This window comes from Hydra vulgaris, chromosome 10 (genome assembly GCF_038396675.1).
Source record: "Hydra vulgaris chromosome 10, alternate assembly HydraT2T_AEP".
In the NCBI taxonomy this organism is placed as follows: domain Eukaryota; kingdom Metazoa; phylum Cnidaria; class Hydrozoa; order Anthoathecata; family Hydridae; genus Hydra; species Hydra vulgaris.
Genome location: NC_088929.1, coordinates 9133802 through 9201811, shown reverse-complemented (window position 1 = coordinate 9201811; position 68010 = coordinate 9133802). Strand labels below are relative to the sequence as shown.

At 27.3% G+C, this 68010-nt stretch overlaps 2 protein-coding genes across 3 annotated transcripts; both read left to right on the top strand.

Annotated features, from left to right (window-relative positions):
• Positions 1 to 7513: 7513 nt before the first annotated feature.
• On the top strand, positions 7514 to 43271 carry LOC100197228 (eukaryotic translation initiation factor 3 subunit C). Of its 2 annotated transcripts, XM_065807208.1 has the most exons (21): positions 7560 to 7734; positions 10232 to 10297; positions 11592 to 11668; positions 22977 to 23089; positions 25517 to 25567; positions 28596 to 28670; positions 30199 to 30265; positions 31291 to 31337; positions 31413 to 31909; positions 32025 to 32112; positions 33000 to 33118; positions 33259 to 33721; positions 33874 to 34065; positions 34513 to 34600; positions 34692 to 34775; positions 34882 to 35029; positions 35279 to 35344; positions 35477 to 35564; positions 39784 to 39876; positions 41853 to 41958; positions 43182 to 43271. In XM_065807208.1, exons 1-21 carry the CDS (start codon positions 7640 to 7642, stop codon positions 43217 to 43219), a joined length of 2661 nt encoding a protein of 886 aa, XP_065663280.1. In that variant the 5' UTR covers positions 7560 to 7639; the 3' UTR covers positions 43220 to 43271. The 2 variants fall into 2 exon arrangements, with proteins under 2 accessions (XP_065663279.1, XP_065663280.1); XM_065807207.1 differs by lacking the exon at positions 43182 to 43271 and having other exon boundaries at positions 7514 to 7734; positions 41853 to 42303.
• A 9091-nt stretch (positions 43272 to 52362) lies between these two features.
• Positions 52363 to 53208, top strand: LOC136086109 (uncharacterized). Its single transcript, XM_065808380.1, has one exon. The coding sequence runs from the start codon at positions 52363 to 52365 to the stop codon at positions 53206 to 53208; it is 846 nt and encodes a 281-aa protein (XP_065664452.1).
• The last annotated feature ends 14802 nt before the right edge of the window (positions 53209 to 68010 follow it).

The window sequence follows — 68010 nt, the reverse complement described above, 5'->3', positions numbered from 1 at the left end:
CGCTAATTATTTTGCTTAATAAAGTCGATTCAAAAATACAAAGCAATTTGAACTTCACTACTCACATCTTAAAAATCTTTTGGTATGCTCGTATAATTTAAATACCGAATCAAACCTTAAGGAAATTAGCCGGAGGAGGATAAACCATAGTACCAGCTAAATGTTCTTCATGTTAGTTGTTTTATGTATAAAATGTACAATAATCAACTGATTCTTTTCAAAGTTTGTACTTTCAAAAAGATAAACATGAATATATTTTAAGAAATATTAACCTATTTTGCCAACCATTTTCTCAAACTATTTAAAAAATATATATATATTTTTTTTTTGCAGACCATTTTACAAAACAATTTAGTTTTAACTACTATTGATCTTTTACAAGAAGCTTCGATTCTTTTCAACTAAATCTGAAATTATACTTATACTTTTAAACACTGGCCAGAAAATATCTATTTATTTTGTGTTTTTTTTTCATGCTTTGTTTATACAAGGTGTGTTACCAAGGGTAATTAAATGGGTATGGGGTGTAACACCCCCTAAAGAAGGCGATTTTCAAGTTATATTTAATTTTTTCAGGGACATAATTGGTTTGTCAGGAATATAGTTGGCGTTTGACACATTTCAGTTGGTAGATTTTAAGTTTTAAGGAATTTTTTTTTTAGAAAGCAGTTAGCAGTTTATGATGATTTGCCCCCCCCCCCTTGTTTTATTTCTAGCCCCTGACTGCCATTATTTATTTTAATCAACCAGCATGTTTACAGATGGAATCAAACAGTTCTCTAGCGTCTTTATCGAAATTTCATAAATTTTAAATTTCACAGTATAATCTCTCATGAGAGATTTTATATATAAAAGATAATGACCATTAAAATTTGAATCACTCTCAATTTGAGTGGATTACTTTTTTTGCGTAAAGCTTTCGTCGAGATAAGATGCTCTTTTTCTTTAAAAAAAAATGGCTAAAAGTTTAACAATCACGTAAGTGAAAGAGCTATTTGAACCCCATGAAAATACTTTATTAAAAATCTTTGGAGAGAAAATTGACAAACTTGAAGGAAAAATAGAGCAATTAAAAAACGAAAATATATCACTAAAAAATGAAATTGCTTTAATAAACAACGAGATGAATTTTCAAAACGAATAATACGAAAAAACCAAAAGGAAAAGAACGAACTTAATGAAAAACTAAAAAATCATATCAAAGAAAATGAAAAAAAAAATTCTTATTTTGTCGAACTTTTTATCGACAAAATTGCTGAATTAGAAGATCGCAGCAGGAGAAACAACTTGAGGAGGAAACAACAAAGGTTTTGAAGAAAAAGAAAACGAATCATGGGAAGAAAGCGAATCGAAAGTAAAATGTTTTATTAAAGAAAAAGTAAATATAAAACATGACATTCAAATAGAAAGAGTCCACAGAACTGGAAAACAAAAAGAATCTGGACAAAAAAAGCGACGAACAGTAGTTGTAAAGTTCCTTAACTATAAAGATAAAGAAAAATTATTAGATCATTATAAACGACTAAAGCTTTGGGATGAACGAATATATCTCAACGACGACTACAGCGAAAGAACGATTGAAAAAAGAAAAATACTCTTTGCAAAAGCCAAAGAATTAAGATCCTCAGGTAAGTATGCAAAAGTAGTCTATAACAAACTGATAGCATGCCATTAATAATAACAACAACAAAAAGAAATTCTTTAAACCTGTGCACATGAAAAAATAATTATAAAAATGAATGACTCAATCACTAACCTATAATTTTTACGAAAAATACATTATATCAGATGAAAACGCAGACCCAGATGTAAACTTTTTTAGTGATATGTACACGGACAGTTTATATCATTACCCCATCACCATTAAATAATTTCTTTTTAAAAATATAAATGATATAAACAGTGAAAAAATCAGAATCCTCCACATTAATATAAGGAGTTTAAGCAAAAATAATGAAAACTTTCGGCATTTTCTAGAAGAAACTGAAAACATTTTTAATATTTCATGTGTTACGGAAACTTGGTGCTCTACTTTCGACTTGTAAATAATTCTAATTTTTATCTTAAGAATTTTGAAATAGTCTCATTAAAAAGACAAACAAATAAATGCGGTGGAGGAGTTTTGATATACGTTAAAGGAAACATTGCGTATAAAGTTAGAAGCGATTTGAGCGTTTCTGAAGAGATCGCAACAATTAAATTAATTATTAACAAAGAAAAAAACATACTTATAAGCAGCTGCTATAGGCCACCTGACGGCGCGTGCGAAAATTTTAGCTCTTATTTGCAACGTGATATAGTTCACTCTGGTAACAACGAAAGAAAAAAAACTTTATAATTGGGGATATATGGACTGTTTTATTTATAACGACGACAAAAAAGTGAGAAATTTCTTTGATGAAATTTTTTTAGCAGGCGCATTTCCCCTAATCAATCATCCAACTAGAGTAACTAAGAATTCTGCTACCCTCATTGAGAATATTTTTACTACAGACATCTTTAATAACTCCATCCAAAAAGGCATCATAAAAACTGATTTATCGGACCACTTCCCTATTTTCCTAACCTTTAACACAACATTATCTAATAAAATTAAACAAAATAGAAATGTAAAAAAACGTATTTACAACGACAAAAAAATAAATGATTTTAAACATCAACTATCATTACTTCATTGGGGGTATATCAACTTTAGTGAAGACGCTAGTACTATTTATAATAAATTCTATGAAACATTCTACTTAGTATATGACGCGAACTTTCCAGTGTGTGAAAAATTAATGTCATAAAACCTTTAACAGTCCTAGGATTAAAAAGGCTTAAAAAAATCTTCGAAAATAAAGCAAAAGTTGTATATAAAATATTTAAAGACTTAATCTTCTGCAAATGAAAAAATATATGAAAAATTATAAAAATTTATTTGAAAAAATTCGTAAGAATCTAAAAAAAAAATATTATTCTAATCTGATCAATAAATTTAAAATTTATTGATCAGATTAGAATAATATTTTTTTAAAAAACAAACTCAACGCGCACCTGGCAAATAATAAAAGAAATAGCAGGAAAATCAAAAAATCACTTAAGTTCTTTACCACAAACTATAAAATTTGAAGATGTAAATATATGTAAATGGAGCAAAATTGCAAACATTTTTAACAAAATAATATACTATATACCAAACAGTTTGGCTTTAAAAAAAATATTTCAACTGAGCACGCAATTGTTCAATTTGTTTGGGAAATCTCAAAATCTTTCGAAAAAAAACAATATACCCTAGGAGTTTTTATTGATCTTTCGAAGGCTTTCGATACCGTTGACCATAAAATATTGCTTAAAAAGCTCGAATACTATGGAATTAATAACAATATGCTAAAATGGTTTCATAGTTACTTATCAAATAGAAAGCAATTTGTTAACTCTAATGATGGCCTTTAAAGAGACTATATTGAAATAACATGTGGTGGTCCACAAGGTTCTTTTCTAGGTCCTCTTATGTTTTTAATTTATATTAATGATTTAAGTAAAGCAGCTAATTTCCGGAGTATTATGTTTGCTGATGATACGAATTTGTTCTTATCAAACAGTAATATTAATGAGCTGTTTTCTGATACGAATAAAGAACTTATATGCGTATCTGAGTGGTTTAAATGTAACAAATTAACCTAAAACCTTGATAAAACAAAATACATTCTGTTTCACCCTATATCTAAAAAACGTTTTTTACCAACAACCATACCAAAAATTCTTATTGATGAACTTGAAATAAAAAAGGAAACTTTTACAAGTTTTCTTGGCATTTATCTTGATGCGAATGTTACATGGAAACCGCATATTGACTACATTTGCACTAAAGTTTCTAAAAATATAGGAGTCCTTTATAAGTCAAGAAATTATTTAAACAAAACCATTTTAATCCAACTCTATTACTCATTTATACATAGTTATATTAACTATGGAAATATTGCTTGGGGAAGTACAAGCAAAAGTAAGTTGCGTACGCTTTATCATCGTCAGAAACATGCAATACGCTTAGTTTGTTTGGAAAATCGACTTACGCATTCGAGGATTTTATTTAAAAATATATAAGTACTTAATATTTATGAAGTGAATGTATATAAAATATTATGTCTTTTTAATGACAATATTTTGAAATACTTTTAAAAAGAAGAAATTTATATAAATATGTTCTTTTGTTTTTGTATTTTGTCATTTTTATTTGTTTATATTTATTAATAGCTTAAGTTATATTATATTATAACGATTTATGGTTCTGGCGACAAGATCATTAGATCTTCTATCAGATACCAAGTTTTTATTTAAACTTTCTTTTTGTTATTTTATTTTTAATCTTATTGATGTGGTGATTATATTCTCTATTATAATTTATTAAAAGTATAAAAATTCCAATATTTGTAAATGCAAAACTTTATATTAAAAAAAAAAGAGGACAATTTATACATACAAAATGTATGTATAAATTGTGTGTATATATATGTATGTGTGTAAGTGTGTGTATTTATATATGTGTTTACATACAAACAATAAAAAAAAAAAACTAAAAAAAAAAAATTTATTAGACCTGAACACATTGGTCAAAACAGTTTCTTAGTATCTACGTCTTTATTGATTGTCAAGAACTTGAGACGATTTAAAAGAAGAAGAAGAAGAAGAAGAAGAAGAAGAAGAAGAAGAAGAAGAAGAAGAAGAAGAAGAAGAAGAAGAAGAAGAAGAAGAAGAAGAAGAAGAAGAAGAAAAAATGAAGTGTTATTTTATTAAAAATGAAAAACGAACATTACGATGAAATGAGAAAAGATTAATAATTTCTTAAAAAACTGAAGATTTGGATATTGGAACACACACACAAAAAATGGTCCTCAATATTTGACATTTGCCAACTATACTTCAAAACTTGCTAACTAAAATGCTTAATGTACAAATGTGCTAACTCAATACATATATAACAGCTTGGGCTAATACCCTCTACACCCCCCGTTCGGGATAGCCCTGGTTGTAACAATCACTCTAACAGAAATGAAAATAGTTTTTTTTTGAACTAATTTCAATTCGCATATTCCAGACAACAGTTATTCCAGTTTAATCATTTCCAGAAATAAATTTTATTTTGGTTAGATATTCCAGTTAGTCATTACCAGAAATAACTTTCATTTTGATTTGGTTTTTAACAACAACCACGCTGAATAAAAAAGCCAAAAAACAAAAACTTAGAGTAACATTGCAAAATGCAGAGTCATTTCCGAAGCAAGAAAAATAAACTAGGCAGTCTTAAAAATTTTTTTTGTAAAGGCGGGTTTCTGCAAGATGAAAATATTCGCGCGAAGCGAATTTTTTTGTCGAAAAAGCATGCGCTGATAAAACATTTCTGTTAAAATTAACAGAAATGTTTTATTTGCGCATGCTTTTTCGACGAAAATATTCGCTTCGCGCGAATATTTTTGTTTTGTGGAAATCCGCCTTTACATAAAGACATTCTTTGATGCAGTGGCTGATTTTAACATTTATAATGTTTAATTTTTCTAAATTTGCCGTTACAAATAATTATTTTTCTTTTGTAAATTATACAAATGGCGGGGGCAAGAAGAAGATAAAAATAGTCTTATTGCCAAGCCCATAAATATCCGTACATAATAGAGTCACAAACTGGTCGTTAAAAATCGTGTTTTTTTCTGAAGTTTATTTGATAATGAGTTTTTCTGTTTTTCTAAAATAATATACTAAAACAGAAGAAATATTGAATAAATTGGAAAAGCATTAGATAATTTCGTGTACCTAGAGCCTCCTTGTACCTAGGGCCAACCCACTTTATTTGAAAACTATAAAGTTCTAAGTAATGCTTCTCTGTAAGGTAATTAGTATAATATAAACATTTTTTAAAATTCTACTTTGATTCTCAGAGAGCGTTTCTACGGCAAGTTATAATTGGAATACGCTTTTTGATGGTTTAAAGTAAGTTTTTGCCTTTAGTATCTTAGGTTGCTTTACGATCCAAGAAGTGCTTTTCTATAACGTCTTGTTTATTGTATTATTTTTTACTTAAGTACTAAATCTATTCAATAAGTTTTGAATAAGTTTTCTCTCAATCGGGGTTTTTTAATATCTTGGGCCATATAGTTTGCTAGTTTTTAGGAAGAAAGTAAAGAATTTGCTTGATAACGAGGTAAGTTGTTGAATTTTGATTGGTGCAGAACTTTTTTGCGGTTGTTTTGATCAACCATTTCACGCGTAGACTTATTTGTCAATTTTGCTCAAATAACTATTTGTCAATTTTGTTATTTATTTAAGTGCTGCAATTAAGTAATACTAGATAAATTTGATGAAAACATTCTAAGATAAAATAAATTTTTATTCAAATTTTTGCGTCTATCTTTGTTGTCAATTTGTTATGAGTTAAACCTAATTTTCAAAAAGCGACCCTAGGTACAATAGCTAGTGGCCCTAGGTACAATTAAAAAAACTTATTGTACCTCGGGCCACTAATTTTTAAACCTTTCTACATAACAGACTTTTATAGTATAAGTTGATATACTTATACTACTACAAAGTAATTAATATAGAGGTGTGATCATATCAGCTTCACCACTTTTAGACAGGTCTAGGGCTTTGAATTTGGGCATTGAAAAAATTCGACGCTAGGTACACGAACTTCCCTTACTTTTCCTTTCTTAAATAGTTTTAATTAAAAGCCATACAACAAAAATTTTTATTACTGATATAATTATAAAAAAGCAATAGATCAAATACTTTTATCGATAAACTACAGAAAAAGATTTTAACTAAATAAAATCTTCATTATTATTATTATATTTAGATAACAATAGTTTCTGAAAATTAAAAGTGAATAAGAATAAATTTAAAAAAAAGTTAAATTTTTATGGGTTTCCCCTGTTAAAATTACGCGTGCGAACACGTGGAACAAATGGTATATGTGTTTTAACTTTTCTTCAAGTTATCATTATTAGCAACTAAACCTCTAAACGTGGAAAAATATTAAATAGAAATTTATGTTATAAATTTGAAGTTTGTCAGCAATCACGATGTGCATCTGTAAAGACTTGAGTTAAGTAAAGAGCGAAAAAATGTTTAGATGTCTAAAAATTACTTTAAAGTTAATTTAAATTGTTCCAGAGCCGACGACACCGTAAGAGTCGGGGGTGGGGTGGGGGGGGGGGAGTGGGGAGGATGGCATACCCCCACTTTTTTTTCTTAAAGAATTTTTTTTATAAAGAAAAAAAAATTCTAGATATAGAGAACTTTTTTTAAAAACTGAAGATTGTGCCCTCCACCTCTCACTTTGAAACCTGTGTCGTTGGCCCTGGTTTCTGATATAAGTTTGTGTTTAGATGTCTAATAGATAATACCAGTCAGTTTATATAAATTTTATAAAAAGACAACTTTTTGTTATTTTTTTTAAATGGAATACTCAAGCAAGATGATTAATTGTTCTTTATTCTAAAGTCTTTATTCTTAAATGACACTTGTTCACAAATCGTTATAGCTTAATTTCGTTTTAAAAGTCAACAAAGTGCGAAACTTCGTTTTTTGTTTTTTGATATACGGTTTGATGATAGATTGAATCTTCCCGTGCTAGGTCCATCCTTTAAAGACGTAATTTTTATAGAAAATGTCACGTTTTTTTCGAGCCGGAAGTTCTGAAAGTGAATCTGAGGAAAGCGAAGAGGAAGAAATCCAACGTCCTAAAGCAAACGTACCGACTAGGTATCAGAAATTACATTGGTTATGAAATAACAAAAGTATTTCCTCAGTTGTTGAATGTATTGAAATAATCACCTGTTATACTATAACGTATAAAAGCAACTGCATTTCGTTTAGTCATCGCTTTCATTTACCCAACATACTTCGTGTAAGGTCATCAACAGGGCCATAAAGAGAGAAAATAACTAAGACCATTTTGCCATGTCATGTATTCTTGCAATATAGGGCCTGTGAACTAATTATTCTATACAAGATAATAGAAATATAACAAGCTAATATTGAATATAAAAGTAATAACAATATTATATATATATATATATATATATATATATATATATATATGTATATATATATATATATATATATATATATATATATATATATATATATATATATATATATATATATATATATATATGCACGTCATCATTGTGCGTCTAATTTATACATGTATATATACATATATATATATATATATATATATATATATATATATATATATATATATATATATATATATATATATATATATACATATATATATATATATATATATATATATATATATATATATATATATATTTATATATATACTATTTTTATTGTTTTATTTTTATTATAACTATTTTATTATTATTATTATCATTATTATTATTTGTTGTTAAACTAACAACATCTACTTTGACTGACCACAATAAGAGTTGGACAAATGCCTAGTTATGGCACAGCAAGTTAATGCTTTTTCTATAAAAATGCATAACAATTTCATATTCATGAAAAAAAAATTTCATTAAGTTTTAGTTTTCATAAGTTAACAAATTGGCTCTCTAAACTAATTATACCAAACATAAATAGCTTTTTTACTAACAAACTGTATTTTTTGATTAATAATTGATTCTTTATTGTTGTAGCTTGTGGATCCTACTTGACTTTTTCTGCCTTGTTTTTTATATTCGTTAAAATTTTTGTTGATTCAAAATCATGTAAAAATAGAGGCCTAAATATTTATCAAAACTACTCTAGTTAGATTTTTTTAATTATAAATTTTGCATTGAACACACTAATATTAAAACCCATTATTCTCTAATAAATCTCTATGCTTGATCCTAACCCAACATACAATTATTTACATTTAATGTTTCACTTGATGAATACTAAATTTATAATCTTGCTTAGATATTTAGACCTATATTTTTTTTATAGTTCTGATAAAGTTGAAAATTTTCACAATTTTTCATAAGACAAAGTTGAGTATTAAACTATGCATGTGATAATACTTGAAAAAATAATCATGTCAACTTGCACAAAAATATAGTTTTTTCTATCAATATGTTAACATATTAGTAAAACTTATTAACATATTAGTAAAGTTTATTAACATATTAGTAAAAATATCAATAAGTTACAAGATAAACAGCTACAACTCCTCTCATTTTGAAAAGCATTATCATTAAATTTTTTCATTTTTATTATAAGTTATTCATGTAAAATATTTGTAAATATTGTACAGTCTTTTATAACTTTTTTTTAAGTTTTACCTCCATATCTTTTAGAAAATCTATTTTTGTTTTATTAAATCTCATCTTATATAAAATAATTTTAATAAAAATGTAAAAGAAAGTACTATACAATACACCATATGTGTGTTGGGTACTTGTAAAGTACTTTCTTGAAAGCAAGAAGTACTGAATTCCATTTTTCATCAGTAATCAATTTCAATAAATATTATTGGGTTGCCTAACTAAACGCTCTAATGCAGTGGATTAACTACAGTATGTTTTGAAATGCCTTAATAAAAAAATGATGGTTTTGTACAAACTATAAATGTAACTTTTGATATGTGAAGAGTTAACAAAAATACTAAAAGTAAATAATGAATCAACTAAACCTAGTAACGTATAATAATAACTTAATATATAGTAATTCTTTATATTTGATTAATATGTTCAACATAATTTATTTTTTTCATTGAAATAAAATCATATAGATAAAAATAATAAATTAAAAAAAAACTTTTTATGATAAAAATAAGTAAAATGAGCAATGTTGCTAACTTAAAAATTAAATAAAGAATTAAATAAATTTAAAAAATTCACCTCCTCAAGGTCATGAAGGCCAGACCCTATAGTTGAGGAGGCTGCTTTAGTTGTGGTTACAACCCTCTTTTAACTTTATAACTTCAAAACATGAACCTTAACAAACAAGGCTGCTGCCCGGAGAAGCAAATTAAGCGTGGTATTTCCAGGGACATGGTGGGGATCGAACTCGGAACTTCTTGCTTATGAGGCGAGCGCTCTACTAATACACCACTACCGCAAATATTCTTAAAGAAAATAGTTTGTAAACAAAGTTGTGTAAACATGCATTAATTGTGAATTTTGTTACTAAGTATGTACAGTTTTACATATATAAATGCCTTTTTATTGTTTCTTTATTTTTTAATTTTTAAAAAAAATTTCAATTTTATAATTGTTTTTTCATTAAAAATTGTTTTATTTAGATCATATCAGTTTAGTGATGATGAAGAAGATGCAAAACGAGTGGTTCGAAGTGCAAAAGACAAAAAGTAAGTTTTGATTATTATATTGAATCAAATTATTTTTTTAAATTCTGCTAAAAATTAATAATTTACTTTTATTTTTAATTATTTCTTATAATTAATTTATCTTTTTTATTATCTTTCTTACATCAGCAGAGATCTTATGTTTTTGATTTTATTCAACAAACCAAATTAGCAAAAAAATCTGATATTAACATTTGTTTTCACCATTAAATTTTTTTTCAAAAAATTATTTTGGAAAAAATCCAATTTTTCTATGAGGAAAATAAATGAAAACATTGAATGAAAAAAAGAAACAAAGTACAATTAGAAGAGAGAAATGGTTAGTTACATGTTACAAGAGAGAAATGGTTTAGTTACATGTTGCAAGCAAAATGATTGCACTTTTTATATCTATAAACTGCTAATGTTAATTAGTTAATGTTAATATTATTAACTCTCCTGTGCTAATACTTTTAAAACTTATTACTTGATACTAAAAAGTCAATCATTTTATGAAACACTGCTCTAAAAATGGCTGATGTTACATAAAATGAGGTTTTTACTAAATAGTTATATATTTTTAAGATTCCTATTACAGAAAACAAAAGAGCAAATGCGCAATCAGTTATTATAAATTTCTCTATAAATCATTCATTCAATGCAGTTTACGACTTACGAGAAAATGAATTAAAAGATTTAAAATAAAAATTAAAAAAAGTTCAATGTACAAAAATATTTAGCTTCAAAAACTATTTTAATGTTATCAAACCTCTTTTTTTTACGTAAGCTTCATTATGTTACCACTGTCCTAATACATTTTGTACACGTTTTTAGTTGCAATTTTATTCATAAAGTTGTAGATGTCATTTTATTCAATTTTATTTCAGAAATAATTTTAATGATTAAAGTATTTTTGGTTGTAATGTTTTCATACATTAATTGTACCTGCTCATAACCAAACTCTTAGTCAATTTTCTTTTGTGTATTTCTATATTAATTTTATATGGCTATATCAGTAGAATTTTTTGTGATGGAATGTGATAATATACAATACATTATAAAATGTCATGAAAGATTATATAAGCTGTGTAAATTTCAATTATAAAAGAAATTAAGTTTTAACAAGTTTTGTCTATTTAATTTTACAAGGAAACAGATTACAAAATTATTTTAATGTATGATATAATATTTTAAAAAATATATTTATATGTAAATTTATGTTTATCGTATATTTTAATATATTTATAAATATTTCATATTTAAATAACTAAAAAAAAGTTTTAAGTAATATAATAAAATTTTACTTTTTAATTGTTAGGTTTGAGGTTCTTCAAGTTTCATTGAAAAGTATTCGAAATAGTATGAAAATTAATGATGTTGTTAAGATACAAACAGGTATTTATTTATTATATATTATTTCAAATTTTTTTTTTTATATAATAATGCACTATTGTTGTTATTTTATATGTATAGTTTTGGGCCTAAGTTTGTCAACTTAGGACCCTACCGTCATTGAAACATCCTTGTAAACTCTTCTATGGGTTGATTACATATTGATTTGATACAGGGGCTATTTTAGGAAAATAATTTGGGCAGTGGTACCCACCGTGCCAGCACCTTTTTGTATGGAAATTTGCTGTAAGTAAACATTTTTTTTGCTAAAAAATGATGTTTGCTGTATAAAAATAAAGGTCCACAATTTCAATATTTTGGCAGTGCCCAAATACGGTTGGCGCTGTTGAAAACACTTTAGAATAGCCCCTGACAAACCGATAAAATTGAGTTTTATAAATGAGGTGACTTTTAATCAGAAAACTGATTCCACTGTTTCAGTTTCCTGAGTAAATGTGCTTGTACATCAAGCCCTTCAACCTATGAATCTTTACTTAAAGTTTGCTCATTTCAATTCCTCTATAAAAAAGGAAAAGCTTTTCTGCGTACATGCTATAAATATTATATTTTTAATATGTAACTTATTAGTGATGTACCGATAGCACTTTTTTGGCCGATACCGATGCCAATGAATTAACTAACTATTAAAATTTTGAAAATATAAAACCATACAGCTTTAAATAGTGTAATCTTTTTCATGGAATCAGTACTGGTAAACAAATACTTGGACTCAAATTAGAGTCAAACCATTATTTTAAAAGATATTCGAAAAACTCAGTTAAAAAAATACATTTTTTATTTTTTTTTACTATGGAAAGTAAACTTTCTAAAAATAAATACAATTTTTGAGGAACCCTTTTTATTTCATTTTTAAAAAGAAAATGAAATTTAAAAAGAAAACCCTTTTCATTTCATTTTTAAAAAGAAAAACTATATCATAAGCAGTTTACTTAGAATTCTTTATTAATTTAATAGTAATTTAGATATCTAAACAACAATCATATGTTGTTTAGATATCTAAACTATTTTTAGATAATTGAGTTGTTTTTATAATTATTTTATTTTGTGATGTTCTATCCCCACCTTGTCACTGGTAGTACTGCGCTAAACTTGTTTCTTGACGCAATTAAGCCTATGCCGATACCAATGCCGATTAATTGGTACATCACTATAACTTATATATAAATTGTTATATATTTAAATACTCTTATAGAAGCTTTTGCGTAAGAGTTGTGCGGACACAAGCCTTATATGACCACCCATATAATACTTTGTTTTGACAACTTGGCCATGGCTCTTTGCGAGTTTTAAAAATTAGCGCTTTTATAAAAGATGCTAAAAAGCAAAGCAAATTTAAACTAATAAAAATAATCCATAAATATAAAAGAGTATTAACTCTAAAAAAAAATAATTAACAAAATTAAACTAAAAATTTAAAGAAAAACATTTATTGTTTAATGTAAACTTAATTGTAAGTGAAAGTTTAAAATAAAATTTATCACAGCTCTATCAATCTTTATGATTCCTTTTCATGAATAAATAGGCTAATACAAAGGCGGATCCATAGTGAGGGGAAGGGCCATAAGAGTGTCTGATCCCTACCCCCTACCCCCTCAGATTTTTTTCTTTCTTCTTTTTCAGAAATCAATATATTTAACGCAGCATGATGTTTAAAATGTAAGTAAATTAGGCTGTTTAAAGTGCCGTAAAATTTAAAAAAATTTTGTGGTGCAAATTTTAAATTTTATTAAAAATTTAATAGGATTCAGGGTGCGACAAATCAACAAACATGCACACATTTGTTAAAAAACAGTCAGAAAAGCAAACATTACTTTTCTTTATTTTTGCTTATGCAAACAATGGCGTTTTATTAAGATTTTTTAAAACGAACGCAATTTTTTTTCAAATACTTCAGCAATTTTTTTTCAAATAATTTTCCGATTGATAGTTTTTGTTTATTATAAAAAGCACATATTTAAGATAAAAAACAATTAATTTCAGAGAATTTTAAAAATAATAAGCTAAAACATAATTACTTTTTTCAATAGCGTTTCCTTTAAGTACACTATTGAAGAAAATAATTATGTTTTGGCATGGTTTTTGCATGCGCTTACAAAAGCATGCAAAATTTTACATAAAATGAATGCTTTTGCAAAAACTTCAAAAGAAACGGTGCTTTATCATTATGATTGCTTTCTTTTATTGAAGAAAGCAGTCATAATGTTTAAGCATGATTTTTTTTTAGTAATTAACAATTAGATTAAAAGTTCTGAGCAAATGCATTCATTATAAATAAAATTTTGCATGCTTGTTTTTTTTTTTTAATTTTCTCATTTAGCTATAAGTGAAGTAATGTTTGCATATTACAAACTTTTTTAAAAGTGTTTTTAGTATCCAAACAACAACAAAAAATAAAAATTGAATAAATTTACCAAACATTGTTGATATATTTAATAAATTATAAACTAGGATAAAAATTATTTGAAAATAAAATCTCTTATTTGACATAAATCTCTTAAATTAGACTAACTGCCATGGCCAAGTTGTCAAAACAAAGTATTGTATGCGTGATCACATAAGGCGTGCGACCCCACGCCTCTTACGCAAAGGTTTGCATATAGTATTTATAGTAAAAAATTTTCTAGATTCCCTTTATTGTTACAACATTATATTATCACTCACACATACTTTACCAAATTTATCACTATCTCTGAAATTTTTACACAGTTTTCTCAAATTTCTGTTGTGAATCTTTAAAAAAATTTTTGCGATTTGAGTTATTTGTGATATTATTGTTTGGTAATTTAAGTTATTCTTAAAGGGATCCCAAAGTGCAGAGACAAGTTGTGTTCATTTTAAAGAGAATGATAAAAAAAAAAATGTTTGGGCAGAATTTTTACTAAGTAAAACAAAATAATAAATGTATACCAAGAAAAACAAACTTTGTTGTTTTACTCGCAGCTTTTACAAAAAACAAAAAAAAACATATTCAGAATAGCAGCAGTCTTGTTTGAAAAAGGTAGTCCTATGACATCACCTAGTCGGGTGTGGAAATATTTTACTATTTCTTATTAAAAAAAAGTCTTAACTGTAATATGCAGTACATGCAAACTAAACAGGGACGTGGTGGCCTTAGAGGCCATGCTGGATTCCTGCATGGGCTTTTCACTTTTGTATGTAAATATGGGCCTTTTAGCATTTAAAAATGGGTCTTTCAGCAATTTTTACTTTTTTCTGAAAAAAAATCTACAAATATTTTTATATTTACTATATTTATGTTTGCACAAATTCAATTTAATTAATCACATGATTCAACTTTAAGCGCAATTATATTAGTATTTTGCATAATAACTCTAACAACATTGCTCTGAAAACAAAGTAGATATTTGAAGATGTTTTATTAAATTATTTCATAAGAAAAATTATGAACCTTTTAAATGGTTTTTAACGTTTGTAAAATTAAAAAAATAAATTCAATAGTATATTGTAATTTATAATATAGAATTCATGTTTTGCATTTTTGTAACATTTCAAAATCGATATAAACTTGTTTTATAATAAAACAGTTTATGTGTTTTTATAATAATTAGTTTCTATTAATGGACATAGTATTGCTATTTTAAATGTACTTAAACAGTTTTAGTACTTATACAAATAATTAAAGGACAAATTTTGAAATGTCATCTTTTTAAAAGTATAATTATGCAATATATGTATTAAAATTGTATACATCAATTTCTTTGTCAGTCTTCCAAATCAGCATGTTTGGACAATTTATTATTACAATTAATTTATTTAGTCTATTTTCCAAAGTATTTATACATGTCAAATGCGATTAAAGTAATCATAAAATTACTCCCTGCTATCAATTAAAATAACTAAATGCATTGCATACATTTTTTTAATATATAACTCCCATAAGTTTCAAAATCTATATATATATATATATATATATATATATATATATATATATATATATATATATATATATATATATATATATATATATATATATATTATTTTTTTTAAACATCTTCGCTTCTAACAAAGCTGCAAGCAGCCACTAATTAAAGTTAGAAGTTACTGGAAGAGAAAAGATGATTGTAGGGCAAGATAACGATTGACAGACGACTTAAAGTATTGCAAATTATATGAATCAGGAAAACAAGATGAAGGAAGTAAATTCCAAAGAGCTGATGTTTGAGGAAAAAAACTAGATGAATAAGAGTTTTTGGAGCACTTAATAACAGTCACAAAAAAAGAATGAGACTTAATTGAATGATGAGTAACATAAGAATGAATTTTAGTAGATGGAACAAGAGACACTAGTGCCCATTATTTGTAGAAAAGAGAAAGAGAAGCAACATTACGACGATGTGATAATCGTTGGAGGTTGGCTGCAAGAGCAGGTCCAACTATGTTTACAATGCGTTTTTGCACCTTGTCTAAAAGAGAAAAGGCATCATTAGAAGATCCGCCCCAGATATGGCAACAGTATTCCATACAAGGCCGGATTTGAGATTTATAGAGATAGAGAATAGAATCCAAAGTAAGAAAGTGACGAGCTCGATAAAGAGATGCAACCTTAGCAGATGCTAATTTTGCAACGGATTTGATATATGGTTTCCAAGAAAGATTGGAAGTACGAGTTAATCCTAGAAGATGAAGAGTAGGTGACTCATCGAGTACATCATCGTTCATAAATATAGGAAGATCTAAATTATTGCGATAACGATTGGTTAAAAAAAATTGAGTTTTATTTGAATTAAAGTTCACCAGCCTCTGTGAGCCCCATGCTGTAGCAGAAGTGAGATCCTTTTCAAGCTCAAATGCCCCCTCCAAGCAATCAGAGGGTGTTGGTTTCTTATCACGAAAAGAATAAATGGTAGTATCATCAGCAAACAATGCCACCTTAGATGTGAGAATATCTGGAAGATCTTTAATGCAAATTAAAAAGAGTATAGGGCCAAGGATAGAACCTTAAGGAACCCCTGAAGTTACAGAATAAGAAGAAGAGTGTTGTCCATCGAGGACAACTTTTATGCTACGATTGGAAAGGAAGGATTCAATAATCTTAAAGATGTTGCCGGATACACCATAAGAAGAAAGCTTATGGAGAAGACCAGCATGCCAAACTTTATCAACTTTTGAAATTTTAAGAGCGATGGCCTTAACCTCTCCACCTTTATCTAATGCACAATAAAACCTATCAGTTATTACTGTTAGCAAATCAGCTGTAGAATGAGAAGATCGAAATCCATATTGATGGTCAGAAAGTAAGTTATTAGATTCAAGATAAGAAATTAAGTGATTGTTAATTAAAGATTCAAAAACCTTGCTTATGATAAGAAGAAGACTAATGGGACAGTAGTTAGGCGAATCAGATCGCTCTCCCGAATTTTTGAATATGGGGATAACAGATGATGCTTTCCAGCAGGCTGGAAAGCAAGACTCTGATAAGCAATTGTTAAATAGTTTTGAGAGTATAGACGCCAGCTCCGGAGAACACTTCTGCAAGACAATAACAGGTATGTTGTCCGGGCCACAAGCTGTAGGAGAGTCTAGGCAGGAAATCACTTTAGATACAGAATGGAATGGAATGATACAAATGTCAAGCAATGGATCAACCTGTTTGTTGGCAATATCAGGTACATTTCAACTAGTGGAATCAAGAGATGATGTTGATGTAAAGTTTTTAGCAAACAATTGGGCTTTGTCTTTAGGTGAGGTGACAAAGTCTGAACCATACAAGAGTGGTGGAATTAAAGATTTGCCCTTATTATTGACACTATTAAAGATTCTCCAGAAGTCACGAGAGCTTAATTTTTGAGATAAGATACAAGATTTCATGACCTTAAAATAGCAGACTTTGGCATTAAACAAAACCTTTTTACAATGGTTTCTAGCAGTAATAAACAGATGTCTGTTTACTGGAGAATTGTTTTGCTGATAGATATTGAAGTAACGGTTTTGATTGGCAATCGCGGCAGCACAGTGTGAGGAAAACTATGGAGGAGAGTGATGCTTGACCTGTAATTCTCGAGAGGGAATAAAAGATTCCATGCCAGCCTGAATCCATAAAGTTATGTAAGATGCGCATTTGTTGTGCATCTTACATAATTCCAGTCAGATTTACTGTAGTTGTAAGAGGTACGATACTAGGAGGATTCAGGTGATAAAGAAAAGTTGTCTGGAAAGCGAGTTGGAAAGTTGACTATTTGAGTTAGGGATTGAGAAAGGCAAAAGTTGTGGGCTGTAATGCCTGCAGAGTCACTGACACTAGAGCAAAGCCATTCATTGTGGTAAGCATTAAAGTCACCGACAGCAACAATATTAGCTGATGGATAATAAGAGAGGGTTTGGTCAATATGATCAGAAATAACATCAAAAAGAGTGCAGTCTTGAGATGAAGGAGAGCAAAGATAAAGGCGATAGAGTGAAGTGGTGCTAAATGAAAGCACATGAAAGATTAGTCAGTGGATTCAAACCTTGTTTCACAACAAATAGGTGAATTCTTATGAATGTAAATGCCCAGGCCATGCATGTGACTATTGGAGTCTTTACGAATTAAAGGAAGATAACCATCAACACTAAGATTGCAAGATGAAACAGCTGAACTCAAAATAGTCTCACAAAGAGCAAGTAGGCCTGGTGAACTTTGCATGAGATAAGACTCTACAGAAGTAAAGTTGCTTCAAAGACCACGAATATTGGTGAGTGATAGGTTTAGAGAACTTGGTGATGATAATGGTTTTTTGTGTTTTATAGTTTTTGGTACTTTATTTATTTTAAAATTAGATTGAAGAACTTGACTCAAAGCATAGATAGTACTCAGAACACTGTTTAATAGCCCAAGCAATTGCCTCATTACTACTAATAAACCCTAAGCCATAACAAAGGGCTCCAAATGTGGCCTCCGCAATGCACACCAAAAGTACAAACATGCAATCCAAAAGTACAAACATATATATATATATATATATATATATATATATATATATATATATATATATATATATATATATATATATATATATATATATATATATAAATCTATTACTACAATGTATGCATGTATGTTCAAAATAATATAAAGATTCAATTGCTTTTAATTTTTTTGTTATCATTTTTTAGGTTTCGATTTATTTTTAAAATGAAAAAATAAACTAAATAATATTTTCAGAAAAATATGAAATACTTTTCAATTAAGTAACTGCTAAATAAAACTACAATATATAATATATCATATATAATTATAAATAATGTCAGTTATGGGACCAATTTTAGAGCGCTGTTTTGTGTTTATGCTCTTCAAAATGCTAGTTAAAATGCAGAATCAAACAAAAGCATAAACTATCTATAAAAAATAATTTCATTATTTTTAAATTTTTTTCAATGTATGATCTAAGACAATTTATATTAAAATAAAATAAAAAATATAATATTATATAAAACTAAAATCTTTGATATTTACATAAACATGCTGCAGCGCGGTGTTACCATCTTTATTTTTAAAGTATTATGAACCTCAATTTGTTGGTTTGTACTTCAACTTTTTGGTTTATATTGACAATTTATTAAAATAAGGTCAGTTTTTGGTGATATAAGCATTACATATATAAATTTTATCTCTCTCTCTCTATCTCTCTCTCTCTCTCTATATATATATATATATATATATATATATACATACATACATACATACATACATACATACATACATACATACATACTGGGGCTAGAAATTTCCGCATAACTTTTCAGGGTCCCAGAAAAATTTAGCTGAAAATCAGCGGTTTTTTAATGAAAAAGATAATATTCAGCGTTAAATGTTTTTAAAAAAAAGGTCCTCAAATTTCAATTTGGGCAGTGCCCAAATACGGTCAACACTGTCGAAAGTTATCTAGAATAGCCCCTGATATATATATATATATAGTCTATATATGGGTCTTTACATTTATCACATGTGGTGAAATCCCGCATATATAGGCTTTTTTTAATAAAACCTGGCATGGGTTTTTTAGAGCCACCACACCCAAATTTATTCTTACATTTCACAGATCTTAACACAAAAATATTTAAAAATCAAATTTTTTTCATCTAATGAAATAATTTTAATTCAATTTTAAAAATTGTTTTTATAAAAATTTTTTACAAAATTTAAAAAAATTTTGAATTTTTAAATTATTTTTTCTAAGTAAATCTAAAACACTTCTTTCATATCTGAAGCTATGCAAAAAACACAAAACAAACGTTACCTAAAATTGAAAGATTATTTTTAGTTTAATTTAGTCAGAACATAATCATGCAACAAGATTGCATTTTAGCATAGTATGAAGCAAATAAAAGTAGCTTCGAACAATAAATATCTTATAGCTCAGAAGAATATATCCATCTTCTGTTGAAACTGAACATATGGTGTGTGGGACAAGATTATTTTCCACAAAGATATAGGTTTGCCTCTGAAACAAAAGAAATCCTTATGTTTTTCCATTACATCTTTTGTTTTTGTAACAAATACTAAACATTCTTTATTACCTGCTATTGGTGTTGTCTTTAAAATCCTGTTAAAAGTTGTTATTTTCTTAGTATTCGATTTCAAAGTGTCTTATTTTGAAAAAATGTGTTTATGTCGTTTTATTTCTCAGTTTACTTTTGAAGTATAAATGAAAAACATTAATTCTTATAAAGTTTTGTTTTTAATTCTTTTCTTTTTATAGTTAAAGAAACTGATCTATTACTTTAATTGAAATTGTTTAATATCTTTGAAAATAAGCATTCAGATCAGATTTTGATTGGATGGATTTTGTTTGACATAATTTAACTTTTGTTGTTGTTTAATTTATGCTAATTTAAATCTTTTTTTTTTGTTTTTTTGTTATTTCACTTCCCCAAGGCCCAGAAGGCCACTACAGATAAGGAGGCTACTTAATTGTGGTTATAACCCTCTCTCAACTCTATAAATCTGAAACACGAACCTTGACGAACAAGGCCGCTGCGCGGAGAAACAAGTTGAGCGCGGTACTACCAGGGACGTGGTGGGGATCAAACTCGGAACCTCTCGCTTATGAAGCGAGCGCTCTACCACTACACCACTACCGCATCTATGTGAATCTTGTAAAACACAAAGTGTAAGTGCATTTAGCGCTTTAAAGAATATTTTTAACAAATTGTACTTTAGTGGCTATATCAAAAAATTAATGGTTACAACAAAATTATTGGTAAAAAAATTATTTTTTCTAGGTTTCTATTCTTGTAAAATTTGAAATTTTTGGTTCGTTAATTGCTGAAATTTTAACAATTGAAAATAGTATGCACTTGAAAAACCATAAATACAAATTTAAGAAAGAAATTTAAGAAACAAAGTCAACTATTTTTATAAATTGAAAAATAAAAATTCTGTACATAATATTTCTTTATTGGAAGTTAACAAAAAAAAAGAGCTAGCAGCTAGAAAGAATTAGTTAACAAGTTAGTTAGCTAAGGAACAAACAAACAAGGAAGTTAACAAAAAAAAGAGCTAGCTAGCAAGAAAGGAATTGACATAAGACATAAAAAAAACTGTAAATTTTATGAGTCAGGAAAACATAATGACAGGAGAGAATTCCAAAGCACTGATGTTTGCAGAAAAAAACTAGATAAATAAAACTTTTTCGAGCATGAAGGAACACTTACAATAAAAAGTTAATCTGAATAAAGGTCGCACTATTGAGTTTTGGTTGATGAAGCAAGTGATGATAACTTGGCTGAGCAAGTGACCATAGGAGTATTTTTAGAAAACAGAAAGAGGTGTAACTTTATGGCTATGGGACAAAGGCTTGAAAAGGTATTTCATAACATGTCGGTGAGAAGTTAGTCGAAAGTAAAGGTAAGTATGCTAATATTATGTCACAAAACAAAAGAGTTATGAGATAACGTACATCAGATAACAATGTCGCAAGTAATTTAGTTGTGGTATTATGGACAACTGTAATGTCCATCTGTTGGTACCATGAATAATATACATAATGAAAAAAAAAATTCTTAATGTTTTTTATATATATATATATATATATATATATATATATATATATATATATATATATATATATATATATATATATATATATATATGTACATCAACAAAATTTTATTCTTATTAAAAAATTAATACATTAGCAAAGTTGTTTTTTTAAAACTAGAAATAATCCAATCTTTTGCAGAAACATAGATAATAATTTATTTATTCTCAATAAAACAAATATTTGCCAAAAATGAAGATATTTTCTATTTATCAATTTAAAAATATTTTATTTTTTTAGCAATTTTTTGTTACTCTTTTTTGTAAAACTTGTTCAGCAAACTGTATTGAAAAATAGTTTATTTTGATGTTTTTGCAAAATTGTCATTATAAATTAAAAGTTTTATAAGCATTACGCAGCTTGTTGTGAAGCAATCAGCTATATCAAAATTTTTGTGAAGTTTATGAATAATTTGTGAAAAAGTTACGAAAGTTATTTTAAATGATTTTACAATTAATTGAATTTTAATCAGGTTTAATTCAATTTTATAATTATTTTTATTTCAATTTTTTAAATTCAATATCAGGGAAAGTACTACTTAGGTTAGTTTTATTTATGAACATTGTTGGTAATTGATAATTTTCGAATAATCACACACAGAAACTTGTATATGTTTGTGTCTATTATTATTATGAAATTAATTCATAATAATAAAACTGGAAATATTCAATTTACTCTCATTTAGTTCTAACTTAAATAAATATTTTGTAAACATAGAATGGTATTCATTAGTAATGGTATCAAAAAATGAAAATAAAAGTTTGAAGTGGAATCATGCACAGAACAGAAAAACGCAAATTTTAGTTACTAGATAAATAAACTTTAATTTTTTCAGAAAATATGTTTCAGCAGTATACTATTTTTTTAAAATGATATTCTAAATATTAGTAAAGATTTCCAGAAAGATAAAGGATTACACTATGTATCACAGCAATCATTTAAATACAGTTCATATATGGTCACACTTGAAAGTCATGCACAGAAGTTGCAAGTTTATTGATTTCATGTAGTTATTTTTATGGAATTAATCTGCTTGTGGGTATTTCAAGTGAAGTATAATGTCTCTACAACTCTTACTTGATATATTTTTGATGAGAAATAGCAGTCAACAATATTTTTTAAACTATTGTGACATAAACACATAAAAAAATATATATTTAAATATTCAGGCAGCCTAAATCATAAAAAAAAATTTTTTTGTTAGAATTGTTCTTTAAGAAAATCATAATAATTTGCAATTTTTTATTTAGAATATGAAAATTTAACGAAAGGCTATGAAAAATCAAAAACAATTATTCAAAAAGAAGGAATTCCAAACTTCTTCATTAAAGGATTAGCTGATTTAGAAGACTTTATTCAGCAGGTATTTTATGAAAGTTTTAAAGTTTTAAAACTCTCAAAAAACTTCTGTTTTTGTGTTTTCAAACTTTTTTGTGTGTGTGTTTGCAAATTAACATCTTAATTTAAACAGTATAAACATGAGTATTTTTAACCAATCTGTTTTTACAATCTAAAAGAAATCTCTTTGCATTAAATACTAAAATTTGTTAGAACATTTATTTATTATTTGTTAGAATATTTATTTATTATTTGTTAGAATATTTATTTATTATTTGTTAAAATATTTATTTATTATTTGCACTATTAACAAGTCTGTTTTACAATTTTTGTGTGAATAGATTTAATTGTATATCAGTGCCAAAGAAATATTCATTTGCAACTCACAGAAAATTTATATTTTTTCTAATGATACTTATAATGAAGATAATAGAACTTTTCCATTGTTAAAGAAATCTCTTTGCATTAAATACTGAAGTTTGTCAGAATATTTATTTAAACACTTATTATGTGCACTGTTAAATCTCTTTGCATTTAAGTTTGTTCAAATATTTCCTAAAACAGTTTAAACATGTGCACTGTTAACAAATCTGTTCTACAATTTTTGTGTGAATAGATTCCGTTGTATATCAGTGCAAAAGAAATATTCATTTGCAACTCATAGAAAGTTTATATATTTTCTAATGATACTTATAATAAAGACATTTAAATTTTTCCATTATTAAAGAAATCACTTTGCATTAAATACTAAAATTTGTTAGAATCATTATTTAAACACTTATTATGTGCACTATTAACAAATCTGTTTTACTATTTTTGTGAGAATAGATTCCGTTGTATATCAGTGCAAAAGAAATATTCATTTGCAACTCATAGAAAGTTTATATATTTTCTAATGATACTTATAATAAAGACATTTAACTTTTTCCATTATTAAAGAAATCACTTTGTATTAAATACTAAAATTTGTTAGAATCATTTAAACATTTATTATGTGCACTATTAACAAATCTGTTTTACTATTTTTGTGAGAATAGATTCCGTTGTATATCAGTGCAAAAGAAATATTCATTTGCAACTCATAGAAAGTTTATATATTTTCTAATGATACTTATAATAAAGACATTTAACTTTTTCCATTGTTAAAGAAATCACTTTGCATTAAATACTAAAATTTGTTAGAATCTTTATTTAAACACTTATTATGTGCACTGTTGACATATCTGTTCTACAATTTTTGTGTAAATAGATTTCATTGTATATCAGTGCAAAAGAAATATTCATTTGCAACTCATAGAAAGTTTGCATATTTTCTATTGATACTTATAATAAAGACATTAAACCTTTTGAATTAGTGAAGAAATCTTTAAATTTTAGAATTTAATGCATTAATTACTAAAATTAGTTAAAATCCTGAGCAGCCCTATAGAGAGTCATGGTTTAACAGAGAACATTAGAGAAAATAAGAACAATAGAGAATTAGAGATTTAAAACCAGCCCTTGCTGTTTATGTGGCGATGTTAGGGGTGAACTTTCAATTTTTTCAAACCAATTAAAATAATACATAGCTCAGTCCAAAAAGTATTTTAGATACAAGAATTTGAAGGAATATTAATAAAATAAATAAACAAATTTCAAAAGTACATTAGTATGTTTTCAGTTAAAATATGATTTTTTTCAAGGTTTTTAATAAATATTAAAATACAGCTTTCCCAACCAAAATAACAAAGTGAATGTTTTTACTTATTTTTTATTGTATGTAATTTTTATGTAAAATTGCTCTTATGCCAGTGTTAGTAAATTTGTTTTGGTGCACTTATATTGATTTGCATTTATAAAACAACTTTACACTTATGCAAGCTTGCACTTATGCTTATGGTTACAAATTCATTTTGCACTTGAGCAGATTTTCAGTTATGCAATTTGCCCATTAATATTCCCTGATATTTGCACATTATTACTCCCTGATATGTGCACTGTTATCAACTTTGTTTAACAGTTTTTATGTAAATATGTTATGTTATATACTAGTGCTAAATGAATGTTCATTTTTAACTCATTGAAAATTTATGTTTTTTTTTACTGATACTTATAATGAAGATTTAAAAAATGTTTTCATGTTTAGTCTTCTGCAAACCAATAATTTGCTCTGGAACTGGCATTTGTCAACTTTTATCAAAATATTAAATTTATATAATAAGTTATTCCAACAAACTTTTTATTTACCTTTTTACATAGCTGTGTTATCAGCATTGATATTAACTTAATATTCCAGATCTACCATTAGTGGGGGTTAGTTACTTTTCCTACTTCGAAATTGAGTTTTTTTTATATAACCTTTAATTTTATGATTATTATTTGTTTGATATATTTAATATGATTATATAAGTTTATTATGTTAATAATATCAACATAAAATAAATTTTATATAATTAAAAATTATTTGTTTTAGCAATGGGAAGATGCAGAAGGCAGGAAAAAGTTATCAAAACTAAATGCAAAGGTTTATAATTTTACATAATAGTGTTAGGATTTCTCATTTCCCGTAAATTTAGCATCCCGGGATTCCCGGTGTGTAACTTATTTATCCCAGGATTTCCTGGCATAATTTTTAATATAATAACAAGCGGTTTGATTTGTCGCTTAATCGAAAACAAATTTTTCCCATATATAGACCTGCTGCAGAAAAAGCTCTTTCTGATTCAATTGATGTCGGCTTGATGGTCATTAATGTGGAGTATAATTCATTCAAAACTTTCGCTACGCTTTCCAGTTGCCTCAAAAAGTTTGATTTCTTTTGTGAAGTTTTTTAAGTTGCTACTGTCTTCTAGAGCTGCTTTTTCTACTTGTTTGACATTACAAATAGTCGCATACAATTTTTGTTCAAGTGTCAAAATATTTTTGACTAATAAATTTAGAGCAATAGATTGATGTATTGACGGGTCAGAAACCATGCTTTTTTTATCACGACTTACTTCAATTATTTCATTATTTAATGAACTAGTCCTAGCATTCTCTATGTACAACAAGGTATAATTTTTTTTTGCTGCTTTTAATGCATGTTTGACGGTAAGAGTAGTTTGGAGTTGATATTTGATTCCTGATTATAACTAATTGGGTTGTTTAAAAATTTTATATTAGTCCAATTAAATTGGCATTTCTGCATTCTTCAATTCTCTGCTGCACAAATTGAAGCAGTTTATTAGATATCAATTTTTTTTTTCTCCGCCAAATCGTCTAAGATGAATATCATTTCACCTTCTGCGTCAAGTAGAGTAGCATTACTTCTACCAAGTCTTTCTATTCCAACTTTTATCGGTTGCCGAGATTTTGTTATAGCGTTTATAATTGCATATTCATCTTCGGAGATACTCAGAACTCCTTTTAAATCGATCATTGCTTTTAGTATACATGTTTTTAGTTTAAGGTATCTTTCCAGCATTGCAACAAGTCTATTCCACCTTGTTTTGACATCTAATATCAGCTTCAGTACCTTATGAAACATAGATTTTAGGTAGATTTGTAAAACATCATTTTTAAGAGGTGATTTGCAGAACATTTGTACCACTTTTCGAACCATCTGAATTGTTAAGGCTATATTTACACTATTTTGTAAATCATCAATAAACATAACACCTGTTGAGCTGTATGACTCATCATTACAGTCAAATACATCATCAAACTAATCGTAAACTGTGATTCAAGTTCAATATATTTTGCTGAATCTGACTTTTTGTAAAGAATATCACATACTGCCAAATGAAGTCTGTGGGCATAACACAGCTGATGTTCAATACCACTTAGCCGTCCAAATTTTTTCATTACGGATGCTTGGTCAGTGACATTAGCTATGATGTGCTTTTTAATTGATAAATGGAAATCTGACAGTTTATTTTCAACCAAATCAATAATTTTTTCTGCAGGAGGTGATCCAGCTATTTGAGTCAATCCCAGGTTCCAAAACTTTGTTAATAAGTGTAAATTTACATTTAAATAGCGTTGATTTTTTAAAGATGTACATTTGTTTAACAATAAAAAAAATCCCGACCTGCTAGATATTTTTTTTGTTATCTCTAAAACCCCAGTTTGTTTAGCTAAATCATATTGTTTTTTTTTTTATCATACTCATAACATGGGATGGATTTTTTGGTAATAACATGCCTTTTTCAGATAATGATTTTCTAATAAATTCACTTTTTGTTATTGAGAAGCCATCCACTGTTGCTAGCTTTGACACAATTTCCTCGATAGTCTGCTGTTTAACAATGTGATTTTCTTTTGCAAAATTTTTATTTCCGAACCAGTAACTTCGTGTTGACGCTTCATATTTAAATCTAAATCTTTATGTGTGTTTTTTAAATGACGAAGGAGCTCATTTGTCGAAAATTCTTTACACATCTTTACATTACACTTTTTGCAAATGGCAGATTCGTCAGATTTTTCTTTACAAAAATACTGCTATGCTTTTGATCCGTTTACAATTGACATGGTATAACTAAATTGAATCGTAAAACAACTGAAGGTAAAGTTATAAATATTTCTTACATATGTATGTTATCTTACGTATGACTTTATATGTCTTTGTTTGTCGTTTTTTAAATACAAAAATTATTAAATATTTCAATACAGAAAAAGTTTAACTTTTCAATAATTTAGAAGTTTGAAAATCAAACTTATTGTTTTCGTTGCAAGAAATCTTTTTTCTTTTTTACTCATATTTTATAACGAGAAAAAAGAAAACATCGCATTGCAAATTGCAATGCATTCCTTGAGTTAGATAGTTTAAGATAGTTTCAATAACATTTCTTATTATGCTTGGTTTTAATATAAGATATGCAATTAAATGCAATAATATTTTTCGTATTTTTGGTCGAATTAGTTCAAACAGTTATCATATGTAAAATTTAAAAAAAATTGTGTTCCGGGATATAACAGTGATATCCTGGGAAATCCCGCTGCCACTTTTATCCCCGGTAAAACGGGATCTCGTTTGAGAAACCCTAAATAGTATATAATGGTTTTGTATATTATATAACACACTTATACACATACAAACACACACACATTGTTTTCATTCTATTGCATTATCAGTCAGGGTGTTAGCCAGCCCAAGGGCACCACCTATAACGCAGAATTCCCAATGGGTTTAAAATTCCCAAATTTTAATGACTTTTTTTAATTATAAAGTAATAAGACTAATTTATTAAAAAAATCCCAATTTTTTTTAAACTAGCAATAAATATTTCCAATATTGCAAAAAACGCGGTAAAAATGTATCATCCGTCAGTCTATAAGCGTGAAACAGTTTGTGATTTTAAGATATATTCCATGATTTTTTTAATTTTTTTTTATAAGTTATGCTTTTTTAAACTTTTTTCTGTAATTTTGAAATAATTTTTTTAATTATCCTTAATCTCATTGCAGTTTTAAATGTTTCAAAGCTTAAGTGTTCTTTATAAAATTATGTTTGCACATTGATTTTTTAACCAAAAAAAATTTTTTTTTTGTTCACTTTTAAAAAAATTTTTTAGGCTCTTGCTTCATTGCGACAAAAAGTCAAAAAGTTTAATCGTGAATTTGAAGAGAAGATAGTTGATTACAAAAAGGTAATTTATATCAAGTTTTAAACAATTGATCATATTTTTAAAATACTGATAGAGCTAAAGCCGCTTTGTATACAGACGTTACAGCTACTTTCTATATTGCAGTCATTTACAGCTTAACTACTTTTACAACTGTTTGTATTTAAATAATAAAAAAATATTTAAAAGTAACTCTTGTCATATGAAATTAAGTAACAAAAAATAGTCGAAAATATTAATCTCCATACACTATATTAGATATATTTATATATTTACTACAGTGTATATAGATACCATTTTGGTAACATTTTTTGCTTGTTCTACTAAATGTTACCAAATGTTCTTTGTATTTATTGGTTGATGTGTGTACTAGAGCCACTAGTACCAGGCTCTTTTTAGTATGATGTCAGACTGCTTATTATTAAACATTTTATAAGTTTTATTTTAATTTTTGAACGAGCAAATCAAACTTATAAAAACAATTTTAATTTGATTTATTAAACTATGAAAAAGAAAAACTTTTGTCATGTTTAATAAATCATAAAAAATTTTTTTTTAATAAACATGATCTTTTTGTTTCCTGCTTCCACTTGTGTATAAAGTCTTGTATTATCTCTTCAGGTGGTTCCAGTGATATGATTTTGTGCCAGAGTTTTATGCTTAAATTGGTTTTGCATGTTTTAGATAAATATAATTCATCGTTTACTTCAAAGTATGATTTAATGTCTTCCATTAAAGAAAATTTAAAAAAAGAATGTTTTCTAATTTAATTTCTCTAAAAGTAATAAGGTTCAATTTATTAAAGAATATTTCCAAAGTATTAAAACAAAGTATAACAAAATATTTTCAAACTTAATTTAATAACTTAATTGCACTCAATGAAATAAATGTACAGAGCATCAAAATAATTTTAATTTTTTTAATTTATTGCAACAATTTTTTTTTATATCTAAAGTTGAGTTAACAAATAAAAAAAAAAATAAACCTGTTATGTTATGATAGTGACTTACTATCATGATATTGTTATGATAGTGACTTATGTTATGATAGTGACTTATGTTATGATATTTTTGTGAACTCATGAATAAACTCACTCAAATAAAGTTAAAAAGTGTAATAATAATAATTGAAAATTTAGTTAAAATTAAAAATTACCTACTTAATAAGTCTTATAAAAGTTAGTAATCTAATTTTTGAACAAGCAAATCGAAATGGTCCGAACAGTTTTAACTTGAACAATATAAAGATATAACATAAATAAAATTAAACAAAAGTTAACAGATCATGTACTCTGGCGTACTCCAGGCCAATCTTATCCAAAAGTTCAATGGTGTTGTTTTTCAATAATGTCCAGAAAATTCTGGACATAATTGAAAACTCTGCAAACCACTTTACTTACCATCTTGAGTAAACCACTTACCTATGTTACTAATGCCTTGACACTAAAATGGAAGTTGTCAGAAACCAAACTTACATGTACAAGGGTTAGTGTGCTGATAACATTTACCTATGAAAAAGATTTATTATGTTGAGTTTAATTTTTACTACATAGGATCCAAGTAAATATGAGGAGGTAGAAGAAGAAGAGGAAAATGAAGAGGATGCAGATCAAGAATCAGGTAAAAACAGTTACCTTATAACCACTTTTTTTTCAAATGCAATCTTTACATTAATTTTTTTATGATTTATTTTCTAGGTATTTAAATATAGAGATAGCTGAATGCTTAAAATATATATGAGTAACAAAAAAATTTAACTGATTTTAATTTCGAACTTATGCTAAATTAATATTATCTTTGTTTCCTTAGTAATGCCATGTTCTACTTTGATTTTTGATGGGTTGAAAACACTTTTTTTTAGAAAAAAAGAGTTTTTTGTTTTTTTCATACTATTGCTCTTTTCTCACTTGCATCTAGGCCTGTAAATCAAGCCGAACAAGCCAAGCTTGCCAGGGCTCGGCTTGGCTCGTTTACATATTAAGAGTGTTCAGGCTCGGCTCGAGCTTGTTTCGAACATGAGATTCTTTGTTCAAGCTCGACTCGTTAAGGATTAGTATTGTTTAGGCTCGGCTCGTTTTACATGTTGCTCGAGCTCGACTGGTTTAAAACTCGAAATAATTATTGTAACCTGTTAGTTTAAAGCTCGTTTAGTAAATAAAAATTGTTTGTTAAAGGCTGGTCTGTAAATAATGTAAATAAAGTCCAAGTCCATTATATTTTTATTATATACTAATATATATAATATCACAATTTTATTTATTACATATATATTATTATAATATAAATATATGTATATATATATATATATATATATATATTCGAGCTTTAATCGAGCCTATATGAACGAGCCTATGATGTTCAAGCTCGGCTCGTTTAATAAACGAGCCTAATTTTTTGTTCAAGCCCGGCTCGTTTACCATTCGAGCCGAACATGAACGAGCTCTTGTCGAGCCTATCGCCAAGCCGTTCACGAACACGAGCCAGGATTTACAGCCCTACTTGCATCTAACATGTGAATATGGGTTAAATATATATATTTTTATATATGGGTTAAATATATATTTTTTCAGTGTAATTTTGTTATTTTGTTGTATATAAATCCAGATTTTTAAAACTAAATTATTTATTATTTATTCTTTTTTTAGATTTTGAAGAAGTTAAGCCTAAGAATAAAGTTGAATCAGCAAAACCTGTAAATATAACTAAATTTACTTTTGTTGTGTGCTTCTTTAAATTTGAGTTTATTTTTTATTTTTAAATAATTTAGCCACGTGATGATGATGACGATAGTGATGATTTTTTTGGAACTGATTCAGATGAGTCAAGTTCTGATGACGAGCTCCCAGAAGGTGGTCGTCGGCAATGGGGTGCATGGATGTTTTTAAAAGATGCCTCTTCTAAAGATGATAAAAAAAAAGAAAAACGAATCAAAAAAGAGCGCCCAAAAGAGACGAAGACTGTTCAAGATGATGGTTGGACAGAAGTCTCAAAAACATCAGAAAAAATGAGAATGTTATTTCCAAAAGATACTGAAATTAATCATCATGTAATTTTGAAGAAATTCCATGAAATTCTTGCTGTGCGAGGAAAAAAGGGGACTGACCGTTCTGAACAAGTTGACTATTTTGTACAGCTTAAGAATATAAGTGAACAACATAATCTTGGTCCAGCTCTTTGTTTGAAGCTTTTGTTTAACATTGCATCAGCTATAGTTGACTCTTCTATGGGAACAGATATTGCACTTAAAACAGATATGTGGAACAGGTATGATTTTTGATCTTTGAGTCTTATAAAGGCTTCTATAAATCCTAGAATTGAAATCCTGTATGGTCTTTCCCTCTGATACTAACAACAATTTAGATGAGTTTTATATTTTTAGACTTTTGGATACTGCAAAGGAGATATATAGTCTAATAGCAGCCAATCCAAATATACTTTTCAATCAATCTGAGTATGAAAATATTGAGGTATTTAAAAAAATATATTTCTAATTTTGTTGCTTATATTTATATTAATACATGAGTAAATAAATGTGGAATTAATGGTAAATAAATAGTAAGAATAAATTAATCAAATTTTTTTTCTAAACAAAAATGTTTTAAATAAAAATAGAGAACTATATAAAGAAAAATAAAATAACATGGTTCTAGATTTATAAATAAAATGGTTTATTGAATAAAAGTGACATTAAGGTTTTACGAGTTCCCTGTGAACCCTGGCATTCTGGTTTATAAATTCCACAAGAGGTATGTTTTTTTCTTATCTTTTTTTAAGCTACAGTTAACTTGCTGTTACAAGTAAATGAGCTGTTGCTTGAAGTGAAAAATGATTCCTTATTCAAAATGAAAGGATACTTTTTATCTTATAAAGTTTTTAGCACTTTTGGTGTATTTTTTTAACTTATTAGCCATTTTATTTGGATTTTTCCCCCTAAAATGATTAAAGTAAATGGTTATTTTTTTAAGTCCATTGTTCCCAGTTCACCTCTACTTTGTTTCACCTTTGTTCACCACAATTTATAAGTCAGTAGACTGTTAACATTTAAGAAAGTGTTTGTCAGCAAAGTTTTTTCTCTTAGTAATTTTCTTTAAAAAATTTACAATACAAATTGCAAATAGAATATTATTTCAGTTTAAAATAAAAACTTCTACATAAAATTCTATTTACAGAATAAAAAGTTATGAAACCTGAAAAAAAGTCCAATTTTTTATGTTTAATGTGTTAATTAAAATTGAATTATAAATAAATAATAAATACCATTCAAAATAGTAAAACGAATGCATTTAAGTTCATTACACATTTTATATTTTTTTTTTTTTTTTTTTTTTTTATACAAATTAAATTTTAATTTTAGGATAAAACTCAGCAATATCAACTTCTTGAAGACCCTATAACTTTACTTGAGCGTCTTGATAATGAATTCACCAAAATACTTCAAAATTGTGATGGTCACTCAACAGAATATATTCAAAAGTAAATTATTTAATATGATCCTTAAATTTCACACCAGCAATAAAAATGGTTGTTTTTACACAAATATGGAATTTTTTTAATTAGATTAGTATTTTGCTTAACTACTTAACTAATTACTAAATTTTAATTAATTGTTTTAGATTAAAAGATGAACTTGAAATTGTTTCACTTATTGATCAAGTGATCCAACACCATGAAAAACATCCTTCATCACCAGAAACATTAAGTCGACTATATTTACTTAGAATTGAACACACTTACTTTAAAGTAGATTTAAAGCAGTTGAAGGAAATTCAATCACAAATTAAATTAGTAGAAGTAAAACGTCTAAATGAAGAACAAGGTGTTGCAAGTGAGAAAGTTGAAAGTATTAAAGTTGATGGACCAACTACAGTAGAAGACAGTAAAGATGATCATGACTCTTCTCTTATGTCTCGAATGTGTAAATATATTTACTCTAATGGATCAGATAGAATTCGAACTCGTGCTATGCTTTGTCACATTTTTCATCATGCTAAGCATAATCGTTGGTTCGAAGCTCGAGATTTGATGTTAATATCTCATTTACAAGAAAATATACACCATTCTGATATCCCAACTCAGGTTTTTTTTTCTATTTGCACAGTACAGCTAATAATAATAATGTATACATACATACATACATACATACATATATACATACATACATGCATTCATACCACACATACATATATACATACATACATAAATACATACATGTGCACTTGAAAATTTAGATATTATACAATCGTACTATGGTACAACTTGGATTGTGTTCGTTTCGTCATGGAATGATTAAAGATGCTCACAATGCTTTACAAGATATACAATCTACTGGTAGAGCAAAAGAGATGCTTGCTCAAGGACTTATGAATCTTAAGAATACTGAGCGTACACCTGAACAAGAAAAAATTGAAAAGCGAAGAATGGTATAAATGATTTTTGATATAAATTATTTAGCTTTTCTTGCTATATAAAAATCAGTTTATTGTAATAACATAAATGCATAAACATTCTTTTTTTTTTTGTACCAAAAAAGTTTATTTTAATATGTTAAAAATTAAAACAAAACATTCATAAAAATAACTGTAGTTTGGTTTTCAGCTCATTGTCAAAATGAGGTCATTCAAAATTTATTTGAGTGTCATTTATAATTCATATTTTTTTAAATATTTTAATTTTTTTATTTTTTTATTTAACTATTAAAAATATGCTAAATTCTTAAAAGTTATTTTGTTTTTATTTTTAGTTTGTTCAATAAATTAAACTATTTGCAGTATTGATTTATTTTTTCACATGTTTTTATCCATATTGGTAATTAATTCAACATAAACAATGCAGTAAAAACTAATTCTATTACTTTTTTTTTCTTCTAGATGCCATTTCACATGCATGTAAACTTGGAATTAATTGAATGCGTTTTTCTTACTTCAGCTATGTTGCTTGAAATTCCAAATATGGCTGGTACTCAATTTTATTAATTTATTTATGTTGTTTATTTTTTTAAAATTTATTAGTTTGTTAAGGTTAATTGTTCAAGTTTTTTTTTTTTAAGCTAATGAATACGTCTATAAAAGAAGACCAATAAGTAAGAGTTTTCAAAACCAGTTGCGTCATAGTGAGAAGCAAGCATTAGTAGGTAAAAATTAAAGAAGACCTACTCTTTTTTAGACTTTAATGTGTTGGTTATAGTTGGATTTTTTTTTATAAGTATTTTATAAATTTTTTTATCTATTTTTTTGAAGGGCCTCCTGAAAGTATGCGAGAGCACATAGTTGCAGCGTCAAAAGCAATGAAGGTTGGTGATTGGAAAAAATGTAGGGATAATATTTTAGCTGTCTCATGCTGGGAACTTTTTCCAAATTCCGATGCTGTTAAAAGCATGATTACAAGGTTAAGTGTTTATTCTATAATATAAAAAAATTTATTTTATTCAGTGTTTAGAGAGTCTTATTACAGTGTTTTCTAATTAATTGTTTTTTTTTTATAATTTTTGGTAATTTTGTTGTTGAGTTTTATAAAATCTTAAAATTAAAGTGCATTAGTATTTAATAAGAGTGTTCAATTTTCAGGTAAATTTTTTGTACTTAAAAAAATATTATATGAGAAAAATATAATTAAAAACTAATATTTTTTTTTTAGAAAAATCCAGGAAGAGAGTCTTCGCACATACTTATTTACATACAACAAGGTTTACGATTCAATAAGGTTATTAGTTTATTTTGTGCTTATTAATTTTATTATATCACTAATAATGTTTTAAATATGGATACTTTAAGTGTTTTCACTAAGTATACAAAATCTTGATTATAAAAAAAAGTTAACTCATTCTTTTTGTAGTATGCACAGTCTAGCTCAAATGTTTGATCTTCCATCTTCAGTTGTCCATAGTACTATTAGCAAGATGATCATTAGTGAAGAATTACAGGTTTATATATAATGAATGTTTTATTTTTAAGTGTTTTATATTGATTTCTATAAAATTCTATATTTAAAGTTTTTTATGAATAAGATCCTCTATTTGCTGAAAAGTTTAAAATCTGAACATATATCTCTGACTTTTTTTCAAATGTTTGCTATTTTATTTTAAATATAGGTTGAATAGATGTGTAATAGATATGTAAGTAATAGATAGATAGTTGATAACAATAATGTAATAATAATAATAAGTAAGTAATAGATGCATTAGTTCATAACAATGATGGTAGTTAATAACTAAATAAAAACAAAAATAATTGATAACTAAGTTGTTAAAGCTAAAAATAAATATGTATTAGTATGAGTAAGTATTTATAGAACACAATAACCAAGGAAAGTTACGATCCTAAGTATAATAAATATATTTAAAAGAGATTACTCTATTATATATTCTGAATCTTTTTTTTTTTTATTTAAACAATGTGAAGTTTTTTTCTAGGTTTATCTAGGCCATTTATCACTGCAATATTTTTGTTCTCCTATTGAAATGACATTTCACTAGTTCTTAAATTTTGAGCATTTATTAGAAATATTTGACAAGTTCTTTAATTTTTAATTTAATAATATTGATAATTATGTCTATTGAGTTCAAATTGATAAGTTTTGATAATTTGCATATGGATATTAAGATAATAATTTTGTTGTATTTTGCATTTGGATTTTCATAACTAAATGGTTAAAATGTCGATACCCATTCCAATTAGAACCTATTAATAATAACTGACAAATCATATCAGCTTTGAATTTTGATTTTGAATAAATTAAATCGTTTGAATGTTGGCAATCAACAATGGCGTAAATGTGGGTACTATGCCAAATGTGAAAACTATGCCACTAGAGAAAGGCTGTCTTTGTTTCGTTAAAAATAAATATCTCCAAGTTACATTTAAAAAAATATAATTTAACGTATGCGGCATTAAAAAATTTAAAATAAAATTTTAAATTTTAAAATGTTTTTCATTTAACTATTTCAATTTTAAAAACTGACCAGATAATACACTTTTTTGCAATCTTTAGCAATAGTTATTCAAATTTAAAAATTAAAGAAGCAAATATACTCAAAATTCTGATTTAGCCATGCAAAATATATTTAATAGAAATTGTTTTGTGAAATATGTAAGGTTCACAAAACCAATTTCATTAAATATACATGACTAAATAAGAATACTGAAAATATTTGTACCCAATGAAAAGTTTAGTAAATAAATGCAGTTAATTAAACTTTACAGTTAAGTAATACAAAATAATTTTTTAAACAGAATCTTAATAAGGATAATAATCATTTACTAACAATAACAGGATTTATAACAAAGGTTTAATAATCATTTAATAACAATAAATATAATAAGTATAACACAAAACTAGTTTATAGCAATAGAAACCTTAAAACATAGGAAATATTTATTCATATTTTTAATGTGAGTCTGGGAAAAAATATGAAATAACTTAAGAAATATTTTAGTCGCTTACGATACAAAAAAAAAAAATTATATTAAGTAACACGTTCTTTCATAACCTTTGATGGGAAAAAAAAGTCTATAATTTAAAGAAAAAAAGAATTTCTAAATTTCTTATCAAAATTCTACAATGATGTCATATATTAAACTAAAACTCTTCGGAATTAAACTAAAACTCTTTGGAATTAAACACACGTAAATAAATTATAATGTCATGATGATTGGGATGTATTATTGACATTTTAAATTTGTAATATTGCAATGTGTTGATATGAATGTATATACCGAACTTATGAGATGGTATTGAAAGTTTGGTTTAACTAGCTGCTCTCATATGAAATAAAATATCCTATGCTAATTTTTATTTTTATTATTTGAAATAAAATATTTTATTTTTTATTCAAAATAAAATATTTATTTTATTTTTTATTCAAAATAAAATATTTATTTTATTTTTTATTCAAAATAAAATATTTATTTTATTTTTTATTCAAAATAAAATATTTATTTTATTTTTTATTCAAAATAAAATATCAAATAGTTTTTATTTTTATTATATTATTTTCACAACGATATGAGATATGATTGTTTAAGGCTTAGGTTGCAGAGTTTAGGCAATTTTAGGGTATATTAAATTAATTTATAAACCCTATTTAAATAAATAATAAAATATTTTTCTTGTAAATACATGACTGCCTGCTTAAACCTTAGTCAATATAGTACAATCCACTGCACCTATCCCTATTTAAGTTAGTTGATGTATGACACTCTGTTTGTGCTCTTTCTGTCCATTTATTCACACTGATGCACTTATTTTAGAAACTTTGAAAGATAAAAATAAATAATAAACATATCTATAAATAAACAGCAATAATAATTAAAAACAAAACTACTTCAAAATGAAATTTTTTTCCCAAAAAAAATTAAACAAAAGTACCCTGAGGAAGATGACTATTTTTTTTATATTTTTGTTCTTCTAATTTTATAATAAAATTTTTATCATGAAATAAATTTTTATGTGTAAGTTTGAAATAAATTTATTGTGTTTTGAAATTGCAACCAAGTATGTATAAGTATGATAATATTGCATTAAATATGATATGTTTTGTTGCAAGTTTTATTTTTGATTTTGTTTATGTTATTTTTTTTTTAATATGATAAGAGTTTTTGAATTATAAAAACAAATTTAAAAAATAGCTATAAGTGCAAAACTGACCCCCTCGTTCCAGCAAACTTTAGTAGAAAATCAGCATTTTTTTCACAAAAACAATATTTGCTTTAAAAGAAAAAGTCTTCTAATTTTAATTTAGGCAGTGCCCAGTTGGCGCTATCAAAAATGGTCTATAATAGCCCCTGTTAATTACTCCAAGAGCATTTGTATTTTCGTTTTTTTTCTGCATATTTTTAAAAAAATTTCATATAAAATTTTTCTGGAAAACATTTTCCAGATTTTTAAAATATGACCTGGATAATCTCTGTATGTTAAAATAGTGTAGTTAACTGCAAATCTTGTGCTCACCACAGCCATCTTAACTGAATTTAACTTGCAGCATCATCATGCTGTTTTCAAATGAAAATGATCATTGAGTATTTATATTCAAGGTTTCAAGTCAATCTTTAAAGATATGATAAAGTTTGCAAACACTTAAACAGAGAGCTTTGAGGAAAAAAAGAGAAGTTGTTTTCAATTGAGTGATAAAATAAAAAAGTTGTTTAGATTGAAACAACAATTACATAACTATTATGATAACAACAAAAAGAATACTTGTGCATTTTTTCGGAATTGTTCTTTTTAACTATCATTTTATTAACTGCTTCTATCAAGGGTTGCAATTACAATTGCTAACAAGCCAAGATAAGTTCATAAAATTATGGTAAATTTCTTATTCTTTTTTAAGTGTTATTTTACCTTTGTTAAAATCTTTTTAATTTTGAAAAACAAATTATAAAACAATTAATTTAATATAGCAAGTATGCTTTGTTGTTAATGCTATCAAGTAAGTAGTAAAAATATTTTGGTTATTTGTGATGGCAATCAAACAAATCAATCTTCAAAAATATGTTAAAGTAAAATGTATTATAAAATTTATTTTCTGCATATTGTCCTATCTAATGCAAAAGTAGAGTTATGAGATATTTAATCTTCCATTAAGTATGTATGCAGGTTTGGGGAAGGGGATTACCTACAAATGTATGAAAGTGTACAAAAGGTGGTGTAAAAAATAGCGATTATGTACACAGTTTAAACTTTCATTCATAAAACTTAATTATTTTTATTTAACAAAAGCATCAAACAAGTTTAATGTTATGTAATATAGAAGTGTCAAATTAACTTTTTTATAAGTGTCAAATTAACTTAAGTTTTTTTGTTTTTTTGTTTTTAATGTTTTGAAAATTAATGCATTGGGGAAGGGGGGGGGCTTATTTTGATTTGTTGTAAATAATGCATAGATAAACAGTGGGGGGTTGTTGAGAGTATGCATGTGTGTACAACAGGAAAGAGGGTCTTAAAGTGGTTTTACTGCAATTTAACACTTAAAGTGGTTTTACTGGATTTACACTTTATGGATTCCCCAAAGCCCCCTTCTGCCTAATCTGTTTATAACTGTAAATTTTTTATATTAACCTAACTATTTAATTAATGTTAAATTACTGTATTTAATTATTATTATTTGAGTTTGAACATTTTAAGTGGTTTTTTTAATTTTATAGGCATCTTGGGATGAACCCACTGAAACTCTTGTCCTTCATCATGGTGCTGAACCAACATACTTACAGAGCTTAACTTTGCAGTTGTCAGATAAGGTAACTTTCAGGATTTAGAATTTTGAATTTTGAAAATTTTTCCTTGCTACAGGAAAATTCTTTGTATGATAAAATATAGAAAATTTAAAACATTAAAAGATGTTTTTAAGTAATATGTATTTTGGTTTTTTTTTTTTTTTCTTTCTTTCTCCTTTCTTGCTAAAACCAGTTGATTCTTTATTAGGTACACCAAAACATTTTGGACCATAAGTCAAAAGTTAAATTTGACTTGCAGGTTCAGGACTTGCAAGAAAACTATGATAATGTATATATAATACTATGATAATGCATATATATAGTATCTGTTATGAGATCAGCTTATAAGAACTGCTACATTTTTCATGAGCTGTGGCTAATCGAAAAAGCTTTGAATCCTAGTACAACATTGATTTTCGGGTTTAGTTTTCTAGTTAGCAGTAATTGATCGAACTGTTTTCTTGCATTTATATTGTCTTTGAGGATGTAAGGTTAATGCATTGACGCAACATTAATTAAGCCTCCGCTTATGCAGATAATAGGAATGAAACAAGTTGTTGGCAAATTGTTAAGCAACTACCACAGATCTTTTGAGAACTGCTTTGCCAATACTTCAAGTGAATTTGTTTCATTATTTTTAAAGGAGTAACTACTGTACAACTTTGATTTTCTTCATCAGTCCTATTAAGTAATTCACTGACCTCAAAGTCACTCAGTTTTTTATCTTTGGTTAACCTTTTTCTAAAATCTTTGCTTAGTCTTGCTTCTTGGTCTTTTAATAATTTTAAAATAAATAAGTGGTAATGTTATGTTTTCTGCTTTTCTGATCTTGATAAAATATCTAATCCATTTTGATTTTTGTGATATCAGTAGTGGTTCATATGCGTGTTTAGCAATAAGATCTCACAAAGTTGTTCAATTTCTTCACAAAACCACAATTTTTTTCTTTTCCAGCTTTAACATTTCGACTTATTTACTCAGCTTCTTTTTTTTTTTTTTGCCAATATTCTTGTAAGCAATGAAACCTAAAATTATCTTGCTGGTGTAAAATTGACTTTTGAAAAGGAAAAAAAAATCAGAGTATCTTACTAGCAAATGATTTTTTTTGGTATTTGATAGCAGTTTGATAAACTTCTATTGCTTATAAAGCACATGGTTACTTTAACAAATTTAAAGTTACTTTTGGATACATACTGTAACGGTTAGAAATGCTGGTAAAATGTCATACATATGATATATATTGCTTAAAAGAAATCAATGCATTAATTAAAAAACTGTTTTTCTGCAAGTGTGTTTAACTAAATGAATGGCTTAACCTTATTTTTTATTATAGACCTAAAATTTATGAGATCGCCTAAATCTACTGAATTTAACATTAACGAGCTACATTTTTTATTGGTAAATTACCAAAAATTAAATATGTCAAATGTGCTTTCACATCGTGAAATGTCTAAATAAAGTAACTTGTTGGTTTATAATAAACAATTAATTTGCAATTAAAAAGTATTAAGGTGAAATTAAAAATTGTAAAAGGTTCGTAAAAATTGTTTTGCTTTTTTTTAATTTGTTGTTTAAAGTCAAATTTATTCTTTAACTGTAGATAGCCTATTAAAAAACTTTATAATTGAAAACGCTTCCTAATAATTAAAAGAACGGTATTGATTAGTTTTATTGATTTGCTATATTTGGATGGTGTTGAACACAAGTGAATCAATCTTGAAATAGTTTTCAGAAAAATGGTAAAATTTTTGCCGAATAAATTGCCAATAAATAAGTTGGTTTCTTTGTCACAGAATGACGCTCACATATGATTTTTACAAAATATATAGTGTGTTTTGGTTCCATTAGAATATAAACTAAAATTTAGAGCAAAGTTGACGCTGGTTCCCTTGTATTTAACACCATTCATGTATAAAGGTTTGAAAAAATATAACTTTTTAAATTTTTGTTATTAATGCTTCTTAATTGTTAATGCTATTTGATGCTTATTTTGTCATTAGTTGAATACGTTAGTAGAACACCATGAAAGAATACTCGATTTTAAGTATGGACCTATCTTCAATAAAGATGTACGAAAACCAGATAGTCGCAAACCAAGAAATGATAGTAAGTTGAGCTCTGCGCAGCCTTATGCATCTGAAATGTATCCTCGGAAAGTGGCACAGAAAAGTTTTTAAATTAATAAACAAATATGTTTGTGCTTAAAAAGAAATATTTTGAAAAAAAACATAAATGACTTATATTTATTTAGAGTGATATAAGTATTTTAAAATCTTTTTCCTGATCCCTTTTCTATTCACAAGAAATACTTGTTTATTAAATGGCCAAGCTAAGTTATTATTTATATTATTAATTTGTGATAATATGTTATATATTTTTATATATGACAAAAACTTAAACATTTAACTTAAGATTCTCAGGAGTTTTATGAATAGTATGTAAGTTATAGAATTATATTCTTTTTTGTTTAGCGTTATTTAAGTAGGTTTGTAGTGATGTTTTGTTGACTATTAAAATTGATAAACCCTGCTTCTTCGTATATCGTTGAAGTCAAAGGTTTTGAGTATGTGACGTCACTTTGTAGCAAAAAAACAAACTAGAAATTTATTTCATATAAATAGATTTTATTTATACTTTTTTTAGAAAAATTACCTCAATTAAAAAAGTATGATATATTTTCATTAGATATTTTAATAAATACTAAATACATCAATTGCTAAGTTATTTCTTTAAAACTTTTTTAAATTACCATTGTAATGAGTACAAACTCTGACTTGTGAAATGATATATTTGTACCAGTTTTATTTCTTTCTGTGCAGTTGTATGCATCGTAGTTAAAATTATAAAATAAATGCAAAAGCAAATGTGAACTGCGCAAAATATTTTTCAGCTTCACTTTTTGATTAGCGATATGTAGCTAAGGCTGCGTCTAGTTTTTAACGTTATTAAGTTGAATTGTTATCAACGTTACTGGTTACAGGTTTCACTTATCGCCGATATTTTGAACTGCTTTTATTTTAAAGCAAAACGTTAAAGCCCGTGCTATATTCGCGATAGCTGTGGAGTTGATTCAAAATTTTTACTAAAGCAAAAGACGATTGAAATAAATAACTTTTAAAAAACTTAAAATGATTGAACTAAATGACTTAAAAAGCGAAATAAGAGAAAAATCAAGGCATTTTTTATTATTGTTCTATAAAACTTAAAATTTTTTTGGTGTTTAAACTATTGTTAAATTATTCATTAGAAATTAAGAAATTGTCTTCTACTTTAGTAGAAAATTAGGTAATTTATTCTTTTACTTTAATTATAATCATTGTTTATTTTAGATCGCTCTAGTAATCAACGACGAAGTGTTCAAATTTAATTTTTACAATTCTTTGTATTCTTTATCTATAGTATCTAGTTATATCAAGAAATCTTGTTTAGTTTTATATTAAGTTATTTACTTAATTTGTTGGCTAAAACAAAATTTTAAACATCAAGTAATCCATTTATTATATATAATTATTACTCTTTATATAGTACTTTCATTTATTTTGGCTGTAATAATTATATTTCATGAGAAACTACTACTTTTCTGAAATCAGCTGTATACAAAAATAACAATTCCGTTTTAATGAAAAGCCATTCTATAGCATATGCGCAATTGATTATTCCGATAAGATGTGATGTGCTCGTTACAAAAACAAGTTGTACGTTTGTTTCTAAACAAAAAATGGTTAAGAAACGAATTTTCTTTTTAATCTTTTAAATCTTAAGAACAGAACACAGTTGATTACCACAAACAAATTTTTTTATGCTAACGAGAAACCTGTAAATATAAGAATCTCTCAAAGATCTTTCCTTAGCTGCTTTTTTAGTATTCATCATCTTTTTTAGTATACATTAATGAACTTAACGCCGGTATTGATGTTTCTACCTTATGAAACTAATCTGCTAATGACGAAATATTCTATTGACAACAGCATACAAAAACGAAGAAGGCTATACTTTTTGTTGTTTTTTACTACTGTTGTTGTTGAAACTGGTAGACTACTAATAAAATAAGAATTGTATTTTAGACATTAAATTGATTAAAATCTGCTTTTAAATGATAAAATTCAACAATTTGACAAATTCGGTTCCGTAAACCCCTAATACCGCCATTTTGTTGCGGTGTCAAAAATATTTGTGCTATTAGACCGGATGAATAAAAAAGAAATTGCTTTTACTCAGTAATTGGTCAGCTTTACGTGATTAAAAGCCTTAGAATTTAAGCCCAAATTTTTATTCTCGTTTAAGCTGAACAATTACTCTAAAAACGCTAATGCTTTTTTTATTCACCCGGCCTATTAATTTGAAATTTTCTTTATTTACTATTTAATTAAGAACCAAAACCATATTTTGTTACAGTATATAAACATTTTTTTTATATAAGAAAAACACTTAAAGATTAAATTGGATTATCATGTCATTAAAGTAATAGGGGATATCTATTACAACAAAAAGAACAATTCCTAAAATCTTAATGGAAATCGGTTAAGAAAATTTAGAGATATTCATAAAATTTTAGGTAAATAAATATCAAGCACATACAAACTAAAATTATTATGCACCATAACAAATTAACTACTGTACTACTTTGATCAAAAAGTAAGGTGAATTTTTTTATAAAATGAAAAATCTTTATTTATTCTTCCAAATCTGTATCTTCCCCCTCAAAATAATTCCCCCCCGGCCCCAATGCACTTTTGCCAACGTTTTATCCAGTCTTCGAAGCGTGCCGAAAAGTCCTCGGTAGGGATAGCCTTCAATGCGCGTGCCGATTCACGTTGGATCTCTTCAATGGACTCAAAACAATTTCCCTGGAGTGGTCTCTTGAGCTTTGGGAACAGCCAGAAGTCACACGGTGCTGAGTCGGGCGAATACGGTGGTTGTGGAGCAACATGGGTAGAGTTTTTGGCGAAAAACTCACGAAGAACCAGTGCTGTGTGCGAAGGCGCATTATCGTGGTGCAAAATCCAAGAGTTATTGGCCCATAATTCCGGTCTCTTTTTGCGAATAGCTTCACGCAAACGTCGCATAACGCTTAAATAATATTCCTTGTTGACAGTTTGGCCAGTTGGAAGGAATTCGTAGTGCACGACACCACAATAATCAAAGAAAACAGTCAACATGACCTTGATTTTTGAGCGACTTTGACGTGGTTGCTTCGGTCTCGGCTCGCCTTTTTCACGGTATTCACTCGATTGGTCGGTTGTTTCAGGGTCGTATGCGTAGACCCAAGTCTCATCGCCAGTAATAATTTGTTTGTAGACGTCTTGATAGTCAGAAAGCATTGCTTCACACGTTTTAACGCGACGCTCTTTTTCAAAGAAATTGAGAAATTTCGGCACCAAACGTGATTTGAGTCTTCTGAGGCCCAAATGATCCTTCAAAATCGCTTGCACCGACCCAAATGATATTCCAACCATGTCAACAAAGTCTCGAATGGTTAACCGACGATTTGCAAGCACCAATTCTTTGATTTTGTTGATGTGGCGATCATCAATTGTAGTCGATGGTCGTCCGGAGCGTTCCAAGTCATCAACACGTTCTCGGCCTTCTTTGAAGTCTTTGTACCACTTGTAAACATTTTTTTGAGACATCGTCTCTTTACCGAAGGCTTTTTGCAACATTCGATACGTTTCAGCAGCAGAAATATCATTCCGCAAACAAAATTTAATAGCACTTCTTTGCTCAACAAAATTAGACATCGTGAAAATCGCCGAATGCACTTTTGGTACTTCAGAAACAAGCGTAAACAAAAAAAAATAATTATGAGTTTGACATTTGGCGCAAATGTTAATGACATTCCTACCAACTTAAAAATAAAAAAGATTGGACGATTCGAATAAGGCGGGAAGTTTAAATTAAAAATTCACCTTACTTTTTGATCACAGTAGTATGTTCATTATAATTTTTTTTTAAACGTATTTTCAGAACTTCAGCTTCGGTATTCATGCTAGTTTCTGGTGTGTAACTGTAATAACGCAGTTACATAGCCGAATACTAACATTACACAGCTAAACACTAACAATTGAGGAACCCATCTGCATAACGCGCTAAGTCACAAAAATAAAAATTTTGAGTTGGTTCTATTTCCAGATTCTATGTACTAAAATCTATCATATAAATAGATTTTAAACTAATTAAAAAAATTTTTTGTTTTAAAAGTAGACAGAAAATTTTAATTTCTGTTAATGCGCAACTATGAGTAATTAAGTTTTGTGTCGTTTTCTCAAAATCAATTTATTCGGATATCGGAGCGTTTTGCAAATCAGAAATTATATCAAAATGGCTCTTCGATTATAGTTATAATTTTTTAAAAAAATATTTATTCTCATTAATAAACATAAAAAGCTCATTGCTGCTGGTTTGCTTAAATTTTTTGTAGAATAAAACTTCTGGTCATAAGCAGAACTATTATTTTCATTTACAAAGTCATTGTTTACAACTTTTACAGAAGATTAACAGCTGGAACTGAATGTACGCATGTTCATTTTTTATTTTATTTTCTAGTTCATGCAAATTAGTTACACTTTCTTCAGCTGCAATGTTTGATTTTGGTTTCGTCTTAAGCTTTTGTGAGTCTCTTCATAGAGTTTCTTAATATATCTTATTTCTATTGTCTTTTTTTCCAATTACTGCAAGTATTATTTAATCAAAGTGATAAGATAAATGTAGAATGGTACAGAAAACAGCAACTATAAGTAGAAGCTTGTCTAGCGACGGAAAAGAATTTTATTTTTATGTAGCGTTGCTACATAAAAATAAAAAAGTTGCTCATCCAGCTTTGTTACAAAATGATTTTTAATGATGTCAGCTTTTTTTTTCCTCGAAATTCGTATTTAACTCGAAATTCATATTTAATTATATTACTTTAAAAATTTATAATTGAAAAAATGTTTTTTTTGTTGTTGTTGTTGTTGTTGCTTTTTAATAGTGTCCTAACACACTTAACTAATTAATTTTAACTAACTAAATTAAAAATTAAAGATAATTTTTGGCTTGTTGACGCTAAAACTAGCGGATTTGACGTTTTACCATCAACACTTGCATAATTTTATCGTTGATTTCTTGCTGCTTGTTTCCTTATTTTTCTTGAAGCCATCAATGCTTTTAGCTTCTTACAATGTTTTTTGCGATTGCCTAAAATAGTTCAATAGGGTGTAATTCTGGGCAACTTAATGAATTTATGTCCTTGGCCACATAATTGGTTCCATTGTGTTGTTACCATAAAATTGTAAACTGTCTTTTGAATAATAAAAAGTTTCTTGACAATTTTTTTGTCTGTGAGATTTTATAAAAGAAAAATCTTTTTCAAACACTCCTTTAATTATATTTTATATTTACAGCTCCCGCAGTGGAAAAAGGTTCCTCAATCTTTTCGTTGATGTTTAGACTTATGTTGATGGAATATTTATGTTGATGACTTTTAGTTTTTGCAGGCAAAATAAATCTCTAGTTTTCCAGTTTTAATGATTTTAGTGTGAAGTTTGTTACAGTTCATGAAAGACTTAACAGTTTGACTACAATGAGCCCCACATAAACAAACCAACAAAGGAAAAGCTCACTAACAATTTCAAATTTTTCATTTCCATTTTTTGGTAATTTAAATTCAAATAATAAACGTTCTCAGAATTAAATCCCCATTACCTTAGTGGTTCTCGGTGACATAACATATGCAAAAAATTTTGGCATTAACGGATTTACGTAGAAGCCATATGAATTTTAATGGTCCTTTAATAATTCTTTAGCAATGAGTTTATCAAAGTTTTTTATCAATATATTGTAACAGGTTTAACTTAAAATTTAACAGCTTTAATGAATCAAAACATGTATGTATTCGAAATTTTATTAATTTAAATCTTAGCATAAATCTTTTACAAACAAGTAAAGAAAAAGAGAAATTATTTAAATTTTATTTTTAGCGGTCTCGGTGTGACCTCATTCGAGTTTGCGAGTTTTATTATTATAACATTACCTTATTTTGTTTTTATATACTTGTATAAAGATTCTAACAATAATAAAAAAATAAAAGAAAGTCGGATATGAAATATCTTTTTGTTAAATAAAAATATAATTTTCTTGATTTAAAACTTGTTTTATTAAAATTTTGACACATAAGATTTTCTCGAAATTTTTCACTTTCTGCTTTTATTGTAAGTCACATCATTAGGAGCAAGTTTAAATTTGCTCACAAGCTTTCGTACCCAATAAAACAAAATCTTTTCAAGTTTTTTTCAACTTCTACAGTTAACTCGTTTTCATTTATAACATAGCTTGGGCAAGTAATCAGTCGTCTTCATTAAAAAATTTATTGGTAATGTTTAAACTTCACAATAACATGCTTTCGTCATATTTTCAGCCACATTTCTGCTTAATTAATCACAGATGTTTAACCAGACATTCTATTAACAATTTTTACATTCCGTCAACAACAGTCAAAAAATGGAACTACTTAATTACTTGTCATGGTCCACGTCTGTGGAACTCGATCCTGAATAATGATATAAAATCTATAACCACAATTAAAGCTTTTAAAAAAACTGTGAAACAACATTTCTTACATCTAACCAATAAAAACATTTTTTTGTATTTTTAATTCGTTTTGTTATGTATTTATTTATCTTGTTAGATATTTACTAATATGTATGTGTATGTTTAACTCTTAAATATGTAAAAACTAATTTTATACTCAAATATTTTATAAAATTAAACGTCTTAGTAAAGTCAACTATTTCGCTACCTAAGGAGTAAGGTGATGAGATGTATTGTCTTCTGCTTGCTCCAGTCAGAATTTAAAGAATATATATATTTTTTTACAAGTACATTATAAAATATTTGTTTATTGACAAAATAATATATACAAATACAAAAAAAAACTTTTTTTATTTTCAGACCATTTTAATTTGCTTTATCATAACAATTTAAAAATATTCTTCATAAATTGATAAAGCTGTTCAAGACATTTAATTTTTGAAACTTTCAGTGATACCGAGTTTCAATGAATGAGAAAATCCCGGGAAAAATATCTAAAAACAAAATACTAACTAATAATGAAAAAAAACCGAGCGATGAAACCTAAAACGCTGTGATACAAATATAAATGTTCTTTGTCACCTCACGCTCTACCTATCCCCCTTTCGTTCTTATTCTAGAACAAACTTTCCGTCGGCAAAGTTTGTCTCAGTACATATTTTCCAGTAGGAGAAAAATATGGAGGGAATAATTGTCACAGGACACTGGCAAGAGATATAATAATTCTAAACTTATATATTTTATGTTATTGATTGTTAAAATATATTTTGTTTTATGAAAAATTTTTTACTCATAGAAAATTTAAAAATATGAGTATTTTTTATGCGTTTAAGCCATAAATCTTCCTGTGATCTCTGTTAAAATCACGAGACTTTTAATCGAATTAAATAAATAAACATTTTTTAAAATGAATTTCTCACTGAGAAGAAAGTTATGCTGTCTCCATATAAAACTCAATAAACTCAACAAGCAGTGAAACTAATGTTAATGAATAATTTTTTGTTTGTACCCTGTGGACACAAAAACGTTTTGCAAAAATTTCTTTATGGTCCCGTAAAAACGTTTTTATTGGTTTTTTTAACGTCCATATGAAACAGAGACCGGACGTTTTTTTAAAAACGTTTTGTGAACGTTTTTTAACGGTCCTACAAAAACGTTTTTTAATGGTTTTTTGAACGTCCATATGAAGCGGTGACGTTTTTTAAAAAACCTTTTTTTTTTGATTTTTATAAAGTCTAAATGAAATGTTATATCGTTTTTAACGTTGTTCCTAAAAACCTTTTTTTACGTAAAAGTTATTTAAGTAAATAACTTATGTTCAGGCGCGGATCCACCTGTACGCTAATGAAGCTGAAGTTTCAGGGCCCCGGCAAAAAGAGGGCCCCGAACACTTTCAATTTTATATCAAATATAATTCTAGAAAATTAAAAAAAAATTAAAGAAATTGAAAATAAGAAATTAAAAAATGTTTTTTCATTTATTTTCTGTTGTACTAGATTTTTTTTATTCCCTTCGTGCGATTTGACACGGAAATTTGTAGAGAGTTATTAAAATTATGGATTTCTTTAAGCGCAAAAATATCACCAAAGAGAGATTTTGGTTGGTTTGGTTTGTTATAGAAATTAATAAAAAAAGATTTTTCTTAGATAAAGAAAGCATTTTAATGTTTAGTTACCCAAGTATTTAAATGTTTACATTTATATTTTGAAATAATAAATTTTTTTAATAGTTAGTTAAAATATTTAAGCAAGAAAATATCCCCGAAGAGAACTTAGATTTTAAAGAAATAAAAAAAGCCTTTCTTAGAAAGAAAGCCTTTTTTAATATGTAGTTACATGTTTGTAATATATATATTTTTTAATTATATAATAAGATATTTTTCGGAGAGAATGTTTTTTTTTACTTTCTTTTTTGTAACTTTGTTGTGTTGTGCTAGATTTGTTCTATACAGTAAGTATCACAAGCTGTCTTTATTTCCACACACTGTTTTAGAATATATTTATTCTGGACTATAACGCTAATTTTTTGAATGTAATTTTGATTTAGTTAGTTGTATTTTATTTACTTTTATTTATTTACAACAAATTAAGTAAGAATTTGTTTGTAAATTTAAGTAATTTAAGGTTTTTGTTGCAAGTTTTGATCAGTTTTATTTCATTTTCATTAAAATTTTTATATTTATAATTAAAGTATACTAGCTTTGATTGTTTAAAAATACAGTTAACTTTTACTTCATAAACTGGGTTGATATCAACCAACATCATGATGTTGGTTGTTATTGTGAGCTTATTTTGTTGAATGTTATTATGTCGAGATTTTTGTTGTGATATATTTTCATCTTGCTGTGATGCAGATTATACTCAGCACGTTCAAGTTACACTTTGATTATACTTAGCACGAGCAAGTTACATTTTGATTAAATTTAACACTTCGATTAAATTTATCTCAAATTGCTGTTTTCCTCAATCATTCCTTATGTTATGTTAATATTTATTAAGTATTCTTGAATATATAATTTAAATTGTAGAAAAAAAATTTAAATTATGACTGGCAGAAAGTACTTAAGTGGAAGCCAGAAACGAAAATTACAAGAAAAAAATGAAGCAGCAAAATGTCCAAAAATTCCTTTTTGACTGAAGCTAGAGTATCTGCGTAAGTTTCTAACAATAAAAGTACTTTAAACGAAGACAACGATGTAGCTGAAGAAAAATCTGATAAGAATGATGGTGATATTAGTGACATTATTGCCACAGAAACGAATTTCGAAAATGAAAATTTTGATAACTATAGTGATTTAGCATCTTGGCCAGATTTAGTTTGCACAGAATTTATTAACAACTGCTTAACTAAAGAAACTTCCTTTTTCCATAACTGTGATAGTAATAATTTATATTTAGAATCGGCAAGGGTGTACAAAGATTAAAAAAGATACTTTTCTAATAAGTATTTTAAAATGACTTTAAAAAATGGACAGACCGTTATCAGATCAAGGTTATGCTATTCTAAATTAAAAGGTTACGTGTATTATTTAGTTTGTAAGATGTTTTCTAATGTTTCTTCTTTGCTGGCAACTTCTGGATTTTCTGACTGGATGAACATTTTGAGAGCATTAGAAAGTCATGATGAAACTGTAGATCATGAAATAATATGCTTATTTTGCTTACCAGAAAAAATAACATAAACGTAATCGATAAGAACTTAGAAAGTGAAATCAGAAAGTCCATTGAATATTATTATAATGTATTAATCAGAGTAGTTGCTATAATTAAATTTTTAAGTGAGAGAGCAATGAATCTAAGAGGACACGATGAAATGTGTGTGTGGGGTTCACCGCGAAATGAAAACTTCATGGGACTTATTGAACTAATTTCAGAATTTGATCCGTTTTTACGCGAACATCTTACAAAATGTCAATCTGAAAAAAGAAATATTTCATATTTATCGAAAACTGTGTATGAGGAATTAATAGAAATAATGGGAAAACGAGTCCCAAAAGAAATAGTAGCTCAAATTAATAATAGTGATATGTCACCCGTCAACCAATTGGCTGTAATTGTAAGATATGTTTATAATGGACAGCCATATGAAAAATTTTTAACTTTTATACCTATTACAAATCATACAGCTCAGTCATTATTTAATACAATCAAAAAATTTCGTGAACAGTCTTACGATAACGCAGCAAATATGAGCGAATAATATAGCGGACTACAAGCACGTTTGAAGGAGATAAACAAGTATGCTGATTTTGTACCTTGTGCAGCACATTCTCTAAATTTGGTAGGGGTAGAAGCAGTTAGTATAGTAACACCAATTATTGATTATTTTAGGTTTTTGCAACGATTATACGTATTTTTTTCTGCATCGCCACACAGGTGGGACTTTTTAAAGAAATATGCTAATTTACAAATTTCTTTAAAAAGTTTAAGTATTACAAGATGGTCAATGCATCATGATTCAGTTAAAGCATTAAAAAATGGCTACAGTGATATTTTGAAAACTCTTAATTATATTCATGAAGAAATCGAAGAAAAGCTTGATTGTAAAAGAGAGGCAAATATTTTATTTAAGAAATTAATAAAGCTTGAAAATGCAATTTTGACAATAATTTGGGAGGAGGTTCTTGAACGTTTTGATAAAGTCAGCCGAATTTTACAAACCCCCGGGCTCGATGTTTCTGAAGGCTATAAATTAATTTTCTTATTAGAATTATTTGTAAAAGAATTGCGAAAAAATTCACAAGAAAAAATGAACGAGTTTGAAAAAAAAGCTAAAAATTTGAGTGAAGAAATTACAGGAAATTATAATGATTTAAACAAGCGGCGAAAGACACACATTTTTAATGGCAAGGACAAGTTTCGGGTAGAGGTGTACAATGTCCTTTTTGATTCTTTAGCAAACGAATTATCAAAAAGAGGAAGAGTATACAAAGAAACAAATAAGAAATTTCTTTTGAATATAGGAAAAAAAGATCATTCTCATATAGACATGGAAAGCATTAACTATGTCATTTCATTCTACAATAATGGCGTAGATGCTGGAATAATAAATGAATGTACACAATTTAGGGAATATCTTCAAATTACAAATAAAGAAAAACAAACAAAATGTTCCAGTATGCTTAAATTAATATACGAGAGAAACTTGATAGATGTTTTTCCAAATTTATATACTGCATTAAAGATATTTCTAACTTTACCAATAACCAGTTGTGGGGCCGAAAGAGCATTTTCAAAATTAACGTTTATTAAAATAAAAATATCGCACCACAACGCTGGAAGTCAGACTTAATTATCTTTCAATTTTGTCAATTGAAAATGACTTAACAAAATCAGTATCTTATGATGAAGTAATAAGAGAATTTGCAAATAAAAAATGCCGCAAACAAAAAATTTTATTGTAATAAAAATTTTTTGTTTGCGGCATTATTGTATAAAAAGTTTATTGTAATTTTTATGAGTTAAAATGAATTTATAGTTTTTCCAAAGTTTATTTGTGTTTCATTACGTTTTACTTATATTTTGGTTATAAGCTTTTTGGGCCCAAAAATTCACTTAGTTTCAGGCCCCACAAATGGTTAATCCGCGTCTGCTTATGTTATACAGAAAAAAAACCCTTTTTACAAATGAAAACTTAGGTCTAACAGCCTAGATCAGATAAATAACTAAAATTTTAAACATTTTTCGCTTATTTACAATTTAAGCATACAAAAACACAATAAAAATAATTTTTATGTTATTCTATTAGAGCTCTCTTCAAACGATCGCTTATCAACTTATCGACCAAATTGCATTTTGCTGTATGTGACACAAATGTTCCTAAAAAGAAAAATGCCACATAAATCTTTCATGCATTGCATGTAAAAAAGTGCAACAAAATGTAAGCAATAATAAGAAAAAAGAAATGTAAAATTTCACACAGCATATAAAAGAAACAATATAAACGACATGCACACCACATTTATTTAAAAATTACTCATAATTACTTTACACAATAAAATTTTTTTTAAATGATTTATTTCCATAAATTCCAGTCTTCTTAAACAATGCTACATCACATTTTGACATAATTTTATCCAAAATATTATTAGCAAAAGCTGAAAAAATCATAGAATATATTTAGTTTGATCGCATATTACTTTATTTAGGAAATTTTTATACATAAATGTAAGCAAGAATATAAATAAAATAAAAAATAAAAAAATATAATAAAAAATAAAACTTTACTTTATTATTAAAAATAATATTTATTTAAAATATTATTTAAAATTATTTCATTTTCATCAAACCTTGTTATATCATTTATTTTATCATAAAAAAAATGAATCTTCAAAAGGAGTCTTTTCCCCAGGATATTCACTGCAGATAAAGAATTTTTGATTTCAGACTTTAGGCATGGTAGTTTCATAAAAACATTGAATACCTATTATATAAAAAAAAATTAGAACAGAGTAAAATATTAATTAAAAACTGTTGTGGAAAACTGAAAATTGAAAATACCATAACATCTTTTAAAAAATGAAAAGACAGCATTTATAAATATACGTGTTCCACTAATAGGTTTAAAACTTGATGGCAGTTCATCATAACTATAAACTGCAGCGATGCTTCTCTGGAAGTCTTTTTTAACTTGTTGAAAAAATGTTTTGTGTATTATTTATTAACTTGTTAAAAACACATACACATTTTTAAACTAAAATTTAAAATAAAAACAGTTGAACTAACATTTAGACAATTTTTGCACTGTAATATCAGGACTTGCTTCTCTAATGTGCAAATAATTGTGATATATTGCACTTATCGTTCTAAAATTGGTATTAAAAAACAAATACAAAAGATTGCACACTCCAATCTTTTAAATAGACTTACTTTGAAGTTTTTAGTTAAGAATATTAAATATAACACCAATTTTGAAAAATTATTTAAAAGCTTGCATATATAAGCTAAATTTAAAGAAACAACCTGGTTCTTGAAGTTTAGAACTTGAAGACTCTGAATCACTTTATCTCTTTAGCTTTTTCGTCAAGATTTAGGTTTGTCAATATTTATGATTTCCATTATGAAGTTAATGTTTTTGTATTTTTTTACTTAACGTACAGTCGCTTACTTAATTGTTATTATAATCGATCATTGTTACCACTGAATAAAGTCTTCCAGTTAAGCTAAAAAAAATCATTGCTCAATATTATGTATACAAAGTTATTTCTACTAGAAGTTCTACTTGTATAAATAATGTAGAGCAATTGCTAGCTGGAGTAGAAATAATAGAAATAGCTTTATAAATTTATTAAAAGATTTACTTATGAAATGATTCTAACCTAAACTTACTTTGTTTTAGGTTTTGATCATTTCATTGTAACTATGCTCGCATCTTTGTTACTCATAATTGAGAATGGTAGTTTAATTTTTTTTAGTATACATAAAAAATAATTTTACATACATAAACAAAAAAAAATAAAATAAACAAAATACATATAAAATAAATCTATATACATATATATATATATATATATATATATATATATATATATATATATATATATATATATATATATATATATATATATATATATATATATATATATATATATATATATTTTATATAGACAGATATGGGCATTTCCAAAAAATCACGCACGGAAACTCGTATATGTTTTGTCTATTATTTTCATGATAATAAAACTCGCGATCTTCAATTTGCTCTCATCTAATTCTAACCTATATAAATATTTTGTAAACAAAAAACGTTATACATTAGTAACGTTAGCAAAGAATAAATTAAGTTTGAAACGGAATCACGCACAGAACAGAAAAACTCAAATTTTAGTTACTAGATAAATAAACTTTAATTCCTCAAAAAATATAAGTTTTAGCGTTATGTATATTTTTTTAAATGATGTTTTAAACATTAGTAAAACTTTCCAGAAAGTTACAGGGTTACACTATGTATCATAGAGTCAAAACAATCGTTTAAATACAGTTCATGAATGATCACGCACGGAAGTCACGCACGGAAGTTGCGAATTGGTTAATTTCATGAAGATATTTTTAAGAAAATAATTTGCTTGTGAGTATAAGTGAAATATTATACTTCTGCGACTCATATTTACTATATTTTCAATGAGAAATGGCTGTTATCAATTATTTCTAGCTAAAGTTTAGCGTTTTGAAAATTGTTGTTTATTTTCAAACAGTAGCAATATTATTTCGCAAAAAAAAAAAAAAGTGATCAAAGTATATATATTTAATTTATTTAGGTAGCCTAAAATATGATAAAAATGTATTTGTTATAAAAGTTTTTTAAGAAAATCATAATAGTTTGCATTCTGCTTTAAGTCTCGGCTTTTAATTGCTGAAACAAAGAAAAATAAAAATTACGCGCAGAAATGGAAATCCCCATATATATTTATATACACACAAACATTGTTGTATTTATGTATGATCTTAGTAAGAGTTATCATAGAACTTATAAATTTATATTTTTCTTTTAAAAAGATTATTTACAGTCGTATAAGTTTGTAGAGAAACTTGAAAATACCATAGTCATAATACAATCTGTACCGTAGTCATAAAATACAATCTGTTATTTGACTATGAAAATACTCCATATTTAAGTAAAGTTGCACATGCGCAGGGCGCCGTTTTTAGCTTAGAAAAAACGTTTTTTGAACGTATTACTTAAACAATCGTTATTCAAGCGACCATTAAACATTTACTAAACGTTTGCAAAACGTACTTGAGTCCACTGGGTAGCGCATTTTTTTTATTTCAAAACCAACGCTAATCAAATACTATTTATTTTTCAAAATGAAAACATTTTTACTGCTCATTTGCTCATTTATTACTTTAGATTTATTATTATAATTGATTAGGTATAGTTAGATATATACTTTCATCATTGTTTATAGCCGTACCACCGCTGTACCCGATGTACATCGCTGTACCCGAGGGCTAATAGATATCCAAAAAAGTTATAATAATAGCTAACCATGAGTGAGACTAGATTTTTTCAAACCGAGACGAGACCGAGACGAGAAGTTAGTACTTCTCGTGAGACCGAGAACGAGACGAGACGAGAAACTTAACAATTTTTGAAAACAAATTTATTAAAATCCAAGTAAAAAAAAAAATGAAAACATGGTTTTGACAAATAGACACAAATGACATTTGTCAAATGTAAACAACTTTTTCAAATATTAATTCAGAATTTTTTTGCCAAACTTTTCCAACAAGACAATGTTTTATCTGATTAAGATGATTTGTTCTACTTATTTTGGGTGTAAGTTGTGTCTGGATGATCGGACAACATTTCCACATGAGCTAAAAAATCTCTCTGATTTAGTTGAATTTGCTGGAATTTAGTTGAACTAGCAAAAATTTGTCTAGCTAATGAAGAGAGTTCTGGCAATGTATTTGAATGCAATTTCCACCAATCAAGAATCGGAAAGTCTTTTTTGGCATCAGGGAGATATTCATACTGGCACATTTCGCTCAAAATAGGATTCAGTTCATATGTTGGCTCTTGTGTTTCAAGTCTGACGTTTAACTTGCGCTTCAGTTTTGATTTAGGGGACAAATCTGCTGAAAGGACTCTGGCAACAGGTTGGCACTCAACATTATCCTTAACCTGTGAGGCTAACCATTTTTTTGTTGTTTGAAATTTTTGAAGAGCTTTAAGTGAAGTCCCTTTAAAGCAGAATTTAAGTAGTTTGCTGCAGCACTCAATAAGTTTCCAGTGTGACTAAGAGGAAATCTTTTCTCAATCCAGCTTTTCAAGTTTTTTGCATAGTAGACACCGTAGCCATTTTTTCCATCCGTCTCAATAAATTGATCAATTTTGTCATGGATTAAATAAAGAGAATTGGCGACAGTGTTAATTGTTGGATTAGACTCAGCCGACCACGTTTCTGTAGCTTCTTTAAGTGGTGCCAAAATTTCTACTGCTCCCTCGATTGATTTCCACTGTGATGCACTGATGGTCTTTGAAGAAAAAGTATCTTCATTTGCACATAAGCTGATTGCACTCTTTAGATGTAGGACAGAAGCCATGCAATCCAGTTCACTATTCCATCTTGTGTCAACAGATTGGCGTAACTGTCTAAAATTGATTCCTTGAGCGTCTGATTCTGATTCAAGCAACTCAGCTGCAACTGTTGACTGGTGAGTTAAAGAAGCCAAATCTTTGCATGTTTGCAACGCATCATCCATTCCAGCATCCATTTCAAATGAGTCTCGAACTGCACATTGCAAAATATGATTGTTGCACAAGTGTTGGTCAAGGCGCTTTGACAATTTGACTGCAAGTTTCATGTTTCTTGCCTGGTCGTTCACGCAGTACATTGGCAAATCAGCAGGTAAATTTAGTTCTTCTAAAAAAGAATCCAGCTTTCCTTCAATTAAGATACCTGTGTGTCTGCCTGGGAACTGTTGGACATGGGGTGTCCAGTGATGTAGTCTCCAATTTTCGTCAAAAGCATGAAAAGTCCAAGAGATGTAGCTGTCCGGAGCTCTAGAAGTCCAAAGGTCAGAAGTAAATGCAGCACTTTTTAGATTTGGCGTAATCTCCGTTATTATGCTCTTCAATCCAGCTTGAACTTTTCTTGACCGAATTGAAAGCTTTCTTGAATATGTTGTTCTGTGATGAAGGCTCAGTTTAGGGTTTGCAATGTCAAACAATTTCTTGAAACCTCTTCCTTCGACTGCTAAAAAGGATGCCAGATCAGTGCAAAAGTAATCCAAACTAAGTCAAACTGCTTTTGAATGGAATTGTCATATTTGGACTTTGTTTCAAGCATTTCGACCATGGTTCGTTGTTTCTTCGTAGGAGGAGGAAGAGGAGAGTCGTCAGTTTTTTCAGAATACTCAACGTAATCTTGGTCGTGTTTTTTTTTCGAGGTGACATTTTTGATCGTTGAAATGAGGCAAGAATATTTCTTTTCAATATGAACAATATGTGTCAAGTTGAATTCTACTGGTAAACTAATGAAATTAAGTCGAAAGTGCACCAATTTATACAAAAACTTTTTGTATTTAAAATCTAATTAAAAATATTTAATATCTAATTAAAATTTTTTAATTAGATTTAAAAAAAAATCTAATTAAAAGATCTTTTTAAAATCTAATTTGTTTTTGTCAAAAACAAATTAAATTTTTAATTAGATTTATTAAAATCACGGATTCAAAATTTTAATTAATTAAAAAAACAAATTATTAAGCATTTTGTAAATTATAATAATTTTTTAATTTGGAAAACAATATAATATTTAAGTCTCGTTTTACTTCTCGCGAGAATTTTCTATTTCTCGTTTCTCACGAGAAGTCCTATTTCTCACGAGAAACGAGAACGAGACGAGATCTCGCTCATGGTTAATAATAGCCAAAAACAACGAAATATATTTAGGTCTTTGTTTCAATGCAAATTATATTATTTCTAATTAAATAAAAAATTACTTTGCTCTAACACAGCATTGAAAAAAAAAACATTGAATGTACAGCAACATATACCAGAATAATAAAAAGATTCCATAAAATAAGTAAATCGTAACGAAGAGATAAATAAACTTTAATCTAATAAATTCCAACTAATTTAAATTTTAGATATTACAAAATTGTAATAAAAAAACTTCATAAAAAAGTTGCTTGATGTTACACAGATAACCTTAAACTCTTAAGGTGGTAGACCACAAAGAAGACACTTTTTACAAAATATTTAAAAAAGAGTTTAAAATCCATAATGGCGCTTAGACTTGAAAGTTAATACTTATATAGAACTTAGAACTTAAAACTTAATTTAGACTTTTAAGTCTAAATCAGGCCGAAAGCTTTACTTTTATTTTAGAATAATTTCTTTAATCAAGAAATTATGTTTTGAAATATGGTCAAATTTGAAAAACTCGACTTGCATAAAATACAAAAATAAGTACTGTTTTTTCAAAAATCCTTGAGCGTATCATGTATAATAAGCTATTTGCATTTTTGAATCAAAACAATTTTCTCTATTGTAACCAATATGGTTTTCGATCAAACTACTTTACGGAGCATGCACTTATACAATTAGTTAAGGTTATCAGCGGAGTATCTTCTTATAATAAATTCACTTTAGGTATATTCTAAGACTTGTCAAAACCATTTAATACCGTTAACCATCAGATTTTCTTTAAAACAAAAATAATATGGAGTATGCCATAAATACCATAAATGGTTTACCAGTTACTAGGGTGACTCTTAAAACAACATTTTTTTAAAAAAACCTGTTCCTGCCCCTTTACTTTGTTCTATATAATACTAAAACACTAGGTTTAACATTTTTTGGAACAAAAAATTATTTTGGAGTAGCTCAAGACCCTTAAAAATTTGACTGGTCCCTAATATTTTGTAAATAGAAGTTCTTCTAAAGTATGTCAACCTGGTACTAAAAAGAAGCAAAATTATACAAAAACTTCAAAAATAATAATCAATTTACGTAAATTACTTAACTGATCATATCTAAATCTGATACTTAACAGTTTATATCTAAATGACGGTTTTTAGACAAAAAATCATTAAAATATTATGTGGTGTTCCACAAGGCTCCATCTTAGGTCCTATGCTGTTATTAATCTATGTCAACGATCTTCATAGAATATCAAATACTATGTCTACTTTCATGTTTGCAGACGACACCACTTTATTTTATTCTCACAATAACATTATCTCTCTATTTCGAGTAGTAAACAAAGAACTAGAAGAAATGTCAAACTGGCTTATCGCTAACAGCTTTATGGCATCTTAAACACTGAAAAAATAAGTTTATTATCAAAACTCATTCTAAAAGAAAGTTTCAATATTTTCCTACAACCTTAAGGATGCACAGTGGGTCAAAAGTGACATTTTCTAGCCAAAACCTCTAGAACCAAAATTTTTTTATTTTTTTTAATTAGAAACAGTTTATTATATTGAAAAACATAATTTGTGGAAAAAATAACATTTGTTTTTTAAAAACTTCAAATTTTATTACATAATTACGAAAATTATTAAAAAACTCATTTATTTTCCATTTATAAAAAATTCCGTTTTTACCCAACAAAATTAACAACAAGGATATTATTTAAATTTATGTTTTACGCAGAGTATTCTATCGTTGGCTCTTGCAATAGTTCAAGTACACCAGATGGTAGACTTTTTTTTTTTGTTATGTATCTTCTTTCTTGTGCAAATTAAAGGATCAGATGCACATAAAAGGCGATGAAAACGGTCTATATTGTTTTTTTTCCGATCGCATTTTCTTGTAAAACTTTCACGAAAAATCTTAAAAACGTTTTTGGTAGCCTCTTGAGCCTCTTCAGAAAACATACCTAATGGAAGAGTAAATAGTTCGATGACTTCATAGCCATGAATTAAAATCTTATGAAGTGTTTGGGTCATAAGATACCAAGGGTACAGGAATACATAGAGCGAAGCAGTTTCCCAACAGAATGTTTTAAATTTGGATGAGTTAATTTCATAACCACTTGATATTGTGGCCAGAATAACATGAAGCCTTTTCACACGATCTACATCGATGTTCATTATACTACCTGAGACATCGTATTGCTGAAAAAATCGCCTAGCTGTGTTGCCATCGTTTGATGTACCTGCCCCACCTATTCTCGGTTGGTTAGACTATCCTTGTTCATAATTCAGCAAAGACTTCAAGCTTTCTCAGTTTAACAATATTTTTTTCGTCTTGATTTCTAGCCTGCCACTTCATAATCGGCATCTTATAAGAGATATGGGGCATACATTCTAAAAACCTTATCCAAGCATGCAAAGTTGAAACGCCATGTTTAATATTGCCTTCTAAAGTTTTTTTTTGAACAACTAAAGATAAATTGTTCATTTCGATTGGAGATGCACCACACTCTGAACAGCATTGGTATGAGTTGGTTGCTGTGGAAATAATAGTTTGAATTTTTCCATCTATCATTGTTAAATTTACAATATGTTGTATTTCAACTTCCTTTGTTGTACCGTCCTCCAATAAAACAGGTACAACAGATAGTGTTATCTCTTTAATAGAAGCCATAATTGACTCATATTCCGCAAGAATTACTTCATTTGATTCTTTTCTATATTTAAATCTCAGAGGTCTGCAGTAATTAGTTGACGATGGTTTCGGATTTCTCCAAAAAACCTTTTTTTGGCATCTTTGAAACAATATAGTTCTAGAGGAACCAAGCAAGTTATGAAAAGTGATTCATCTGTATAAAGTTCACTAGAAACATCTGACAGTTGTTTATAAACAGATTGTCCTGTTGCACCATCAAAACCAGCTTGGTATATTATAAATAGTTTAGTACAATCTTTAAGCACAGGTGAATTTAACACAACGCTATAAGCTGAACATATTCTTGATGAGGTATGAAAAAAAAGAGCTTGTAATGGAACCTCTGCAGAGTAGTCACTGACCTGAATGTTTTCAGGGTAGCATTTATTTTTAGCCTCTTTTACAATATGATAGGATGGGTATAGAGAGTTGAATGGAAGAGCATTTTTTCTTAAATGCTGATAAGTTTCTTTGGATAAATTAGCATCTAAGACTAGCGCTAATGATTGTTCTGAAGTAAGTGATTCTGTCGATAATTCTTTGTTGTATATTTTTTTAACCACTTTTGCTTCTATAAACCTTTTACCTCGTTTTAAACTTTTACTTGCTTCATATAAAAGTTCGTTTAAATTATATTTACTCAAAAGCTCTTTAATTATGCGATCTTTAGTTCTCACAGACGCATCTTCAAACAAAATCGAAGGGCGTTCACCTTAAAGTATAATATTATTTTATCAATTATTAAATCGTCGTAATAATAATACAAATAAATTATACACATTATAATAAATTTACACATAGTTAAAGTAAACATACCACAGGTTTTTGCTTCGATTTTTTTTTTTTTTTACAGTCAAATATAGTTTGGTTTAACCAAACTTTATTTCTTTTTTCAAATACTGCACTTGTTCTATTCGATTTTTTCCGCTTTTTTTTAGCTTGGTTAATGAATTTCGAAATAATTGACAAGTTATCATTAGATTCTTCAAAATTGCTTTGGCAAACAAAACTCAAAATCTTTGCATGTAAATCATCATTTTGTAGTAAATTATTTTCCATTATATAATTCATAAGACATCTCCTATCCATTTTTAAGAGATTGTCTGTTCAATAAAATACTTTTAATTTGAAAGAAAGTAATTTAAAATGTTTTTAATAAAGTAATTTTTTTTCGAGCAGTAACTTTGAAATTCAGTTCCTTTCCTTTATTTCTCATTGGTTGTTATCGTGTTTTTTATCGATTACATATAATTTTATTGTTTTCGGAAATTATAAAATAAATAATAAATATTATGTCCCAAACTTGTACTACGTAGAAGTATATAATTCATATTTTATCACAGTCTCTGAGTTTTTATTACTTTAAAACGGTGGCATAAAAAATTAGGAATAATGGTTTCAATGCGATCTAAATGTTCATTGAGCAAATACGAGGAAGTTACTGGAAAGCAATTAAAAAATACAAAAATATTTAATTTTAAACTTATGTCTTTAATAAAAATTATTATAAAGTCAAACTACAGTTTTTAAATTTCAAATCTTCTTTAATTTTTTGTTATCGATCAAAAACGCATTAACAAGAAACGTGGACGTAGATAATTTAATTTAAAAGTGTATTCGTTTAGGCAGCTATAGGTAGCCAATTTTTATACCACAAGATAAATGTCATATTGGTATTCAATTATATATCATTTTAGGCGGTTGATACAGGTTGATCCGATGGTTTTAAATGATATTTTTGAAAAAAATAAAAACTTATAACTCAAAATTATTGATGTTTGCATTGTTGAAAATATTTATATAAAATGGAAAAAGTATTTTTTTTAATGTGATTTAAATATTAACATAATACTATATAAGTCATTTATAAGTTAAAAAATAAACTTAAACTTCTTTAAAATAAGAAATCAAAGTTTTCAAAAGATGTAAAAAATAAAATTTTCACACTTTTTTGTCGTTATTGATAAAAAGTACTTAAGGAAATATTTAAACAACAAATATGGTGTTTTATTGAAAAATTATTTTTTAATAAAATATAATTTCTGGCTTATTAATATATTGAGCAAAATTTGCCTTTTTCAAAATTTCAAAATTTAAAAACTTTTTTGTATGGTTTTGCCGGCTTCTGACCCACTGTGGGATGTAGCAATAATTAATAAAATTAAAACACCGAGTAGTTTGTTTGTGAAAGAGCGTTCAACTTTAATGTTATTTATATTGAGCATTTGTAAGGCGCTCAACTTTTATGTCATTTATATATAGCTATATATAAATATTTTATATAACTTTTGTCATTTATATATCAATGCTATATATAAATGACATAAAAGTTGAGCGCTCTTTCGCAAACAAACTACTTGGGGAAAAAATATTGTAATACTTTAATATATTTGTCATAAAATTTCGAGAAATATTGATATTTTGTATAAAACCCGTCAAATCTTTAGACAAATTTACACCAACTAAGCTATATCTTGCATTCATGAAGACTTACTTATCTTATGGCAATTTTGTTTGGGGTAGTACAAAGAAATCTAAATTCGAATGTCTGCTAAAGCAACAGAATCATGCAGCAAGAATTATTTATTTTTAATGCAAAACCTCTTCTTAAAAGCACGAGAGCTCCTAATATTTATGAAATAAACATACTCAAAGTCACGCAATTTATGTTCCAACATCAGTTCAAAAAAGGTTTTTAAAAATGCTTTTCCTAAAACATCAAAAAAATACTACACTCGATCTACAGGAAGATTTTTTAAACCTTTCTGTATATCAAACACACAAGATTCAATATATGCCCCTATATAAGATGAAATGTATTCATATTTAATAGTTTTAAATATTTTATATGATAGGAAATCAGCTTGAATTGAAAATGGTTGCTGACAAAAATAAAGATAAATAAAATTAAAAAAAAGTACAAAAAATAAATAAATTGAACATTTTTAATTTTTTTTAGTTTTAACAGTGAAGACAAAATACAAAAACAAATTAGATTGCAATTATTTTTTTCTTGTTTTTTTTTGGTATTATATTTTTATATAATAAACAATAGTGTTTGTAGTTGGTATGGCACTGTTAGGATAAAAAATATTTTCAATTTAGATTTTTAATACACTTTAAAGTGTAAATTCTGCTTTATACATACACGAAAAGAAAGATGATAAAATTTTGAATAAAACACATTTAAAGACGGTATTTTGATTAATACATATTTTATTCAAAAAAAAAATGGATTTTTCTTGTTCTTCCACGTTAAAGCAGTTATATGTTAGACTTTGATAATGTAAACAAACAAAACAAAAAAAAAGGAATATTTTTGACAATTTAGTAATATTGATTTTTTATATGATATTTAGTAAACCAAAGTATTAATAACTAATAACTTAGGGTAGAGCAAGGCTATTTGAGAAATTTTTACTAAATCTAACAGATCTCATTAAGGGAGCATCGGATTTACATTTTCTTTTCAATATTTGAAAGATAATTTAACCTCCTAAAAATATGTTAAGAAAAAAAAAGTTTAGTTTTTGATTTTTTTGAGAAGGTATTGCCAAAAGTTTGCGGAGCTTCTCAACCTGCCCTGGCGGTATAAGTTGAGCAATAGTATAGGGTAAGTTGAGCAATCAATAAATAATTTATGCATGGTCAGAAACTTGAGTGAATTGTCAATAAAACTTTCACTAGCAGTAAGCGTGTGTATAATTTATAAACATTTTATTTTATACACTTTAATGATGTAAAGGGAAGAGAAAAAATCGAGTAGTCAGAAAGTTAAAAAATATAAAAATATTATTTTATACATTTTAAACTTTGAAGCCCAATTTAAAAATTATTAATTTTTAAAATATTTATAAATAATGTACCGCTAAATTATCTCTTACTAAAGTTCTTTTTTTGAGTTCGATAGTTTAGTTTTATTTATTTTTTGCAAAGCTGCTCAACTTACCTCTACTAGACAAGATGATAAATTAGTTAGGTTTTAAAGAGAACAGTAAGACTTAGAAAAAAACCGCTAGTTTTAATCGGAAGCCCGATAAATTGGTAAAATATCAAATATGAAGTGATGGGAGATAAAAAAATTTATAAACATTCAAGAAATAATAGGAAAAATTTTTTTTTTACTTTTTTGGTCCAAAATAGAAAAAGGACCTTCATCCATTCAATGTTTTGTTATGTGATGCATAGTTTTTGAGATATCTTAATTGCCCTTATGCTCAACTAGCCCTGCTCTACTCTACTTTAAATCTTTTAACTTATTTTAGAATCTATTGTTGCATCATTTGGATCTACTGTTGCATCATTTAGTTTGGACAAGTTATTTTGCTCATTTTTCTCTAAATTATAAACTTTTATTTTTATCTGAATGTTCAGGTGCTCCAAGAAGACCCAATGGTCTTGTCCTCGAGTACAACGAAAGAGCATTTAAATAGGAAGATCATAACTTCTTTTTTACTATTGTCACACAAATGTTCAGAACTAGAGTTGAACCCTCTCAATTTTGAAGCAAGCGCTCTATCCAATTCGCTCTAACCACTAAATTTTGTTTTATAAAATTCATAAAATTGTTACTATTCTACAAACTATCAGTTGAATATGATGCTCTTCATCATCATCTTTTTTTCTATATCCATAAACTTTTTCTTGATGGCTCTCAAAAACTTTCTTCTGCTGATACCTACTGTATAAAACATTTAAACCATATGATCGATTCTAGTTACATAAACTCATTTATAAAAACAAATTCAATAAACTTCATATACGCTTCATTATTCAACTGCAGATCATACAATGGTTTTTACATTACGTTAACAGCATCCTTAATAGGAGCAAAGGTGTATACTTTAAATGAATATTATTTGTAAATACATTGTTATTATCCAGATCCCCTTGTAAGAGAGGGGGTGACATTCAGTTTTTTTATTCCACCATCTAAGAAGGAAGATAGAGAGAGAGAGAGAGAGAGAAAGAGAGAGAGAGAGAGAGAGAGAGAGAGAGAGAGAGAGAGAGAGAGAGAGAGAGAGAGAGAGAGAGAGAAAGAGAGAGTGAGTGAGAGAGAGGTGGTTTGCGGCAATTTTTTGGTTTATTTAATTTGGTGGATCCAGACCATTTAGCAAAGTAGAGGGACAATTTTTATGTTTAATGATTTCTGAGGCTAGCCCATAAATCATAACACTTTTTTAAGAATATTTGTCTTAAACTGTTTGAATCTACGTAAATATGAAACTAAGCCATATCTTGATTTCCATCTTTCATTTCAATTTTAAAATCCTACCTAATTACTTCCATTTTTAAACAATATGCTGAGTTAAATATATAAATTTACAAAAAACAATTCTTTCCTATATATCTAAGAGGAGACGATTGCCCTTATAGCCCTCTTTCCCCAATGAATCCGCCCTTGAGCACCATGAAACATTATAATTCTGTATGCATCGCAATAGTTGTGAAAACCACTTTAATATGATAAAACAGTTTCTTTTGGAGTTTTGACAAAAAAAATATCATTTGATATCATTTGGCCTAAGAGGGATCGATTTTTGTGTTTTTGATGGCAAAGTAATTTATTAGTTTTTAATGTTGCTAAATTTTAAGGTATATGATTCAATATGTCTATCGGTATGTAACATTCTGTAAACTACAATCCATAAGCTCTTTCCTTCATTAAACAAAACTATTGAAATAATAAGTTAATACTAAAAATAAAGCCATTGTTTTCTATTAGCGTGTGTGGGGTATCTTAATACAGCATTTTTGGGGGGCCCTAAAACTGTACTCCATTGTGTGATAAACAATTCTAAAAATTATTTCTTTTAATATTTACAGCCATTTTATGAGATTTTTGTAATTATAATACTAGGAGATACAACCAATTGTTTTGTCAATCCTTGATCTCGATATTACCTTTACTTGTCCTGGAAAAATATCTGTTCCATGTTTACCACACCCCATATTTGATAGATAATGAATTTTCTCAAAAAATCAAAAACATCCTCAAAATATTGAACAGAATGATTTTCTTTTAATATT

What these genes read in the sequence shown, in the direction of transcription:
- LOC136086109 (XM_065808380.1), top strand. Translation starts at nt 52,363, where the DNA reads ATGCATCATGATTCAGTTAAAGCATTAAAAAATGGCTACAGTGATATT.
- LOC100197228 (XM_065807207.1), top strand. Translation starts at nt 7,640, where the DNA reads ATGTCACGTTTTTTTCGAGCCGGAAGTTCTGAAAGTGAATCTGAGGAA. An exon ending in GGATGCAGATCAAGAATCAG is followed by an intron (nt 30,266 to 31,290) that starts GTAAAAACAGTT and finishes TTCTTTTTTTAG; the next exon opens with ATTTTGAAGAAGTTAAGCCT. An exon ending in TGAGAAGCAAGCATTAGTAG is followed by an intron (nt 34,776 to 34,881) that starts GTAAAAATTAAA and finishes ATTTTTTTGAAG; the next exon opens with GGCCTCCTGAAAGTATGCGA.